Below are 72,089 nucleotides of genomic sequence, written 5' to 3'. Positions count from 1 at the left end.
TTCCCAAGAGTACAGACTGTGGTCTAGTGGAAGGTGCCTCTTCCTGAGGCAGCAGGGCCGGAAACAGGTGATTGTTAAGGCCCTTTCCAAACCAAACCATTCTATGATTCTCTGAACACAAAGTAAAATCTGCAAAGGCCTGTTAAGTACATATTTATAGTCTATACATCTACTTTCAAATACTGACCTTTTGAATTGTATCTTTCATCTTCAAGTCTGCACAGAGCTCATGACAAGTGTATATGTGTCTAGATTGCTGTTAAAATATCTTCAGAAGTGTCTGGAAAGAAATATTTGCTCCAGCCATGCCTCTGGAAATCTCATTATGGTCCTTGCCTTATTCAGGGCAAGTTGGCAGGACCTCCATCATCATGGAGGGGATGAAGAAAGCTGGATGGTACACTGATGATGACATTCCACACATTGTGAAACCTGTGCCTTGTGACAGTAAATGGTTTCCCCTTCCAGGACAAATCTCTTTTTCATTTTAAACCAGAATTGCTGTCTTTGGACACATTGCAAATAAAAAGCTAAACCCTAGGTACAGGGCTTCCTTAGTCCTTGACAGTGTTTGCATTTTGTGGAAAAGTAATCAAACAGGTCATAAAATACTTGTGCTGTAGCAGGCCATTTGTAACTGTGAAACAGGGAAGGCTGTGACAGCACATGGGCATCCCCAGACACCTTGAAAAGACTAATCCTTGCTTCTTGTACTTCTCTACATTTTTGACTGGGAAAGAACCTGATACATGAAAAGACAGCAAAGATGCAATATCATTCACTCTTCAAGTCTTTACCTCCACAGCTACTTCATGCTCCATGCTTCACATGACACTGGCTATGGTTGGTGGTACAGTTACTTTCTCTTTGTTGTCTTTGCTATGTTTGACAAGTAAAGGCCACTAAAAGGAAAGAATTACAGGGCTGCCCAGTATTGCTTAGCTTTTCTGTTAACTTAGCTAACTGTTCACGTTTAACGATACCTTTACTGTATAACTCTGACATATAATGTTCAGCTGTCTGGCCTGATAGCTGGCTTCTTGGACAGAAAATATACCTTTTCAAAGTTGCTTCCTTCCATCGATTATCATAGTCTTGAATGTTTTGAGTGAATTTGAAGTGAGGTTTGCTTTCCCTTTAGTTATCCCAAAGGAATCTCTCGTAAGTCCCCTGCACCTTCGAGCCTGCCTCATAGAGCAGTTGAGAAGGTGGCACCATTTCCAGTACTTTATTTTAGCACTGTTGGCTTCCAGGAGCATTTGAAAGTATTAAATTCATCTGCTCCAGCTTCCTGGCAGTTCTCTTCCAAACTCAGACTGCTTCAGTTATTCCATTTTTCTCACTTCAGTACTTTATTTCTAACACTGTGTAAAAAAGACATGACATAGGAGTTTTGGCAAGGACCCTCAGGGCTTTTCCTCTTTGGGTCATTTCCATGACATAGTTACATGAGACTAGCAATGATTTTAAGAGTTGCCCCTGGTTCAGGAATGAATTGAACCACAGCAAAAGCTGTGCTTCACAGAGGCTTTAGCCCCCTGCCTTAACAGGATTTCAGGTGATGGAGAAAAGCAGATAGTCCTTAGCTGTTGTAACTGCTCCTACATGACTTCCTCTTTTTCTACTGCCTAGAAATGAGCAGGAAAAGCAAATGGCAAAATACTGGGGGTTTTTTGCAACAGTTGTTCTAGTCTGCAGCTGTGTTTAATTAATTACTTGGGTAAGTGAGATGGATAGAATAGCTTTTGAAAGCTGTTGAGAAGAGAGCTGCCTGCAAGCTAATTATACTGTTACAATAATCCCACAGCATTCCTCAGACTTTTCATCCTCTGACTGAACAAGAGTTTAGCAAAATAGCCAAGGATCACTTATAGTTGTGAATAAACAGCAGGGAAGAGTGGTAAAGCAAAATAGGATCTGGTTAGGAACAACTAAATGTTTTACAGCTTGCTCACAGACAAATCATGAAAAGATCAGGTCCCAGGAAAATACATGGAGGATTTTCAAAATGTTTCCCCTCATTTATCCAAAATATTTATTTAAGTTTGCTTTTTTTGTGCCTTAGGTAGCTGACATAATTAATTTTAATGAAAATACTTAATACTTATCAGAACCACTTGTGAAAGCTCCTTGTACTGCCAAGAGGGAAAAACAACTAGAATATCATGTAGCATTTTTGCTCATTTTGGGTAGAAAAATATGTATGTGAAAACTGAAATAATAATACCACAGAGCCAAATGAAAGATTTTTCAAGGACTTAATAGCACAGGTCTTTTTTTTTTTTTCCCCCAGAACATACTTTTATTGTCAAACATCCTAGGTTACACCTGAGAAATTAGATTGGGGGGTGGAATGGAAACATTAAGCACTTCGTGAGTTGGGAGACCTGTAATAACAAGAGGACAAATTGAGTGGTTCTTCCATAAAATGCTGTAAGACGTGTTTCTTTTTCTTTGTGTGCATAACTCCACATTTCAAATTTCTCACGTGAGAGACACAACATATTAATGCCACTGGGAAAAATAAAGAATAAAAGTGGAAAATATCTTCCAATCTGTGGCCACAGAAGTGGTTTTATTTCAGTATATTTATCTCTGCATAAGCCTCGGTGAGTTTTTGGTGCATACATGAGTTCTCAATACAGCTACCAATTATAAACACACGATATCCTGAGGTGTATTTCTCGTGCAAACACATCTGAAAATAAAAAGCATCATGTGCAAGGCAAGTAAAATCAGTGCCAACCAATGTCTAATGATACCCATTAGAGAGACTTCTACTGAGGGTCTCCTGTTTGCTGAGACTTCATTCAGCTAATAAAATGTGATGGGACATGATTCTTACTTAACATGAAACTATATCTCAGTTTAAACACTATGATTTTTAATCTTGCTACATTGCTCAACATGTTCTCTAGAGCATGACATGTCTAAATACAACTGGAAATGTTAATTCACATGTTAAGATATAACAATAGAATTATTAGAAACAACATCTCAGCAACTATGTCCTCTAGCATGGAAGTTTTTCCAGAGCAAAAAAAGCAAAAGTGACAGTCACACAATGCCAATTCCAATGGACATGTCTGAAGCTCTTTTATTTTGGCTTCCGCTTCCATGTGGACAGTCCTGCTGATATTGCACTTGCAGCAGACTTTCAGTAGAGACTGAAATATTTGTGGAGTTGAGTATGCAGTGCTACTACTTTGACAATGTGCCAGTTGCAGACACAGTAGGTAGACAGTGGAAAAATATCTTACTTTTGTGGAATACGCCTCTGTATGTGAGGCAGAAATGAGACATTAGTGTCATGCACAGACAGCCACTGCAGACATAGTCTGGAGATTTCATTTGACTGCCAATTGCAGACACTTTTCTGCAATAGTTCAGAGTTCTGCACACCTAGAAAAGACAACATTTTTCCAAGCTAAAGTTATGCCTGACACTTTCATTTAGGGCATGTCCTTAATAATTCAGCCAAAAGGATGTATCCCAACACTCACTATCCTCAGAAATGTCCTTAGAGCAATAGTTGCAATGCAAGAACTTCAAAATCCAGTTAGTGATTTTCTCATGTCTTGATAAAGCCCATTGAGTGGGAGGCTGATCTTGACAATATTGTTTTCCCTCTCTGCCCCTCAGCTTTCTTGCAAAGGAAGAGGGTAGGGATTTGGGGATTTCTCACTGAGGACCATCAATACCTGAAGCTCTAGGGACGTAGCTCCATTTCACCAGAATTGAGTGTACTCAGTCTGTTCCTGTGGTGTCCTCTGAAGGTAACTTACAACTGTCTTCTGAAGGGCACTGTTGGAGGTAGCCTCTGCCTGGGCAGCCATGGACTTTCAGATCTCCTTTCCATCTCTTGATCCCTTATGGACGGTGCAAAGAGGATGGAGTATGGGGTAAATGCTAAATGTTCATCAGGTGATTTTTAGCTTGTGTGTCAGGAAGGAAACTTGTCTCCAACTAAAGCTAAACAGTGTCAATAACTGTAAAAAATAAACCTTTAGGCTTTGTGTTGCCTTCTTTAACCCAGTCCCTATAGAGTTTTCAGTGGTCCCTACCTTTGCAACTCTTAGGTAGAACAGGTATGTTTAGCAAACACAGGCATGCACGTAACAAAATTTTCCTCATGGTATCTTGTTAGCATTATTAGCATTGTGTGTGTGTGTGTTTAGGAGTTATGGGTTCAATTAGTTCTACTGAGCACTTGAAAGATCATCTTCCCATTTAAAGGGGAATAAATGCTGATCTTTTGATTTTTACAGTCTTCCACAGTCTTCTAAATATGAAATAGAAAATGTCACCACAATCAAGTGCAGAGGGTATGACAACAGCATGAATGTGAGAAGCATGGCGCCCAGCCCCATTTGAGCTGAAAAAACATGGAATTTTTTAAAAATCTTTTCACTGCTTAGTTACAGCAGAAGTCAACTAACCACTCTTTCAGAAATTTTCTACTGCATGTTGCATGATACGTGGACTATCCAGGGTCAGTGGGAATAAAGTGAATGTATTCAGAGGATTCCAAGATGATATCAGATAGGCTATGTCACAAGGGATCTGCACAGAGCTCTGGACAGAAACAGGCTCATGTAATAGTGCTGTAATAGATCTGTTACAAAGAATAGCCCTTCCCTTCTGCACCTAAAAATCCCAAAGATGACGGAACAGTAAGAGATGATAGAAATAAAAAAAAAATGGAGAATGGAAAGAGGAAGAAGAGGACAGCAGACTGGCATATTTCTATAGTCACAGAGGTACAGTGTTTGGTGATCCCATAAAGATGTAGAATACCTGCAGTGTATTGTATTTTCTCTTGCTTCTCTAGGGAATTTCCGATTTCAGTGAAATATCTCAATGCTGGAGACACTTCTCCCTGGAAAATTCCATGTCAGTCCTTTTGTGCCTCTGGCTCGCAGTGGTGAATGAACAAGATAAGGGGGTATCAGGAGGTAATACACGGTCTCTCTCCCACCTGGCCTTGAGATAACTCTTTCAAAAGATAAAACTGTGAAATGACTGCTGAAATGGACAGCACAGCAAATATGAGGGCAGAAAATATATTTCCCTAACAGCTCCACCACTGCTAATCGCACGTGACATTTATTAATGTACTGTATAGAATACAGTAAGGTTTTGTTGATTTAATATGTAACAGGGGGATTTTGGTTTTTCTATCTCACCGACATAGTTCATGGACCACTTGGCTTTCCATTAATGATTGCACAGCCCTCCTGGTGCAGCGACAAATGCTTATATAGTAAATTGATATTCATGCAATGTTTGTAGTATAATTTAGGGTTTTTTTAGCAAAAATAATCAGAGGCAAACCAAGACTGGATTCAGCAGCATGTGCAGTTAGACCACCACAGCTCAGGGGCTGCCAGTGGATGCTCCCTGTCCTGTGTTACACCTGGAGGATCTGCTGTGTAGTGGTGGTAATTGCTTCTACAATAAGACTATGTTATTTTGATACGTGTGGTGTTATTTAAATCAATCTGTGTTTGTTTCAGAGAAGATCAATTGTAGAAAAATTGGAACTTGTGGGAACTGCAGTGTAGCATTTATAACAACCTCAGGTAACCGAAATGACTTTAAAAGGTAGTCACCCTGTATTACATATCTTATGAAGAGCAATGATTTAACATCAAGAAAATGAAATTTATCCTAAAAATATTTTCTTTGGAAATGAAACTTAGATTCTAATGGGACTTCATAGATTACACACACTTCAAAACTTGAATCATAGATTTTTGAGCTAGAACTGAACAATGAAAAATGCTACAGAGTGATTAGATAATTTTCACTTTAATTTGGTCCAAAAGAACACTGCTTTTTTGAAATGCATCCCCAAAGTCTTTGTCTAATATTTAAAAATGACTCATCTGGTGGGACTTCTGGTATTCTTCTTTGGACAATATTCCCAAATCTAATCAACCAATTCATATACTTTTCTTGCTATTTGGATGAAATTTGCTGGCATTAAATATTTTCTTTGAAATTCCACTTCAGTTGAAGTTTTATATAGACTATAGTACCAAAATAAAAAACCAATTAATGATAGATTGTTATATGCATAGTTTATTGTAGTAGAGGTGTCCTCTTTTCAAAATCTGATCCAAATGTCAGACACGACTTGATGGACAGTGGCACCCTTTAGGCATGGAGACTGACAAGGATATTATCCTCCTATCAAAACCGGACCACTCAAGTATGAAATGAGGGACAATGAGGATGTCCACTAACCCAGTGAAATGCACTTGCTCAACTGTGTAAGATCTCTTTATGTTCCAACTCCTTCTAGATTCCCTTCCCCTGCAAGGTCAGGCACTCGGAGGAGCAATTTATAAACTCACAGCTCATATTCTGGTTGCAGTTCCAGGACTGACACAAAATTAAATCAGTCTTGAGTGAAGTAGGATACAGAAATTGCCTTCCCAGTCTATTGAGCCCTTGAAGACTTCCAATAAATCTCCTAGCAGCAGCATTCAAACACCGGCTGCCTATCTTCCCTGCCTTACAAAAAGACCTTGAAATGGAAACAGAAGGGTTTTCTTTGAAGTCATATTTCATAGCACAAAAAGATATGCACAGAAGCAGCTGACTTAAGTGGTTTCCCCCTCTCCTTCAAAGTATTTTCTGAAAGTTTTAAATGGGACTTTTTAGTTAATGCCTAAAACTCCTAAATACAGAGGCTACAGCACATGTGAAAGCAGGAGCTGATATTGACAAAGACTTCTAAAAAAAGATGAAGGCAAAACTCTTTAAAAATACTCTGGGTACCAGAAACATTGCTAGGCTTCATCTAATTGCCTTCCTCCCATGAATATTACAGCAGTTCTTTCCCAAAAAATATTAAACTTGAGCAAGTACATTCACTTCATCTTGGAATTGGCACTGAGTGCAAATGAAATATAACCCTGTGTAATTATTAAGTTAAGCAAGCCATAATTATCTTTATTTAGATTCCCCAGGCTTCAGTAGAGATATGCTGATTTTTAAAGCAGCACTTTCACTTACACTTGTGGGGCAGCAGGAATGAATCTGGAGGCTGGCTCTAGTCCTTCCAGAGACTGTTCTGCTGGTGTGTGACCTGGCAGAGGCACTCTGTGCTATTACTGAGCTGTGCATGCCTGGGGAAGAAAAGGTTCATTGTATTGGCTTATTCCCCTTTCCCAAGAACTCATGAAGCTGGGGGACTGGAAGGGCCACAGCCTTCATGGGCCCTGAGGAAAGGGGCCCAGGAGATGCCCCCACACTGACCATTACCTGGGCATGACCCTTAGTCAGGGGAGAAACAGATCTCAGCAGAGAGCAGGTGACTGCCCTTACCTGGGTGATGGTTGGGATACAGAATATTTTCAGGGCCTTCATGAAGGTCACCCTATCATTTAACAAAGGGCAGCTGTGGTTTCTTTGATGTCAGGATTTCTGTTGCTTGAACCAGATTAAATATTGTACAGTGGACACAGACACCACTCCTGGCACCTCCCAAACTTTGGTCCTTATGCTGATGTGTGATTTGGCCTGGGACCCACTTCTATTTTAGAACCTGCCTCTGTGCAAGTGGGGTCTGGAAGGAACTCCCATGTGAGTGACCCATGAAGACTTCATTTTGTTTTAGGCTGCTTAAAGTGTTATTGGAAAATTCTGTAAGGCAGCTCAAGTGAGTGAAAATGATTTGCTTAAGATGAATGTAACCACCAGTGCATTGCTTCACATAATCTAAACAGAGTTTCAGGCACACTTCATCTATCATTCCCTGAAAGAGAGAGCCTGAGTTAATGCTCTCTGACAAATATTATGTTTCTCAGGCAGCCCTTGTGCTGTCTTACACATTTCCTGACCCACTTTGATTAGGTATACAAAAAGCAGAAGTAAAACATAGGTTGAGTTTAGCTGTTGGAAATGCAAGATAAGGATACTATAAAGGCTCATCAACACCCCAACACTCTGTGAGCAAGACACCCAGCACTCATGAGATTGGAGATTCCTTCTGAGCACTGTAAGATGAGTCACTTGGCTAATAACTATGATTTATAACAGTGTTTTAATAGCTCCCTGGGTTCTCCGCTGAAGGCAGGAGAGGGCAGGGTGTCACACCTCGGGATAGTTGCCTGCAGGGCGGGGTGGGGGAGGGGAGAGCTGGGCTGATGTCCAGTGGTGAGTGAGCATCACTCAGAGGGCAGTCAGAGAAGCCCAGGAGGGAAGCAAGGAAGGGATGAAAGGCAGAGCCATGATGAGCTCCTGGCAGCTGATTTGCTAATGCTGCAACTCTCTTTTGAATCTACCTAATGTCAGGGGCAAGTTTTGGAGCTGGTAATGAAGCGGGAAAATTCCATGTAACCTTTGTTACAAAAAGGAGTATGCTATGCCTCTGTAGTAGATGCTTAAGTAAGTTAAATTTGCCTTAAAAACACCCAAAGCCTCAAATGTATTTATTAATTAGCTGTAAGTGGGCCCATAGTCACATCTCTGGGCATGTATACAAGAAAGTAATCAGAAGAAAATTGGAACATTTCTTTCCAAACATGAAAACCTCATACATTCATCAAACTGCAATTCCCCTAAAGTCACTCCTCACTGCTCAGTTTCCCAGAAAAGAACATTACAGAGCAACTTGGAAGTCAGCAAACAATGTACAAGGCACACATCCTCACTATATTGCTAATCCAAAGGGCTCAGAGGTTAAGTGAGAGCTGGCAGGAAGAACAAAAGACAGTTTCCTCTATCTGGTTTCCCTGATAGAATCATGCTAAAACATTGGCTGGAGCAGTAAAGGATTAAGACAGCACTCCAGAGAGCTGGGCTTGTGCCCTATCTTTGGATCTTCACTCTTTTTTTTAAGGAGGAGAGTACAAACTGAGCAACTCCATCTTCCCCAGGCTGTCCAGACAGGCAAGCATAGCTCAGTCCCATGGAGCTGAACAGTGACATTTGGGTTTTCAGCTTCAGGGGTCTGAGATGCCGATGCTGATCCCATGCTGAGGGACAACTTGAGAGCACTCACTCTGCAGCTAGAGCCTGATATACCTCCCTGTGTCATGCTGCAGGTTTTAAAAATATATTTCACAGGGCAGATACAAGCAACAAAATAAAAATCTCAATTCAAAATAAACCCCACCAAATTAATGGTTAATAACTGTGTTGTGTTTAACTCTAATACCTAATTTCAACAAATATGATTGATTTTCAGTATTTATATTACATTTTTTGTACAGACCACTCAAATTTCAAACAGAAAATAAATTAAACCTAATGGTTATCCCCTTCTGACTTCAAACAATAAAAAGTAGGATGCCCTCACAATTTATTACTCTTTTTTTAAATGCTGGGGGGTTTATTAGTGATTTATATTTTGATGATTCTGTGTTTTCTGCTGAAAAAGTTTTTCTGTAAAAAAAACTTTTAGGATAATCTGATGAGCATGTGCTGATGTCTCCTTGCTTTTATCAAGCAGTTAAAAGCATGCAGGTGCCATGAAGTATTGTCTGCAAAGCTCTCTCAGCTTCCTGGGTGCTAGAGAAGTGGAAAACTGTATTTTTTTCAAGAAAAAGCCCATAAAAATGGTGATTGCTGTCCAAAATCATCTTTCAGGCTGCTTGTCACTTGTTATAACCAAGCACACAATATATGTACTGTGATTAACTGAAACTTGGATTTTTTGGTGTTTCTTTTCGCTATGAAGAGTCTATTCCTACTGTCTTGTCTATCAGATAACAAATTTACATTTCTACCAAATACTGAGATGGGGAGATGAGCATCCCAGGGTCAGTGGTATTGTCTTACATGGGTTGTAGGAGGGTTTTTTTTAACTGTACTTGGTGAAATCTGTGCATAAAGACCACAAATATTTTATTTAAGGAGAAAAAGGAGAAAACCAGTAAACACAAATTCTATCTCTGCTAGGAAATAAAATTATGGCTGTGGTTCTGAGCCACAACAACAGATAAATAATTAATTTGGTTTCAACTGCTCCTGGAGATTGCCACACCAGACTGATGTGGGTGGGGAAGCTGAGTACAGACAGCTCTGCTTTGGCCAGGTCAGGCACAACCCCAGCAGTCAAACCTGTGATCAGGATAAATTTCCAAAAGAAAGGGCAATTTATTAAGGGTCAGTTTCTACAGTTAGCTAAGACCCTCCAGCATGTGATTGGGCTGATGCAGCAGTGGTGAGAAGAGACCTGACAGTCCAGTAGTTACCTCAGTGTCCGCAAGCAACTGGTTGCTTCCCCTGCCCTGCTGCACCTGCAGGAAGGCTAAATTTGCTTTCATGGAGACTGCTTTCACCTTCTGTCAGTGACTAGTGTCTGAAGCTTCTTGTGAGCACAGCAAGCCTCTGTGCTGGGACGGGTTAACCTTCTGACAACATGTAGCCTTGGCCAGGGTCAGAATAGCAGAGAAAGAAATCAGGACAAATCTTAGTCTGCAATGACAATTGAATTAATTTAGGTGTTATGAAAGACAGGCTACTATTTTCTTTCTTTCTCTCCTTCTCAGTTTGGATTTGCTTTCCTTTAATCTACCCATTTTATTGACTAAGCCTGAATCATCTTTTTGCTGTCTACACTGAGCCCCATCTTGAAGCTTACTTCAAGCCCTATGAAGTAAAAATGGATCTTTTCTCTGCTTTCAGTGATTGTGGGACTTCCTGCTATGGTCATTATAATGCTGTCACTTCTATGTAGTTATCAATTAGCCTAACAGCAAAATATGAGTGGGGAATGAAGAATCACTGAGGGGTTTGAGGCAGCTACACCAACCCTCCACTCCTGTGGCTGTAAGCTCTTCTACAAACATGTGGGATTACCAAAAGGGCTTCCACAAGGCTCTGCGACTCTGAAAGCCTCTAGGAAACATCATATGGCTTCAATTTGGAAAAGACCACACACAGTATGGTACTCGTGACACCTGCTACATGTGTCTTGCCAGTCTCTGCTTTTTTTAGCTGGTTCTGGTGTAGGAGGTGATCTTGAAAAGCATCTTCTTATTTTTGAAACAATAACGCATATTGTTATAAGCATCTTGAGCATGCATTGCTGGAAGAGCACAGGCCACTGCACCAGAGAAAGCCAAATGGTAAAAGTTCTGTTTCTACAGTAGATTAGAACAGTCTAATTTATTAGGGCAGTCACCTGGGCCAACACGGCTTTAGGAGGTTATTTTTGTCTTGGGAAATATAACTCATCCTGCAGCACCTGTTATTATATTTGGTTTCCCTGGCTGTTGGTTGTTAAGTGCACCTCTCAAACAGAGATGAGAGGTCAGGGGGATCTCCTGCTCAGCACTGCCTTTGTTGGGAAGTCAGTGCTGAGATCCTACTCAGCACTGCCTTTGTTTAACATCCCTGTGTCTTCTGCTTGTGCTGGATGACCTGATCACTGATGCTGCATGCCAGGGAAGTGCTCCAGGAGAACAGCAATACCCATGTGCCACCACAGGTACCCTGGGAATAGCTTGTGCCATGCCACTCCTGACAAAAATGGAGAAAATCTCACAGCTACCCCCAGAAGGACTCCAATTAACTTAAATTATGGGCGAAAAAATGGATATCAATAATGATTAAGGTAATGCTGCCACAACTTCCATCTTCCTCCCCTGGGAAAATGATCTTGGCTGATAGAAACAGAGAAACAAGTGCTGTGTTAGCAAGGAGGTACTGGCAGTAAACAGAAATCTGATCTATTTTGAGTAGCAAGGGAGCATATTGGTGCTTTGACAGGAGTACAGCTTTGCTGCTTCTTCATATTAGAATTGGCTTGATGGGGGACTATGTAGCACAGGACAAAATGTTACTGGCACTTCACCTCTGAGTGTGTTCAGACAGCCCACATATGCTCTTAAACTTGGCATAATTTGCCAACCTCTCAGACATTTCTAAAGTTTTGTCAGGCTGGGAACACCATACCTTAACTAAGGTGCAACCACCTGTGTGTTCCCTGGCAGATAACCAGGACTGTCACCTAAAATCAGTAGGACCTTGAAGCATTTTCTAAACTCCTAGGCAAGGTGAAGGGTAAATGTGGCAGCAAATTAGGAAAGACTCATTTCAAACCCCCTTCTAACTAAAAAAATGGAGTATCTGAAATAAACTACACTAAGGTTATCTGTTCTATTTGAGTAAAACAGTAGAGCAGCAATGAATCACTCTCTGTGGGGGTGCCGGTGAACAGCTGGACATGGAGGGCATGGGACAGGGCTTGGAGCAGGTTGTCTGGGCTGGGTTGGGGCTCAAGTGCTGTCCTAGTGGTGTGGGATTCAGGCTGCATCTGGGGCAGTGTGTCCAGTTCTGGGCCTTCCAGCACAGGAAAGACAAGGAAATACTGGAGAAGGTGTAGGAGAGGGTTACAAAGATGATTCTCTTACAAGGAAAGACTGAGGGAACTGGGCCTGTTTAGCCTGGAGAAGAGAAGACTGAGAAGGGATCTTATCAATGCACAGAAATATTTATCTTAAGGGCATCATCAAAAGCACGGGGCCAGGCTCTCTTCAGTGGTGCCCAGGGCCAGGTCAAGGGACAACAGGCCTAAACTAAAACACAGGAAGTTCTGCCTGAGTATGAGGAAAAACTTTGTTCCTTTGAGCATGACAGAGCACTGGAACAGTCTGCCTAGAGCTTGTGGAGTCTCCTCTGGACATGTTCAAAAGCTGTCTGGACCTGATTGTGTGCAACCTGCTCCAGGTGAACCTATTTTAGCAGGTGGATTGGACTAGATAATCTCCAGAGGTATTTTACAACCCTAACCACTCTGATTCTGCAGTGTTTATTTTTATTTTCTTCAGCCTTATTACTCTCTAGGTACAGGTTTTAACTATTCTTAAAGCCTAAGAGGAAAGAAATCCATAGGGCTAGAAATGTATTATTACTTTGTTTCAAAATTCAACAGTTAGCTCTTTACCAACCATTCAGACTTTTTTTAAAGGCTGTTCCGTAAATTAGGATGTTAGACACTCAAAAGCAGGCTTTTACTTCAGAAAAAATGCATGCTGGACCTATGATTCCATTGTTTCACTCCAGAGTCATTAGTACATGTTTTCTGAGTTCCTCAGGAATAATTGGTGCATTGTTGTGTTTATTCAGATAAGTGGACAATGCTTTTATCTCTTCTGGAAAACAAACAAAAGTCCCTAGTGACTCACAGCCTTTGTTGCAGACTCTTGTCTCTGTCCTTAATTCTGCCAGTACTTCTTGCCTTTTCTTGCACCAGTCCAATTCAAGAAGTTTGTAACATTGATAACTTTGCCATCCCAAACCCAGAGACCACAGGTGTCCTCTAAGCTAGCTTCTTTATAGAACCTTACTCTTTTTGTCCCATCCTTTTAAGTTTGTCAGTAATTGCCTACAGCCCCTGGTTGGGTCAGATGTGCTTTGTATTTGTACCTCCTTCTCCTTATTGGCATTCGTTACTCCACACTGACCTTTCTTAGACTCTTTGTCATGTCTATAGGTTACACAGGTAAGAAAATAGCTATTTTATCAGTGCATGTTCATTTGCTCATGCTTTCTGGAGAACTGAGATTGCACACCTCAGAGTGTGCCTCAGCTGTATCCTGATTAAGAAGGGGTACTCAGGAGTGGCATCCTCTGTACCCCCTGTGCCTGAACCTTCCCTGTGACAACATCCATCATACAACCGATCTCAGGCAGGGAAGACATCATAGGTCCACCTCAGCTGCTGTGAAGTAACAATTAGGATAGACACCAAAAAGCAAAAGGTCATGGAAGACTTCCCAGCTTCAGGCCACAGCTGATTTTGTGTCTTGGTGCATTTTGGCAGTCACCTTCACTTTCAAAGCTCCTTTTACAGTGTTTAGAGATGCATATTTATGTCTTACTTTCCTGTAAGAAGTTTATGTAGGAAGCACTTTCTTTCACTTCTCCAAGTGTTAAACTTGATATCAAAATTTAACAAGTGTAGCTGTAGAGCAATGGATGATCATGATGGTAACCAAAATGTCTTTGGGCCAACAAAGAGATGAAGGAGCAGCATTCTCATAATTTATTTTCTTTTCTACATGATGCACATGCCATGTGTCTTAGTAAATGTAAGAAATGAGCTTGTGTTAAAGACAATGCTGGGTTTTGACTAGAGCAAATACCCATCTGGTTCCTCTTCATCACACTCCCAGCAAATTCTATCTTGACCATGTAAACACAGAGTTTATGTTTTAGTTATTTGTTTTTACAAGAAGGAATTGTGTATGTAGATTCTACCTGCAACACTCTGGATGCTATACTTCAGCAGTGGCATAAACTGGAGAAGATGCTGACATTTCCCAGAAGCAAAGCTATTTCACTCCTGCTCTTGTTACTACAACTGAATGGTCATATTAAGGCTCTGAAATGCTATACTCCTGTCATCACCACAGATATGTGAAAGCAAGATCCCATTGGAGAAATCTGGTGTTCTAGATTATAACAACTCTCTACTTCTCATATTTTATCTAAAATACAATTCATACATAAAATAAAACTGTTACCTACAGATATCTTGCTCTCAGGACAACAAAATAGAGATGTGGTGCCTTCACTGAGCCCTCTACCCAAGATCAACACATGAATCCAACTCTGTCTTTTCCCTCTAACTCTGAATTTCTTAATTTTTAATGGCTTGTTGGACTGTTGTTGGAAAATCTTGCCTGCTTCATTTTCTTTTTTAGTTTGATTGCTTGAAGGACTCACCCAGCTTTGTGTAGCATTTTTATTCTTGTTGCTTTGCAGAGGATTGGTGAGCACTGGAAACAGCTGGGAGTATGAGCAGATACACTTTTTATATAAACTTTTTCAGCCTAGGAAAGTGCATCTGCCCCTGCCTTGGGAATCCCTTCTTCTTGTTAGGGTGAAGCCACCATACTGCAATTCTTCATGCATGCAAGACATGGACACAACTTTCAAAATTAAATGAAGCAAACCAAATCCTTTGAAATACATGTTCGCCTTTCCTCACAACCCAGTAACATTGCCAGTTGTAGCCTTCAGCCATGATTACTTTCAGCCTTTTAATGCAACTGTAATTATACCACAGAACAGGAAGATATGCCAATAAATGTTAAAATCAGAATCTGCAGGAAATGAGTCAGCTCAAGTGATGAGAATCGACTCTGAGGTACATTATGGCTATCTCTCACGGCATCACTTCCATGCTGCCTTGCTGAATCATTCTCATGGACGTTGCCAGCTCCAGGGATTACCATCAGGACTGAGTTGAGAAGCACGCTTTCTGCTTAATCCTACATGAATGCAGATGAATTTGACATTCCTGTGAGCAGCACCATTTTACTCAGATTGGGCCAGTGGTGCCTTGGGACTTTCAGTCCTTCTTAGTGCAATCACGCTAACATCAATGTTATTTCCAATTTCTCTCCTTTGATTTTTTTCTGGAAGTTACACTGGCCTGTTTGAATTTTCTGTTTTACTCAATCTCCCATTTCCTGCTAATAATCAATTTTTAGACTGCAGTCACCATTCTGGATAAATAAACTAACAACACTACTACAAACTTCTGAAACTAATAGCTTTAAACTTTGCTCTGCTTTCTAAGCTGAGATTCTCAATTATGAAATAACATGACCTAGCAGTGTTAGGTTAACAGTTGGACTCAATAATCTTAAAGGTCTTTTCCAGTTGTAATGATTTCAATCAGACTGTTTCTAGTGATTGCTGAAATGGCCCAGTGTCTTCAGCTCAGTCTACACAATTTTATTCAACCATAACTGTCATTTGTATTCCTATTGACACTAGTTGTACTTTTTCTTAAGCTCTAACCATCTTGTACTTAGGCTCTATTAGATATTTCTATCTCATGGCAATAATAAGTCTGATGATTTTCATAGAAAGCTAAGAAACTAATTTAATGTTGCAATATTAACTAATTATAAAATACCTTCTTTCTGTCTTCGCATACAAAATTGGAAAAGAAAAATTTTCTCAAATTGTAAGTTAAACTGTCAGAAAACTGGAGAGGCAGCTCTTTTTAACTATCTGAGTTCTGTTTAAAGAGGCTTGAAAGGATCAAACTTTAAAACTGTGAGTGCTGACTGCTTTGCCTATTTCATCTGGATCACGGCTAGGCTTAACAAAGGATTGGGAAGGGCTCTACCCACATGGATGTGGTCCTTCGAGTGAGGCACAGCGTGCGTGAAACTGGCCCCATCCTTTAACTTCTAAGGTTCATCTGCCATGGCAGAGTGAGCTTGGATGGTGACAGTGAAGTCCTCAGGACTAGAACCTACAGCACTCACCTGGTATTCCCAGGAGGTCTCCCCATCCAAGTACCAACCAGGCCTGACCCTGCTTAGCTTCCGAGATTTGACTGGATCGGTGTCAGGGTGCACTTAAGTGCCTTACTTTGCCTATTTACTTACTCGAAAGTGCTATCACTCACTGCCATCTAGTGCTAATGGCACGGACTGTCAGGAATTTAAAATTACTTTTGTCAAAAAACATTTACGTTTTTCAAGTTTGGCCCTATCCTGAGAACTTGGGCACTACTCCACTGACAGAGGGAGCTGCAGATGCACAGCAGCCCAGAAAACCCGAAGAGAGTTAATTTACAAGAACAGATCCCAGGTCATAACTCAAATTTCAGTGACTACAGTTTTATTTCTACTTTCTTGACTGTCTCTGCTTGTTCTCCCTCTTTCACTGTTTCTCACCAGAGAAGCCTGCAGAAGTCTGCAGGGCAGACATGGCGCATGTTGCAGCACACATTCCTCACACCCTTCTTGCCAAGCTAAAAGCGGAGACACTGGTGTGCTGCACTACCTGAGCAATGCATTTCTTTCCACCTGGGTGCATGAGAGCGATGGTACACACCAGATTTCTACAGGTCAGTTAGAATGTAATCCAGAAGCAGACTTAAGGACGGGGCCTCTGGGGCACACAGAAGTACATCAGTGGATGTAGTGCCACAGCAGTGTGAATGTTTATGCCCCCAGTTTGCTGTTTGAAAACTTAACTGAACTGTTACAGTCACATTTAAATGCAAACTGCCTGTGCAGATTCTGGGAGGTAAACCCAGAAGAGAACTTTAATTTTAACAGCAAACATCTTCAGCTACATCTGGCAAAGATTTATGCCACAGGATTCAAAGGTATCAGTGAACCATGATGGAAAGAAATAAAAGTTCAAATGCTTCCTGAATCTCTGACTGTCATTCACCATGTGGTATTAAGCAACTGTTCACTCCAGTAAGCATAGTAGAAGGTGCAGTGATAGCCTCCTCATTTCTATGTTTTACCAGGCAAGGATTTAAATTCTCAAAGCTGGGATGGACCTGTTGGGTGAGAAAAAAATCTTCCCTGCTGAACAGCATGTCCTCTGTGGCAATTTTTAGGCAGAAGTCACACTAATTTGGAGTGCATCTTCCTGTGTTTCTGAGGACTGGACAAGTTCTGTGCAGTGTGAGTTACCTCCTGGTGGCTACCTTTTAAATATTAAAACAGGAATAATAATTGTTCTTTATGTGAAGAATTAATGTGTATTACGTTCTCAAAGGATACATCTGAATTCAAAAGCAGACCACAGAGCATTAATACCACATATAGTCATAATTAATTTATTAGCACTGGTTTTGAAGCAAACATACTCATGTACTTAAACACAGTTTAATTTATGTTTAGTTCTACTTTTGATATATTATTGCATATTACATAATGCATTGAATATCCAGTAAATAAATAATAAAACCAAAGTGCAGATCAAAGTAGCAAGGTCAGTTTTATGTTATCAGGAAGGTCAAAATCACATTAGCAGTATAAGGGCAGCAAGTTGTAATGAATAATATTAAACATGTCATTCTATCATTGCTATATGCATGCCAGTAAAAATGATCTTTCTGAGTCTAGAAAAGAAAACAGTTCTTCCCTTACATTACAACTTCATGATCTTCTATTTCTTACTTTTTCAGGCCTGATCCTGCAGCCCCTACTCAGCAAAACTTCCAACCTCTGTCAGATTATTTTTGTACTTTTTCTTTAAGTTACATAAAGTCCATTGGTTCTCTCAAAACAACTTAAAACTAAATGACTAGAGTCTAATTTCTAAATATTTAGAAATACTAAAAATACTCGTAACAGAAAGTAATGTAATTACATATAGACCTAAGTGTACTAGGGCCAAGTCCAGGATTGGATCTAAACAGAAGCCTTGGGAACTGTCAGGACAGCAAGGTTGGCATCTGGTGAGTTAGGCACTTTCCTGATAAGACAGTCACCTTCAGGACCACAGTTTTGGTGTAGGCATCTTCAGTCTCCTTAAACACTGTTTTGAGCACCTGCATCCTCTTTTCGGATCTGGCCTCTTTTGTACTTGAATACATGACGTATCACATTAACATTATGCAAAGACAGTAAGAGAAGTGACCCTAAATGAGTAAACCAAAATGATAATGCAACATGATATCATAGCCATGTCTAGAAGAAGCTATTGTTCTTTTCTGTGCTTGGGTTAGGCACACTTGTTTTAACAGCTTTTAACACTGTATCCCATTTGCTATTCTTGTGCTCTAACTGCCTTTTCCTAAATTTGTGCTGAAATAAATCATTGCTATCTTCATCCTCAGCCTCTGACACTATCTCCATTTTTTGGATAATCAATTTAATGAGGTCATGTTGCTTTTCCAACAATGTTGATATGTCTTTGAGCCTAAAAAAAAAACAAAAAGCACACATCAGATTTTGTCATTTGATTTCAAGGGACATTTAAGTTATTAAAATTACAGATAGAAAGACACGACAGCGTTAACGGCACACTTCTGTCAGTACTTAACTGTTCTGCTAGCAAAAACTATTGTTTGGAATAGATTTATTCATCAAGTTGTGGTACTTCTCCAGGTTTCAGGAAATTTGATTAAAGAACAAATTCCTGGTTCTTGAGAAAAGTAACTTTTTCTTGTCTGACAAGGAAAAAGGGTCAGCATTGCAATGGCAATTAAGCATCTACAGATATATAGTGAAATTCAAAACAATTTTTACAGCATATGAGAAATACTGATGAGGCACTTACTGATGTCTCTAAAAATGCTATCCAAAATGCAATTGATGCAAATAAGGAGTTAACATAAGTAGCACCACACAGACAGCACAGCATCTGTTATCTTTCAAGAAACAATGAAAGAAATGGGAAATGTGTCTAGAAAGTATCTCCATAAAACTACCAAACTAGCGTTTTGAAAATCTACCCATCAGCATGTTTAGCCTGACAAAATTACAACATGAAATCTACATTGTGACTGAAAAGGTTCTCTGTGAAGAACAGTTTGGGTCTTTAGAGGTAAGTTTTTACAGGTTTTTGTTTGTCTGTCAGTTTTTAACAAAAATGTTGACACATCTTAAAATATTTGAAAATCACAAGAATATATACAAAGCAAAAAAAAAAAACCTTTCCCAAATGAAACCTCAAAAATATATACACTCAGCACTGACTCCAGTAGCAACCAAACTCTCTTTTGAAATCTGACAATAAAACCATACTGGCAACACAGTAAAAGTTTTCAGTTAATATTTGCAGAGCAGTAAATATAACTTTCCATAGTGATATAGTCATAAGTTATTCTATTCCAAATGATTTTATAAAATTATAGTTTTCTTCCTTTTTCTGTAGGAAAAACCCCCTGCTAAACAAGAATATGTTCTATCCTGGTTTATAATGTGTTGATGTAGTTTGGATTTGAAGAAAGATTTGCTAAAGTCCATGGTTTGCCTGCATCTGGAGGGTGTACTCTCAGCCCCTTCAACTCTCACTAAGTCTTGCATGCAAAAAAACCTCAGGCAAAATATGTGCAGGGAGACAAAAGTTTGGCAGATTTAAAAAACAAAATAGAGAAAGAAAAGAAAGGGAGAGAAGAAAAGTGCAAGGAAAAGTGAGACTGAGTGAGAAAGAACATGTTTTTCTATCTGTACTTTCACAAAAAGCTTTTTTGAAACTATTCTTATGGTCATATCAATAAGATGAGTAAGTGGAAGAAAGTATAAAGACTTTCTTCCAAGGCTTTGGGAAACAGATGATTTGCTCAAGGGAGAATCAGGACATCAATCCATTGCTGGGGAAACAATCTGAAGCTGATTTACCATTGGACCAATGGAAAGTCAGTAACAGATTGTGTATACTGGCAAACCAATTGAAATTGCATCACTTAGGAGTTCAAAATAACCCTTGAATACCTCCATATACAAATCTCTAATTCTGAAATGAGAATGCATCTCCATTACTTCAGTTTACATAAATGAGCAACAAATTGTGCTGGTTTTGGCTGGGGTAGAGATAAATTTCTTCAGTGTCTGCCATGGGGCTACGTTTTGGATTTGTGGAAATGTACAGATGTTTTTTTTTATTGCTATGCAGTTCTTGAACAGGACATCAAGGGCTTTTCTGCTTCTTGCAGAGCCTCATCAGTGAAGAGGCTGGGGGTGCACAAGGGAGTTGGGGTGGGGACACAGCTATGACAACTGACCTCATCTGACCATAGAGATATTCCATACCATAGGGGATCATGCTCAGCATGTAAAGCTGGGGAAAGAAGAAGGAAAGTTTGTTGTTTGTCTTACCAAGGCACCATTAGGAGATGTCTGAACACCTGCCTGCCCATGGGAAGTGGTGAATGAATTCCTTGTTTTGCTTTGCTTCTGTGCACAGCTTGTGCTTTATCTACTGAACTTTATCTCAACTCCTGAGTTTTCTTTTACTCTTTCAATTCTCTGTGCCATCCCACCACGGGGAGTGAGCAAGCAGATGTGTGGGGCTTAGCTGTCAGCTGGGGTTAAACCACAACACAAGCCTGTCCTCTTTCTCTGCCACAGGATAAAACTTTCTCTACCACAGCAGAATTCTGAAGGCAAATGCATTATGAAACATAAAATACAAAGCTGCCATAATGAAGGAGCTTACTTAAGGACACTGGATACATGAAATTTTACTTTTTAGGTACAGCATGGAGATTTAGAAAGCTTTTAAAAATAGAACTAATACTACAAATGTAGTTCTACTTATTTTTACATCAGCAAAATAACACAACAAATACCTGTATTTCTGCTTCAGAACTTCCAGTTCTAATGTTGTATCAGGGCTCTGTGCATATGTCGTAGAGTCTTCATAACCAAAGCAATACTGGAACACACTCTAAACAAAACATGGAACCAAAATGAAATAAAAGTATTATAGCCTGAAAATAGCCTAAAATTCCTAAATAGGGGAATGGAAAATGTTGAAAAGCGGTTTTGTTATGATGGGTTTTTTTACATATTTAAACATTTATTTTGCAAAATTTGTTTTACTAGAAAATTCAGTCTACCAACAACAGCAGAAATGAAAAGTAAACAAATAAAAGAAGAAATGGCAAAAAGGAGTAATCCTATTTTTTTTATCTGCACATATTTTGTAGATTGTCTTACTTAATAAAGTTACAGACCACTGAGTATTCAAACACTAATTATATCTGAATACAGCTGCACTCAAACTGATTTATCATTTTCACTGACCTTAGTCAATGTTTAATCACAATTCCCTTGATGATAGTTAATGATTGAGTCATATTAATACAAGGTTCTTAGCAATGTACGTACAAAGTCAATCATACCCCATTTTGGTAAGAATTCTTCTGTTTAATATTCACCGTCTTACCATAAATCCACAGTATCTTGGCCTGTTGGGATATACAGTGATTGATTCTTGATCCACCCGACTTAAGAACCAAAATGGTAGCTTCTTCTCCAAGTTGGTGTGAAGATTAACCTAAATGTAGTTTTGCATTTAAAATGAGTTATATTTCCTTAAGAGAAATGCACAGTATATGAAATATCAATCATGCCATTATATTCAAAGCACTAGTACCAGTCCACACTGCAAACAATGGTACAATAGTTGAGCAGTCCAGCCCAGACACTGAAACTACATAGTTGAAGCAGTATAGCAATATCATCTTAGCACAATTAATTATTTCACACGGATGTGCACTCATAGCTAATGAGATTTCAGGATAGTAGAATGAATTTGGTGTTCTTTTGATTTTTGTGTATATTAACATTCTTTCCACTGCGTAAGTTCTCTACCAAAAGACAATTCTCCAATTTCAAGCATTGCATTTACCAATTTTGAGATTCTGTTCTTGGAACAACTCAGAATTCATTGTACTGACTGTTGAAAAATTCCTTAAAAATCCATCTGCTTGCACACTTTCTTTACAATGACTCATATGACTGAAAACAAGATGCCATGCTCACCAATTTATACAGATCCTAAGGTGTGAGTTAGGAATGCTGATGACAAATCAACTAATTATCTAAATGGTGTTCTAACAATGATATCTACTTCCAATACTTGATTTTTCTATGGTATTACTTACCTGCATTGCAATCCTCTTGAGTGCAGCGTATTTTTGCACTTCAGCGATATCCCCAACAGCCAAACCAATCTAGAAACATCAAGAAAGATTTCATTATCTACTTTTTCACAGTCTGTAATTTCAAATGTATTTCTCATTAACATTTAAATTAAAAAATACTCTAAATTTCAAATAACTTTTTTCACTTGAATTTAGGAACATTTTTTCATATTTTCAAAATACATATCAGGAAATGTAGAAAGCATTATTAATGATGATTCTCTGTCTCCCAGGAAGGCACTAAAGAGCTACTTCAAAGATTTGTCAAGAGTAACATCCCTTCCTTTTGACTCTTCATTATTTCTGCAATCTTAAGAAATCTGTTATTCTCTAGATTGAACAGGATCATAGCAGTAATAAGTATCTTTATGAAAAATATAATTGTTTGATTTTTATTGCCCAGCTCATATAAAAAATTTATTTCCTGAAAATAAATAATGTTCAAAGGAATATCACTAAAGATATATTACCTATTTTCCCCTTTTCTCACCATTCTCGTGTTTTCTGATTCTTTTTGTTCAGGTCAGGCTTGTTAGTTCTAACACTTCTGCTGATTGCTGTTTTCTGTGCAATGGAGATCTAAGTTTGGGCTCGTTTTTGGTTTGTTTGGTTTTTTTTTTTAAATTGGATTATTTTTAGTGCTAGGTCTTGATACAAGGGGTTGCACAGAAATCATTTTTCCTCAGTTTCCCTTATCAAGACCTTAGAATACATTGCAGCTGCAATTCAAATTCCATCACATTTTCTACCTAAAGATACACAAGATTACCTTGCCTGCAAAAGTGAATTATGGGAAAATACTCAGAACAGTAAAAAGGATGGAAAACAAGTCCAGGGTAAGGCAACCTTTTAATATGTTACTGAAAGTTTCAATTTATTAAAAAATGAATGAATGTCACTTACTAAAGTAATTCTATATGCTAGAACTGTATATAAACATGTCCTTAACCATCTTTTGAATTACTAAGTAATTTACTTACTAGCAAGTTCATAAGAAGGATTGGAATGAGCAGTGTAAATATAATGAGAACTGTGTAACTCAGGAATGGATATGGTAATTCACTGCTTAGTAAAGGATCCAGGAATGCATCATGGTAATTAATGTCTCCCAGCATCATTGCAAATGTCTTCATTACAGAAAGCAGAGGTGTGCTATATGTTTGCTGCAAAAAGAATAACAAAGTGAAGAAAAAAACTAAACTGATGAAATTTGTAAATAACGTCTTGAGACGCTTTAGTCAAAGATAATATTTATGATAAAAACTTAGTTATGTGATTCAACTAACCTGTGAACCCAAAAGGACAAAGAAACTCAGTCCAAAGGCCAGTATCAGGAAGAAGAAAACCACAGCTATCCGAATCAAAGTCCTCAAAATTTCCCAGAACATCACAACATAGATGCCATAGTTTTCAAATCTGTGCAATCAGTAAACAAAAAAGATATGGAATCAGTCACAGAATCATTTAGGTTGGAATAGCTCCAACCATTAATTTAGCACTGCCAAGTTCACCCCTAAATTGTTAACTTACTGGTTAGAGTCCCTTGCAGTTGTTTACATAAGGCAGTAAGTAATGCTGATTTTCATCCATGAAAGAGACATTTTGCCTCTCTGAGACATTCTGAGATGGTACAAACTGATTGTAGTTTCACATCCAAAAGAGTGGAAGTGATCCTACTTACATAAAGAGTTAACTGCATAATCTTGTATTTTAATGCACCAGAGCAGTTTTCAAGATATTATTTTTCATGGACAACATTTATTCTCTTCATAGTCATAGACAGTAAAATATTGTACCACTGTTACATTCAGACTAAAACATTAGGAAATTATCCAACTTCTTTTTCTGCTTCTAGAAGCAAATTAGCAACCAGAGCAAAGGACAACTGGCCATATAATCCATCAGTCAGATGTTTGATTGAAAAGATTTTGCTCTTTACAAAGTATGAAACAAACTACATATATGTAGTTTTTATACAGTACATACTATGAAAAACAAGCAAACAAAAAGAAACACATTGTTTGCGAAGAGAAGGAGAGTAGCATAATTTTAAGACACTTGTGTTTCCAACATCAGTCTGTCACCTGGCAAGCCTCTCCCATTCTTGACTAACACAAAGACTAAGTCTCAGAACATGAGTTGACGTAGAGCAGATTAAATTACTTTTACCCCAAGTCGGAACTTGGGAACTTGTGTCCTCCCTCAGATCCGCGGAGCAGGTGATTGTTTTATGCCACAACAATAGGAACTGTGAAAATGCCTCCACAATTTTCACCCTGAAACATGTGCAAGACTGCAAAGGTCAAGCTGGAAATAAACCAAACCTGATCTCTTATTTATTAGGCATTTATTGGGCAAAATTTCATTGAAGTCAATGGAATAGCAGGTTGCTTTGGGAAAAGACAGGCTGAATGAGTTAGAAAAATCATGTGTAGAGTTCTTCTGCTACACACATGGAAAAATATTTAGGCCAGGGAGTCATTTCATCTAGCAGTAGCAGGAAGGTTGAGCAATCATGTGTTTACTTTTTACTGTTTAGGTTCAACGCTCATTTTGCCCAGAGCAGACAGGACACACCCATTCGTTAGTCATCTAAATCATCAGACACAGGTAGGACAAGGTTTGCAGCAGAGGCAGTACCATAAAGGTATTCTATTTGATGTTAGCTCTGTTTACAAACCTTGTCCTTAAATATCCCTACTACAGTAAAATGATCCTGAAATTACTCAGCAAATGTCATGTTTGTCTGTCTGCAAGACGTCATGGGGGTTATTAGTTCATACATACAATAAGAATCAGAATATTTATGCAGTGTTACCACATGCAGTCTGACTCAGACACAAGTGTGTTTATTAGTCTTAAGCACTACACCTACACTACTTTTTCCCTCCACCCAGCTCTCCTGCAGTTCATAACTCTTGGAAACTATTGTAACAGTGACAATATTAAAATAATGAATGGCAATAGAAGGACCTATCTCAATTGAAGAAATAATATCATCCATTTTAATCCTTTTACAGGACACTATGGTGTAGAGTAGTGGGGTGAGTCATTTAACATGTAAAATTATACAAGATTTATCTTCTCCAAAGTATTGCTTATAAAATCTGACTTTTTATGCCTCTTGTAGTTCATATCCTTCTGGGTTTTAGGGTATTTTTAAAGGCAAAGTGTCTATAGTATAATGAAAGATGATTTTAAAAAGATACATTCATGGCTTTGCTTAGTTAATATTAAAAGAAATAATATTATTTCTTTAGTTGCCATTACATATGCTGTGATGCTCTACATGAAAAACACTGCAACAGACTTTTCAGTTCATTAGGTTAAAAAATTCCTGTGGTTATAACATGGAAACCTGTAAAGCATGAAAAAAAAAATACAAACTGGGACTATCAAATTTGAACTGTCGCTGTTTAGGATATGTAAAATATCTGAAAATATTTAAAGTATTTTATTATAAAGCACACAAATAATTTTTACCTTTGAAGGTAAAGCAAGAAGTTCATCCAAGACAAGTACACAGCAATTGCTCCACATTCCCACTGCAAATGAGCTGGTGTATTAATAAATAAAGAAGACACAAAAATTATGCTTGTAGTATAAATTGTCCAGTCCAGTAGATTGGAGTAATCCAACAAATATTTCAGTTTCTAGGATTTAAGAGAGACAGATACACATTTATAAATCTTCCATCATTAAGGGATTCAACACAGTATTTAAATCTTCTCAATTTTAATCTTGTATAAATTGTCATTTCCCTTCTAAATAGGGAAAAATCAGATTTACTTCAATATCATACAAACAGTTATGTAAGCACATTGTCTGATTAATGTTATTTCTCTACATATTTACCTGCTGAATCAGTTGAAATATTTCTTTGCAGATTCCAAGTAAACTCATAATTAAAACTAAACACATACACACCCTTGTAAAGTATGAGTCCTGAAACAAAAAACAGAACACAAAACAAACTACATGAATGTTCATTTCAGCTCTACCTATTACATATAAATTATAATAACAAGTTCAGAAACTCTTAATTTTCTTCATATAAACCTATTACTATCTAAATTCTGGTTCACTAATGTTATGTGTATTGTATGTAAGCAATTCAAACCAAGTATGAAAGTTTGAGATTTGCCATGGTAAAGAATTACTGCACAGCTTCCATATTACTACTATATTTGCATTTGGGAACTGAAATCACAACCTCTCTTCCACATGTTCAGTATGTTTTACTACTGGATGAACATAAAGAGAAATCTGTTCTCTGTAACATCACTATTATATTGTAGTATCTGGAAAGGCAGTAGGAGTCTTTGGAGAAATTGGAGGTCCTGGCATCCGTATGTGGCTGTTCCCTTTGATGTCTCCCCTCACAAGCAGTGTAGGCAAAGACAACTTTGTTGTGCAAAGTCTTCTATAGGTATGAATTGCAATAGTGGACTTCATATTAACAAGTAACTTGTAAAGTAAATTCCCCATCTGAGGGGTTTGTTATTTCATAGGCAGACCACAAATTCATGACACTCACTTTTCAGTGGTGCTAGAATACTTATCAGCACCTGCCCCATTGTGATGTTCCTCTCTCACCTGATTTAGGAGTACACCACCACATTGGTAACACTGTGTGCTCTGCAGAGCTGGCATTCCCCACTCCATTCCTATTGCTGGGTCATTAGGACACTGTCTTCCAGTGCATGGCATTTCATATACACTGCTGCTGCTCTAGTTTCTCAGGCAGCTTCACAGCTTCTGTGTAGTGCACTGCTTCTCCACCAGCTGGCATCACTCCTCACTGAAGGACACAGCTCCCCTCTTCCAGCTACACTTCTTCCCCTCAGTCTCTGATGATTCCAAGACCTGAGTCAGTCTGAGTTATTCCTCTGTCTATTGCATGCAGCTCCTTTCATTCTCCTATCTTACACCAGGAAGATGAGTGAGCTAATGAAGCGTGACTGCTTGGAATTTTGCTAGTTCTTCTGGTTACTGATTCTTCAAGAATCCCACACTTACTGGATTGAGCTGGGCTGCATACATGATTCTCCAAATTTTTTCGCATATCAGGATATCCTCCTGAACCTTTTATATCCCTTGAGTTTATTTTATTTCATATTTCTACTAGCATATCCTTTTTGAGTTCCTGTTTTTCTCTCATATTAGTACTTTTTCCTCAATATTAAATAAATATTTACTTCAGAGAACAAACTGGAGTAACCGTGTACCACATGTAAATTTTTCAGAAAAGATTAAAAATAAGAAATGAGAAAGGAAAATTATTTATAGAAGTTGCTGCTGAATGTTTGAAAATACACACTCTAATTCTATTCCTTAGAGTTGCTAGATCATGAATTATTCTAGAAATTATTTATATAATCATAACTTTTTGCTATAAAAATCCTAAACACATCATGACTAATAAGAAGAGTACCTCATATTCTAATGGCCTTGCTTCATAGAGCTCCGTTCCATTCAAAGGTCTTGCTGGCTGTATGTGAGTGACCAGAAGAGTCAGTGGGATGAGACCAAGAGAATATATGCCTAAATTCATTAGATGTGCTCGAAATCCATAGGCCATCCTTGGAAGTGAGAATGTTAAAGTTACAACACTTAAAAAATTTGGAAGAGCATGCATTCAAATGTTAACAGCCAACAATGTCTTCAAGATGAGGAAATAAACATTTCTTGAAACATCCCTTTGTGATGAATATGTTCATCAAGATTTATGTGGGCAAAAGTATATCTACCATTTTGACACACTGTTCCATTCTTTTTTGACTTGGCAATCCTATGAAATATTTTTGCAATAAAGAAGAAACAAACAGAATAGTTGTCTTTGCTGTAAGTATCAAAGAATCTTTACTAAATGCTACGCTACATTCTATATGATAATCATCACTGTACTCTAAACATGCTTATGAGAGGTTTATGGAAAAGACATTTACTCAGACAACATTATAAATACATACATTTTAATAAATAACTCTCAGGCACAATAGTCTTTATCCTGATTTGCAAAGTTATATTTTATTTACATTAAAGTAGACCCACCATTTCATAAGCAAATATTCTTTACACACAGGATGACTGAGTAGCTCCATTCGATTGTGGCGTACCATGGCCTACAAAACAAGAAAGTATAAGGATCAAACTTAACTCATCTAGGTAGGTAGAATGCTTACAAACGTGGAAAAGCCACCTTCTTTACCTTAATATTAGCCTAATGAAAAGTAAAATGTCTGAAAGACATTGCAAAGTTCTTTTGTTTATGCACTCTGCCTTCTCTGACTGCTAAAGCATTCTGCTTCTCTCTTGTTGCTCTGTTAGTCTCTCTCAAGCTTTAAAATTTCCAACTATACCTGCAAGACCAAGCTTATTACTTAGACCATAAGAACTTTGGCCCATATTTCATTCCAACATACTTAAAATATAAAGAAGAAATATGAAAAATTCAAACCCCTACATTTTATCTAAAGCAAGGCAGCAGGGAATGATGTCAGAAGAAAATGAGAACTTACATTTAAAGTGATAAGTGGTTCATAGAAAATATCTTCACCATCCTTTACTTTCTTGTTAAGTGTCAAGGGACACTGAAGATACCTGAAGTTGTATTCAATCTGTGTAATATACATACACCAGCATTTAAATGTGATGCAAATGATAATCTAAGACTCGGATCATTTTTCATAAAAAAGGCTATCCTTTATTAAAAAAAGGCCTATTGTGTCAAAGTAATCAGAACAGTGATGTTTAGCCATTGTTAACTACTCTGCCAGGGAACACATGCTATCAAGACACATTAAATAAACAGCCATTTTAAATTGTAAAATGAAAAGTCTGTATTTCTTCTTAAAATGTTACCATTTTAAAACTTCATTCTCATAATTCTAATTTGTTTTAATGCTGCCGTTGAAGAAAAGCTTGTATTTAAAAGTTATATGGATTTGATAACACAATATAAAGAAAATGTACAGTAGCAGAAAATTTGGAAGTCTTTTGTTCATGATGTGGACACAATCCAATATAATAACGGAGAAGGTGGTTTTCAAAGGTAACGTAACTGTAGAACATTCATGCCTCCTTACCATTTTAAAGGCAATCTACTGCTTAAGATTTTGGATAAAAATTTACAAAAAAAGAAACACAGACTTTGAATTATTGATGGTAACTGTAGTAGTTGTGACAGGTGTGCTTTTGATATGCATAAACAGATATTATGTCTTCTTTCACACTATTCTGAAATACCGATAACCTCTGATACTCATCTGGATTGCAAGATTTAACACAGTAATGATACAGCTTATGGATTTCTGAAGTTTCAGGTTACACTTGTTAACATGCATAAGCATGAATATTACAGAACTGAACTTCAAAGACATTTACAGCCCAAAGGATAAAATAAGATCAGCCATTTGGACTGATGGAGTGTTTTCTGTGTGGATCTGATAGTCATCCAAAGTGTACCTTTACCCACATGGACTTGACATAAACATTAAAGTATACACATTGTGTACTTTGCCAGATTTTTTCATCTACTTACATAGAAGTCTCGACTTGTCTTTTCCTCTGATGACTCAATTATGCAGTTGTCCAACACCAGCTTGACAGATGAACAGAAAATGGAATTATTGTGATACAGGTAACATTCAACAGAAAGAATGTGTTTGGACCAAAATAAAATGACCTTCAAATACAACAGTCACCTAACACAAGTGATGATTCAGTCATATTTTATAATGTATGTTTTGAGGACATAAAACTCCATAGTTTACATGCAAGAGTTAAATATAAACTATGCAGTTTACAAGGCTATATGCTAGTTTACAAATATAAAGTGTGAACTCTTTAATGAATATATACATACCAAGTCACTTGCAACATTATTAAAAAGCATTTCGTAGTGTCATTTAAGTTAGCTGAGAGGGTGAAAATATGTGAAGAGGTTTTGAAGCCATTTCTCTTACAATTTCCATCACACTCATATGCCTTTTTATATTACTTTTATTTTTCTATAACTCCACTGATTTCAGGAAAATAAGAACTTTTCTAATAATTTTTAATGAAGAAATTAAACTGGACAAACTGACATTTTCACTAAGATACAATGAACTAATTTTGTGAATTAATATAGCTTATATTTTATAATAATACAAGTTCCTGAAGACAGGAAGAGAAAAACAATTGCAAATGATGCAATGTAACTAAGGTTATTTCATGCAATTATTCCTTTAATATGTGCAGAAAACTCACTTTAAATGAATCAGGAAGATACTCAACCATTTCCAGCAACGGACACTTATTGGCACTGGAATAGTGAGAGAATGTCACAACAGCTTCTTCCCATCTGCAAAAATAATGGATAATGAATTAGTTTCTTCTATTTTAGATTAACTACTTGTAGACTATTTGAGTTTTATTCAAGATATTATCTTGGAAATCATAATATATAACTTTTTTATATACTATTAAATGGAAAATCAACTGTTTGGAGTGTAACACTGTAATACTCTGGATGCTTCTCTAAGAATGACTCATGTTAATTTCTGTTGTCAAATAATCAGAAATGTTTCAAGCATGCTAAGACCTTCTAAAAAATATGAAACTGGAACTAAGGCTGGAATCTTGGCTTACAAGATTAGGCAAGTAATAATAAATACAATAAAGTACTTTCCTGCAACTCTTACCAAAAAGATATGATCATTAGTCAAGATGTAAAGGGGGGCTTCCACTATATTGTAACATATAATATTCTAAACTGCAGTTGAATTGCCACATTTTCAAATATTTGCAAAACTTTAAAGGATTTTAAATTAAATCTTTTGAATGGTATCAGTTCTACTCACATTCTGTTTAAAATTATGTAAGTATTGAAGCAGTATGTGAAAGGCAAAAATTCTTTTCCTAATGGCTTCTACATGTTTTTTTAACACAGAATCCGAATACTCTAATAAGCAAAACAACATGCCATGTATCCAATGCCCATTACAATTATGTCACTTTTCATTTGCACTCATTAGAACAAAACATAACCTCTGGAATTTAAAAATATGTACTCAGTTTTACTTATGAAACTACAGGTTTTCAGAACTTAACCTCAGTTAAACCAAACAAAACACAACACACTGGAAAACATGTTCAGCATTTTCTGTATACCTTACCTTTTGTGCAAAATGACAGCAGACACTACATCTTTTCTCCTATTGTGTATTGCTTCATGGAAAAAAGAAGCTAATGCTCTGTTGAACAGAATTTTTGCACCATAGTCAAGAAGTAACCTTACTGCTTTGGCATGTCCTTCTCGTGCAGCCAGGTGCAAAGCTGTGTTCTGTGCAGACAAACAGTACAGCAGAGCATGAATAATTAAAAAAAAAAGGTGTTTCAGTGCTTTCCCTCATTGAAAAGCCACATGCTTTACTCAGTTGCAAGTCCTGAATACTTTTACTGGCAACATGAAATATTAGAACGTTGTCAGAGATTCTTATAGAGATCATAGACACATTGTTTTTATTTTATGTGTACAGCTACAGTAGTGCAAAATCGGAAAAGGAAATTTGCTGTTAGGTAAGAAGAGCCAATTCATTAATATGACTTAATTTTATAACTAACAAACTGCAAGTCACAAATAGGTAAAAATGATGGTATCTACATATACAGAACACCTGCAATTGATAACCAGGAAAAGAAGCATGCAATTATATCCGGATATGCTCATAAAAACATATCTGCAAAAAAAATCTATAGACACAGTTTTATCAATGAAACTTTTTTTCCCCCTTCGGTATGTCATAAAAGTAAGGCAATGAGTGGTTTAGGAACTGAGTCACACTGAAACTGTCTTTTGAAAGCCTTCTGAATGCACCCAGATTTTTCTGAGGGAAACTAAGGACTAAACATGGGCTTCTCATTAATTTATAGGCAAAATTTGTTCCTAATCTAGTAATTCTAAATGTTTTCAAGAACAGTTCTTACAGGAATTAACAACAGCTTCTGTGTTGGAAATTGAACACTTCTTTAAAACCACAACTGTGGGGAACTGTTAGGCAGGTTCATACAAGAGGCTTCCAGTCCAGGAAATAGATTTTGCCTTAACCCAACATACTCTGCATTTGTCCAAACTTCAGAGCACGATTTTCTGGAAATTACTGTGCAGAACAGATGGATTTTGGAAAATGTATTAATGAGCTACAGTTGCTATCAGATTTTTTCAAATTTGTGTAAGTTCTTTAAATTTAAATTATCAATGCTTGTACTACATTGCTAAAATATTCTTGCAATGTAAAGGGGGCAAGAGGCGCATGTCTAATATACTCAGTATCTGATATTTTCTGTTAGGATATTTGCAACTTTTTTGTCTCCCACTTAATAATACCAGATACTGGTATCAGCAATCATATACTTCCCCAAGAAATTAAAGAGTGGTGAAATATAAAGGCACAAAGTTTGCCACAGGAAATGGGATTTACACATGTAATGCACAGTGGAAAACCACAAATACCATATCATTGACATTTGGTCTAAAAGTAATAGCAAACATGAAACAAATTATATTATATAACCACATACCCCTTCTTCATCCACTCTGTCAGTACACTTCACATTAGTATCCAAAATTATCTGCATTGTGCGAGTGTATCCTCCGAAGGCAGCATGGTGCAAGGCTGTCCAGCCTTTATAATCACTTACATATAATGGTAAAAAATTAGAAATTGTGAATTAAAACCTCATTATAAATTTAAAGTAAATGTAAACGGCTGGTGTTTTGACTCAAATCTCTTTTCTTTGGCATGCTGACTGCAGAGATGCTCATAAATTCTGTCAACTGCTATGTGATGATCAATGCATTCAGAAGTAAAAAGTTCAACCCAGTAACAGTAACAGTACTTGGGTCTCTCTCTTTTCATCTCTGTATTACATCTCTGTATTAATTTCTGTATACATCCGGATTGTCCCCATTTTCTTGTATTTTCCTTGAAAATAACCCCAATGCTTGCAATATTCTGTTACTAATACTTGCAACAGATGTGGCATAGATCATGGCTATATTGTGGAATTTTGCATTTAAAAATAGTGCATATACAAAACATTATAAGCACACAAATCTCTTTCTATTAATGTTATTTCATCTTAGTATAATAGAACTCATTAAGTCTTTTATTACACAGAACCTAAGAAGACAGTTATTTAAAAAATGCCATAAGCCTAAATACGTACATACATACATGTACCTTGGAACAGAACTGTTAGCTTTTGGTTCCTGGATTTACAGGTGTGAGCCTGGGAGTTTTTTGGAGCTGCCAATGACCTGAGGATCTTTGACCTGAAAGCAGGACTTATAGTGCAAGGCCGAATGCCAGTCCTAAGAAACCCTACTCAAGACTGGAAGTGACGGTGAAACAATTGTAGTATTTCCAAAACATTTTTTCCATTAAAAGGTTCAATATTCTTCTCTCAGTTGGATTTAGAAAAACCTCAGTTTCTTCAGGATTAGAAGCCTTGGCTTTACAGCTAGCTACAACTCTTATGTGTCAGGCTGAAGCAAAGCACAAGCAGCTTAGTTTTACAAATACTTTACAGCTATGCTTTATACTGTATATTTGTATTTATATGTATTATTCTTTTTCAGCTTAATGAATGGAAATATGTATACTTACCAGAGGAAAAGAGCCCCCCTCTTCAGAAGAAACTGAACTACCTTCTCGTGACCATTCTGGGCTGCCAAATGAAGGGGAGTCATTCCCTTTTTATCACCTTCATTCAAAAGTCTTGTGTCTTTCATGTCTCTTATAAGTCGTTGACATGTATTGATGCGCCCATAACTTAGCAAGATAATCACAGAAATTAATGTCAAAAATATAGGAAGGAAACACTTGGCACAGCTTCAACTGCCTAGACTGTGCTACTAACCTGGCAGCAAAGTGTAAGGGTGACTTCTTGTCCCTGCTCTTGGAGTAGATGGAAACGTTGAGGCTGAGTAAATTATTTACAGAGAGGGCCACACCTTGTCTGCATGCATAATGCAATGGAGTGCATCCTTCATTATCTTCATCCACTACAAGATTTTTAATATGTTCCATCTGTTCCCCCCAAAAAAGAGCACAGAATTACATCTATATCTCTAATGCTCCACAGCTTCTAATACGTTGCAACAATAGCATTAATACTTTAGAGCCATATCTAAAAATAGGAAACAAACTTCAGGAAAAGTAAATTTAGGAAAAATAAACATTCATGTCTGCTGATTTGTGGGTCACCATTTTTTCAAATAACTGTTCTTCGAAGAACACAGGAGTTTGCCACACTGCACCCTCACTGCGGCCCATCCACAGTACAATACAGGAAATTCTTCTTTGCTGCCATCATAATGCTCATTCCATCATAATGCTCATTGCCAGCAGCAGGCGGCTTGTATTGAACCTAAAGGTGGTCTATAGTCTAAACTCAGCAGTAAGACTTCTGGCTGTCAAAACCCACCAGTTCACTGGTTTACAGTGCAAATTTGTTTCCTCTGTTTCTTCATTTTCCTACTTTTTCTCTGTATCTCATCTAAATATCACAAGTATAACCTTTCCTAAGGCAACTACAAATCTCCTCTCACAGTCCAATCCACTTGTCTGAATTATTAATATGATCAATAATCAGAAAGTCAATGCAGATAACTGAGAGTTATCACTGTTTTAAAACTGATTCACTACATCTGCTGAAAAGGGAGGTTAAATGTATTGTGCATTACTAGTCAAAGCTGTTTACAAATTTCAGAAGACATTGTAAGATCAGCAATATTTGAGTCACGTTTAAAACGTTATTTCTTGAACTCTGGGGGCTAGCAAATTTAACTTTTCCAAGGAAGCTTGGGCTCTAGCAATATGAATGCTTAATTTCAACACAGATAAATACAAATCTATGTTTGAAATCCTTTTAAAAACCAAATCCAAGACTTCATTATGGTCCAGTACACAGAAAGCCTCTGCAGAATATACTGCAAGGTAAACATCTAGAGGTTGACTGATTATGAGCACTTCTTCTAGCTTTAATGCATACAAGCTGCAAGAATAGAAGTGAAAAGTTCTGTATTTTATTGCCAACCTCTTGACCTATTCAATCCCCCAAAAGCAAAACAATTTATGGGATTATGTTATTCCTTTTCCTGGCAATAAGAAAACTGTATTATTGGCTTTGAAATGTTTTCATGAGAGGTACGTACCTCTTCAAACTATTTTTTTGTGACACTGGGCTACTTAACAAGTATCACAAACTTTTACAAAATGAAATAGTTAGGTAATTGCCTGGTTTTTTTCCTAGTAAGAATAACAGAAAGACATAAATTGAAGCTTACTCTACCTGCAGATATTTCTCATTCAGATGCTGTAATCCTCCAGGCTGCAATACCGTCAAATGCAGGAAATTGCGACCAAGATGATCTTTTAATGACACATTTGCTCCTAAATAAATATGGAAATAAATACCAGCAAATTCAAATCTGCTGGCTCCTGGCACTACATGATGGTGTTTAAGACAAAGGAACAAATATTGAACAAGTGTGTTTATAGATCTATAACATTTTATAAAATAATTTTTAAGTCTATAAAATATTCTTTCAAGTCAACATATAACAGGTAGTTTTGTTTTCAAAAGATGAGCCCTGAATCTCAGATTTCATCGTTATCTTGTGTGTATGCATTTTGTATTTCACTGCAGCACTAAGATTTATATGGGACCCTTATATTCAAAGCTGCTAAGCACCCACTAATCAAGAAATTATTTAATAGTAATTTGAAGATGCAAATGATCACCTCTTCTAATCTTGAAAGTTGTAATCTCTCTACCGTTTCAAAATCTCTTATAGGGCTTATTAACAAAATCATTTTTAATACTATTAACAATAGGAAATAGAGTACCAATCACTAGCTTGAACCAAAAGTGTAACACTTGAAAGATATAGCTCAAACATTTTCAAGGTGACTGTGATTTTATAAAATCACAAGTGATGCTTGAACTATGGGCTTTAACATTTAAAGATTGATTGCCAGTATAAAATATATCTCTGGCTTAGGAATGTAGGGATGCAGTGTCATTGGCACCTCCACCATGAGAAGCATGACACATGGCATACACATTTTTCTAAAGCATGTTCCCTCTGCATTAAAAGGGTGAAATCATCACACCAATTCTTCCTTTATCTCAGGAGATGCCAGCACCGTGCCGCTGTTTAGCTCAGCTGCTTCTGGACCAGATGCTGAAGTACTGAATTGAAATTGAGAGGGAAGTTAGACACAGAGTTTTAACACGTATGAACCCTACTCAAGGGAAGTATATAGTATGTGTATATTTTCCTTTTTACCTTTTGATAGCAGTAAGTTCACAATTTTCCATGATGCACAGGAGGTGGCCAACAGAAGTGGGGATCGACCTTCTATGTCAACACTATCAATATTAGCCCCCTGCAATAACAATTCGAAACTTATTATGAATAATGAATCAATAAAACTTTAAAATGGTGCTGCTCTTTACAAGCATAGTGGAAATATAGACATTCTTACTAACTCCAGATGTTCCAGATAAGTAATTTCAATATACACATTACATCTCCATATAAAACTACTATGTTTTCAAACTATCAGCCACAGCCCAGTCATCTATATATAAAAATTCAGTTGCCTAAATAATAGTGGCCTACTTCTAGGTATACCGAACTCACAAGTCATAACTTTTTGTTAGGGTACATTTCCATTTAAATACTCACAATATAAAATTCTAACTTGAAAATACTGGGAAAATACAAAAATTGTAGCCCTTTTGAATGATGCAGTCTTACCTATCACACAATTACCAGAACATGACCCTTTTGAAACTCTGCTGTACAAACACTGTTCAAGAAGTAATGCATCCAGAGACTAGTATAGTTTGATCTGCATAGGGAAATCTATGTTTTGTCTGCTTTTGCACTAGATGCATGTTGTCAGGACAATATGGTCACTAAGGACACAGTACCACTGGGATCATATCAGCAATGGCCACTGTGATCATATCAGCAAACTATGAGCATAAACATAACTATCTAAAAAAATCCCACTAACAGGGAAGTATGAAGATACAAGCAAATGAACCAATGAAATGTATCTAAATTTTATGATTGCTTTGGTATCATTTGTCTAGATACTAAGTTGTAAGTCAAACTTGATGAGTTGATCAAAGTACACAAAAAAATCTATTTTATTTCAGATAGTAGCCAAAGATTATTGGAAAAAAATCAATGGGAGTTTTTCCATTAACTTGAATCATCTTTGGGTCCAGTCTCAGTTGGAAAGAGAATCAATCACAATGAAGAACAATATTTACTTTCTATTATGGTAACACATGTAACATAGTAATAAGAAATGTTTAATACATGTACAATGATTACTACAGAGAATAGGAAGCTTCCAATGTATGTTGATTAAGTATTTGGGAGTGATGCATGCAGGACCTTTTCCCTGGTTACCTTTCTACAAGGTCAGACAACCTTGTAAAAATATTCTTATTCATCAAAGAAACAGACCTTTTTTATCCAAAATTTTTTTCAAAGAATACAGGGCAGCAATTTCCACAATATTTAATCACCTTTCCTCCAGCTAATATAATTGTTCACGTTTCAGTAAAATGAATTTGTCAGCTTTCATAATTGCTTATCAGAGTAAGGAGTCACTTATGTATTGCCACATATATTTTCCACATTTATGATACAACTGAATTAAGAGTTTTTAATTTAGTTTCTGAACTCCATTTACTTTTGCATTTATAGATATATATATATCAATTAAACTGATGTTAATATAGAATAAAAATGTCAATTTTATAAATATTAATTATTTATACCAATTTAATATTTCATTTTTCTTTTGGTGAAGACAAAGCAAAAGTGAAAAAGGAAGTAAAAAAAAAAAAAGAAGAAAATGTGTAAAATTACTGCTTATTTCCTTTGAATAAGCACATTTCAATAAAAATAATCCAGTAAACTCAGGAAATACCAGACATCTCAATGTTAAAATGTCCACTACATGAGCAAAAACCCCCTCTAAAAGACCCTAAGATATTAGCTAAATCATGACAACTTTCTGATTTTCATTTCTTTAGTCTTCCTTATAGTTGTGTACGTAACTTGCAGAAACAATCATGCCATTTGCATGCCCAAACCAGATACTGTGCTCCTGTCTAATGTGACAATGGTCACTTTGATGCTTAAGTGACTGTGTTTAAAATGTTTAATTTGAAAACCAAGTAGTATTTCCAAAAGCTATAAATTTTGTAATGTTTAGAAGTTGGGAATTCTGATCTAGATTCCCAAGTCTTCCCCTCTTTCAAGGCTTCAACAAAATAAGAGCATATACTCAATGCCATGTTGTGAGTCCAAACACGAAATAATTAAAAGCTTTCCATGAAATGTATTAGAGTTGATTCTCTCGTTTTTGAGTAGTACATTGAGCTACAGCTTACAAAAAAAAAAAGAAAGAAAGAAAAGAAAAGGAAAAAAAGGTGTAATTGAAATGTAAATAGCATACATACAGTGTGCCTAGGCAGTTCTCCTCAGCATAGGTAATCTTACCTTTTCTATCTAGAAGTCCTAGATGTAACACTGTATCTGTTTACAATGCCTCATTTTAAAGCACAAAAGGCATAAAAAACAAGAAGTAATGATTTTACGTTGTTGCACATGATATGTGAATATTTAACAATATTCACATAAAATAAGTAAATGTTCTTTATTAAAACTAGAAAGCCATTCTGAACTGAAATTTCTAGTCTTTTTGAGCAGTAACACTGCTGCCCCTTTTCTTTTTCACCTTTGTATACACCACAACATAGGAAAACGTACTGATCTTGCCAGGAGTTCAGGGAAGTAGGAAGCACAGATTGCACATGCCCCATTCCACAAACTCCAGCTGGCATATTTTGATCCATTTCCAGACAGGGAAAATTAAAACAGTCCTAAAGCTTCAAAACTGGTATACTTTATATGGAAAACCAAACAAACCCTCAGCATACTTTCTAAAGAAGAGGCCAAAACAGTCAAATGTTACTCAAGGAATGAAAGCTTGTTTTTAGCAAATGCTATGTTAAAGATATTTATGATGCAAAACTTTGTGCACACAAGCCTTCAAATCCAGAAACTTGTGCTTTTGTTTCTCAGGTAATAACTTCTGTAGACAGGTCATTTTGTCAGACAAGTGTAAGCAGTCAAACCTCACCATTTCACATTTGAACAAAAAATAAACACAACATCTAGTTCTGCCTAAATCAAATTCCTATAACAGTGCCTGAGAAAAGGAAACTGTATGCAAAAGAGAATTTTCCTTAATATAATTATCATTAGTAATAATCTCTATAAACATGCTGCTTGGTTAAATATTTACCATTGAAATCAAATACTCTGCCAGTTCATAATGATCAAACAATGCTGTCCTGTGGGCAAAAATGCAAAAATACAGTAACATTAGAAAGGACAAAGAAGTTTCAAGCCAAAGGGTAGCATTCTTCTCCATTTGCTATATTTTCTAATAAATGAATTTTAAAATAAACAGATAGAAAGATACCCTTAATGCATAATTAATTTTAATAAGTTGTTTTGAATTTTGTCATGGAGTTTTCTTTTCAAACTAAGTTCAGTTAAATTAATACACTGAAACTTACTGCAGGAAATAAAGACCTCATTGGTAGGTCAACCGGCATTTTGTCACTGAGCTTTTAGAGAATCAGACATTTCATATGTCATATCTTTTGTTGTACCTCAGAAGTTCAATACAGAAGTTCATAAACTTCAGATGCAGTGTGCTTCAGGCATGCTTAGAGCTTCAAGTTCATTTCACTGACCCAAATTTCAAAAGTAACTTGCTATACATTTTGTGCAATAATGCTAGCATGGGGTGAAAATGGCAATGGCTAAACATGTATTCTGATTGTGACAGGCAAGTTTACTTTAAAAATTATGAAGAATAGTTTTTGGGAAAAAAGGAAGATATTCCTTTAAACAGTTTATATTATTTTTCCTTCATTTTCTGGAGAACATCACCCCATTATATGAGGGAATTTCCTCCACATCATCAGAAGCTGTTAACATTTCCCTGAACTTGTTCACCAACTACCTTACTGGAGTAAATTTTCAGTGCAAATTGTCCTTGACATGGTTCCAAGATAACTGAAACTCCTGTGATTTTGGTAGCAGCATCAAAATTTTTAAAATTCTGACCGAACAGTTTACTCTTTAATACTGTACTAAAACCATCTTCCATGTCATAGAGAAGTCCCAAATCATGTGGAATTGTGTCCCACATGTGAGGAATAACTAAGAATATCATGGCTTACAATTTATAGCGAAGTCTGGCACAGCAGTCTCCTACCTGTGAAGCAACGTTTCCTTATTCCCATCTACAGCATCAATAATGGATTCCTCACCAGCATAGGATGACATCATTAGCTTTACAATCTCAGTTGCTCCTTGAGTGGCAGCAAAATGAAGTGCAGTGCATTTTTCATTCTATAAATGGCAGAATAAGAAAAAATTTAAATATTTAAACCCCAGTAACCTAAATTCAGATCTACCAAACAATCTAGGGATCTAGCCCAGAATTTGTAATTCCTAAACGCCTAAATTTCTATACAAGTAATGAAGCTTTAGTCTTTAACAGAGTTAGTAGAATTCCAAAGGGATTGTAAAGACCAGAAAAGACTAAAGAAATAGTTTTAAAGAATAACTACATGGCTTTTTATCATTACTACATAGCTTTTTATGCTAAGTCCCTAAGATAAGAGATAATTATACTCTTAACAATATTTTGTAGTTTAATTAAAAGCCAGACAATTGCAGCACCCTTTATACAAGAAATAAAGGAAAGCTACAGAAAAATTTAGGTAGGCCAGGACAAACCAATAAGCAAACAAATGGGTCTATATAATACATTAAATGCATTATTTTAAGATGTCATTTATTTCCTTAAATGAAATATTTCTTAGAAGTAATTCTGAAATCAATTTTTTATTCAGATTAAAAATGACTTGGTCTAATATGTTATTAAACTATTATAAACTAGACAGTCATAAAATAATTAGGCAATATAAAAATTATTAGAACAGAATTTGCCAAAACAAGATTTCATTTCACTAGATAGGACAAACCAGCTTTGATATATGAATGAGGGTTTTGACTTTCTCCTTTTTGAAACAGTAACATTTCAGTGATGCAATGGAATGGGTTTTTCAACAATGCCACAAGCATTCTCAAAACAATCTTATCCATCACAAAATCAACAGAACAAATCACCTCATTTAAAAGCAGTGTTTCAAAGAACCAAAACTGTGAAAGAAGGCTACACTACGTTTATTTTTCCTTTCCTAAGTTCATTTCAGTCTTGCAAATATTTTGATTAATGACATATATTTTTAGAAGTGTTTATTTCTGGATGAAGCTGGGCACAGCTGGCTTACACTAGCAGTGCTACACTGTGGTAGCAGAAATAGTATCATGAATTTGTGTTTGCTTGCAAAGATACTGTGAAGGTCAAGGCAAGGCTGAGGAGAAACGAGTTCAGAGAAAGCATTAGACTGAAGATCTCACTTCTGGGAAGAGATGACCCTATGTATCCTGTGTAAAGAAACTTCACATTTTGCCTGATTTGAATGAGAGACTTGTTTTAATTTGCTGCTCCTTTGGTTTTGCATTGGAAGAGACAGTGAGCAATGATTAACTGCTTGCCTTTTTTCATACCACTCAGAGATTTAGAGAAACCCAGATTTTATTAAAATTACATTTCATTCCATTCTGTTTTACCTGTTTTAGATCGATTTGGGCTCCAAATTCAATGCACATTTTTATCATTTCAAGGTCCCCACTTTGAACTGCCAAATGAAGTGGACTGCACTTTCCATTATTGGTAAAATTGATGTGGGTTTTAGCAGAGTGACCCAATTCTTCACCTGAAAGATGAAAATAAATGGATTTTTAAAAGCAAAAATTAAATAACAGAAGATATAAAGGTTTTCAAAACAAGTAGATAAAGTATAGAGCAATATTCTCCCCCTTAAAATATGAACATGTCACATTAAACAACGGATGAACACACATTTAGGAAAGCAGTTAGTTTGCTGCTGCAATCATACAAATGTTGTGATCATGAATTACCCATAGGAATAACTGCATTCACTTCTTCTAAGTTCAAACAGTTATAAGTGTTTGTTTTCATAGTTCTTTGAGAACTAAAGCAGTAAGCTGATAATGCTAAATTCTATTTACTGCTTGAGAATAATGTGCTTACCTTTCTTTAAAAGTATTTCCATACATGTTTTTGCACCAGAAAATGCAGCTGCATGGATAGGCATACATCCTGTTTTGTTTGGTTTACATATTTTCCCTCCATTTTCAATCTGAAAAATAATGCCTCAATACAGCTTAATGACATAAGAGAAAAATTTGACAAATGAACTTACTATTCCAGATATAGTCTCCTGGGTAGCTGTGTCCTTTTTGTTTTTCTATGTTGAATATGCATTTATGAAGTTTATATACAAGCATCTTTTGCATGTTATAGCCATACATCTATATAGGCATGTGCTTCATTTTGTGAATGACTTTCAAAAGCAGTTTAAGTTTTTTCCTGAAGTCTGTCACTCATATAGATACAAATACATATATATAATTTATATGTCCTTAAAAGATTAAAATTTCTTACTAACCCATGCAAAGCAACTTGAGTACTAGGTCCATGATTAACCTTTCTGCATTTAACAAAGACAGAACACAGTCACGGAATAATACTGCATCAGGGTAGAGAGAAGCACATCAAAAGATGATGGATACTTATACGTACCAGGAGTGTCAGTGCTTCAGGATTATCCTTGTAACACGCTACAATTATAGGTGTGTTCCCTGCTTCACCTTCCAAATTAACATCTGTACTGCTATGCTGGACTAAAATCTAAATGTTTAAGAAAATATTGAGTGAATCATTAGCAAACACAACAACAAAAGCCTAGTCCATTATTTTTGTTGTTTACCACCCATAGTTCTCTTGCAACTTATTTATTTTGCGTCCCAAAGGCCCACAATGCACAGGCAGAGGAGGAACAAAATGCAGGAGAATGTAAAAATATGGTGAAAAATGCAGGTAAAAACATACAAAGCAAAGTACAATTCTTTTCACCAGACAGCTGGATAACTTGGTTAAACTCTGCACATAGCTGCAGAGTATTTTAAAGTCTAATTCAACAATTTCCTCAATAATGTGAGAAAATATTTTCTGTAGCAAATTACAGAGGGAGATTTTCAACTAAAGTTTCTTATTATGTCTTGTAATATTCTGTATTCCCTGGCAAACGGCAGCACTGTGAAATTTGCTCAATTTGGTAACTGTTGGACAGTTATACAAGATGAAAGGAGATGGGGCTTGATGAAAACTGAGACACTGCCCATCCTGAAATCTTGCTTCAGTCTCTAAGCCAACAGCTGACACTGAACTGTCAGTATCATCAAGTACCTCTATGACTGCTTTCAGCATTTTTGAGAAGCAAAGGACCTGGAAATGATAATGACCATGTTATACTGCATATTTATTCCCCTAGCTGCATATTTATTTAATTATCTTTCAGTAATTCCAGTGATTTTCTTTTTTTCTTTTTTTTTCTGCACATTTTAATCACTCTCAGGCAATCTGGCAATAAAAACCAAAGGAGAATTGGCCTGAATAAACAACAGAGTGGGGAAAAATGAGACACAGAGAGCTCAAGAACAGATCTGCAAAAATCCGAAGCCCAGAACCTGATACAGTCACATTTTTGAAAATTGGCTTTATAGTTCAGATTTTATTGTTCTTAATTCCCAGTAAATACAGACTTTGTCAAAGATGTGAGGACACAGAAATATTTCTAAAGGACACTGAGTCTTGAATACAGGTATAGGTGTTACTTTCTTTTGTTTAGATGAATTAGAAAAAAATTTAAAGGGAAAAGCAAATGGTGCAATTTTAAGGTTGTATTCATCTAATAATTTGAAGAACTTTACAAATTCTAAAATTCTACACAAATGCTGCATGTGCAGTGAAAACATTCTCACTGCACTTAGACAAATGGTAAAAAACTTATGCTGCTTAAAATCTCAATGCTGTTGCTATTTTACAAGGTCCAATATGGGCACCCTAGCAATTTCTTCCCAATATATATTTGTGATTTTTATTTGCAGTTAGTTCTGCTAATTTTAAGAACTGTGCTTTCTGACTAATTTTAATTTGTTTTTTACTAGAAAAATACACTAGTTTCAAGAAAGTGTGGATACGTCTAAGACTTTCTAAACAATTGTAAAAAATCAAAACCATAACATTATAATTTGAAAAAACACATGCCTACATAAAGTTTTAGTGTTAAAAGGAACTTTTTTAAAGAAAATTTTTTTATGTTTGGAAAACTGAAAAGCATTTTCCATGAAACATAAGGACTACTATCATAGCACAAATATCAATATTTCTATACATCAGTACATTACTTTTTACCTGCTGTGCTAAGATACAAACTATTCTATAAGCATCATACATTGCACATCCTGCTCACTAAACAAAACATACGAGGAAATACGGCACATATCAGCAAGGTCTTGGTGTTCTCCACACAGCTGCTGTTGAGCTACTTATCAAATGTATATATTTACGTGGACTTTAGACTTACCTTCACAATTTCATTATGCAGGGACTGAACAGCCATATGCAAAGGTGCCATCATATTGGAGTTGAGAATGTTTGGATTGGCTCCTCTGCTGAGAAGCAAACGAACACTTTCAATCTGGTTTTTCTTTGTGGCCCAGTGCAGTGGGGTATTTCCAGAAGAATCCATCACATTTAAGACTAGGTCAAAAGAGAGAAAATAAAACAAAAGCAAAAGCAAAACCATCAAATGTTCTGATTGCACAAAAAATAATTAAAAGAATATTTCTTCAATGAAGGTTTAGATCTGTGTTACTACATTTCTTAGAAGAAGGAGAGGAAAATACCCATGGCATGGCAGCGTCTATTTCTTGCCCACTATTATATACCTGTTTTCTCATCCTAAGAGATACCTGATTTCCCTCTTTCCTTAACTCTTCTTTTGCTTATTTTATTTGATTTTGCAGCCATTGCTTTAAAGGCTGCACAGAAAAGTGAGTGTGAATAACTGAAATAAGAGATAACAAATAAGTACTTGCAAATTGGAAGAAAATTATACCACATTTATTCTGTTTCACTTAGGAACACAGAAGTAAATGAATTCACACCAGTTATAAAAATGGTCTGTTCCACACACAGCTTTTTAGCTTCAAAATTGAAGATAAACCTCAACAAATAATCTAAAAAATTAGGTAAAAATGTTATACTGAAAATAGAAAGAATGTATTTCAGCCAGAATAAACTAAAATTATAATGGCCATCATTAGGTGAAAAAATGAGCTTTTCAGGGTCCATGTAGGTTTGCTCAGTAGTCTACAGTCTATCAGTGGAATTTGAAGTTGTTCACAAAGCTCATTATATAACAGACATATAACAAAAATAGCTAGAATAAAGTCAGACCTACTGCACATCACTGCAGTTTTCTTTTTCATATCTAAAGACTGTAAATCTGAGTCTCAAAGTAACATACTATTGATTCACTGCATTTAGAAACATAACAGTCCTAACATAAGAGGGGTGAATCAAACCACACCGGAGACAATACAAACTGTGGCAGACAGTTTGAATTATATTTGAATCTATAAATGGAGATAAACACATACCATTTCTGTTTCAGTTGGGTAACAGACATTTTGATTATTGAATTTTTTTATTCTATTAAATAAAACAGTTAATAAAATGCATGTTACCTTGACAGGAAGAATCATCTATGATCAACTGCATTAGTTCTATTTGTCCTCCTTCTGCAGCATGATGCAGTGGGGTGGCATTTAATTCATCCACTTTTGTAAGCCCAGAACGATTCTTCTTAATGAAGCTCCGTAGCCTACAGGCACTTCCATCTGAAATAACCTATTTTGGATACAAATATTCTCATTTTCTGATTCTCCTAAAAGTCAAGAAGGTAGCAATTCTATAACATATTTCTATGGGCATGCTACCACTCAGTAATTCTCTCCCAGCTATTTGGTTTCATACAGTTCACAAATCCTGATCAGACTGAGCCAACAGTGAAACTCAGATTGACGTAATCAATTGCAGATGAGAAACAGTGCAGAAGTAAAAAAAAAAAACAAACCAAACCCTACAAACAAAAAAAAAACCAACCCCAACCAACCAACCAAAAACCAACAGAAAACCCAATAACAACAACAAAAAAACCCCAAACAAGTCAAATCATCTTGACTACATTACTTTCTCTTTTATAGTGAGCTCAAGATCCTCCCTCTACCATGGAAAATCTCAAAAAAGCAAATTCATCACGTACATTTTTATACTCATTCCTGCAGTGACCACATCAAGTGAACTCAACAGAGAGGAAAACTTAACAATCTTCATAAATTCCTTTTTTAGATCTTTCTAGAGAGATCCTATGTCATAAGGTTTCAAGTTCTGCCATCAGGCTTCTGTGATGCTCTTTATGTCAGAGCAACCAATATATTTTCTTATTTCAGCATCATGCATAGAGCATAAGACAGTATCTTCACAGTGATACTCAGATAGCTTGATACATTCTGGGTCCAGTGATTTACAGCCAAAACCCACTATGAAAACCCTGCTGATTCTTATTTTATGATATTGTCCAAATATTTTTTTGTAGAGTGATTCAAAGCCCAGAAAAGTGATAGAAAAAAAAATGATTGCAGTAGAATGGGCAGAAGTTTTACAAACAGCTATTAAAAATTAAGAGAGAATAAAAAAACAATAAAACAAAACTCAGAGAAAAATAAAGGGGAAAAATACATATCAAAAGTAATGCAAACCTTCCCAAAGATGTGTAAGCAAGCAAAGGATAAGAAAAGGAGATCCCCTAAAATCACTGTTCCTTTCTCAGCGACAGAAAGAAAAAAAAAAAGGAAAACTTTGGTCTCCAGGATCCCAAGTCACAAAGTCTTAACAATTTTTGCTGTTGTTAAGCAAATATACATTATGGGGCAGCCCATTCATTTGCTTGATTGAGCATGTGTTTAACTTCATTCAGGTTAATAATCCCACTGACCTCGGTGAGGTTACGCATGTCAATAATGTTATAAATGTGTTCAAAGATTTAGAAGACTGAGGCCTAATAAAGGGTTAGCATTTGCTTCAAAAGAGCAATTAGAAAAACCTAATAGAAAACATATGATATAATTGTTGAAAGGATATTTAAGATGACTCAACTGTCACAAAAATAACAGGGCAATTACATACTCAAATATCAATACATTTTACACACATCAAAGAGCTATTTAGGAAAACCTTATTACAGAGTCCAGTATTTTCTAATTCTTCTAACAGTCTACTTTTATTATTTCTATAGATTTAGACCACATTTTCCATTCTTAACATTGGATTTATTTTTCAATGTAAAACAAAATGTGGTATGATACTAATTTCTGTGAAAAAAGTAAGATTTATCAGCCAAAATGGCAGTGTTTCATTATCAAAATAGGAAGAGTTCAGCTGGGTGCTCTCAGTACTTTCTTTGGCCATCGTAAACTGCAGCTCTGTTGCCTTTGCCTGAACAGCTCTGGAGTGCCAAATCACACACAAGAGTGATAAGTCACGTTATGCTGAAGAGGTGTTGCTCAGGACTACAGCTAGCACACAGAAACCATACATGGCTGAAAATGACCTCAAGATGTATCTAAACACAAACTTTGTTAAATTTGTTTAGCCTGCTGTTAAAAATCTCCAAAGTTATCCAAATCTTCCAATCCTGGGAGCAACCTCTTCCTTTGCTTAATTATTCTTACCCTTTAAAAAGGCCTCTCTAAAGTTTGGTCTAAGTCTCCTATCAGCAATATAAATACATTACTTCTCATCCTATTCTCTACTAAAAATGAGATTTTATGTCCTCCTGTCTGCAATTCCATATTTGTATGTTGCACTGCCGGTTCTTTGTCCCTTCACAACAGTTTCAGTGCTCTAAACTTTTCCTTTTGGGACATTTTTGCTAGATACTCTACTCATTCCTGTCATGACCTCTGGACTTCCCTCTAAGAGAGGTTCCCTTTCTATTAAGCTGTGCCCGAGGGAGATGTGAGCCCCTTCCACCAGCATCCTCCGTCGCCTGCTCCCCTCCTGCCTTCCCGCTCACCCCAGTCCAGACTTGGCCAAATAACACCCGGGCACCCAACTGCCTACACACGCCACGGCCAGGGCAGGTCCCAGCCTGACTCTCATCCCTCACAGACCTTCCCTCCCGCGTCCACTGAGTGAGCGGAAAGGGCCTCTTGGAAGGAAGGGTACTTGAGACAGAACCTCTGCCGAGCCCGCACAGCTGACTCCGCAGTCCCACCTCACCTTCCACTTTCCCCCACGCACCCTCCACCAGCCCGGTCCCGCCGCGCCCCTCCGCACGCACCTTGAAGACATCCTGCGAGGCGACGGAGGCGGCGTCCGCCTCGCAGACGACGCCCTGGTAGGAGCTGGAAGCAGCCGCCTTCTCCCGCGACTGGCAGAGCCGCAGCAGAGAGCGCTTCATGCCGCCCGCCCGGCCGGCTCCGAGCAGCGTCCGCCCCGTCCGCTCCGCAGACCTGCGAGGCGACAGATGGAGTGACGGCGGGACCGGGGCCGTGCCCGGACACCCCGCCGCGGCGGGGGAGGCGGGGAAAGCGGGTGGAGGCGATCCCGCCGCTCCCCTCCGGGGCCGGCATCCCGGGCGGCGGCTCCCACCGCCCACAGGCAGGACTCGGGCGGTCCCCGGGGTCGCGAAACGCCTTTGTCCTGAATTGCTGCTACCTACTCCTAAACTGCCCCGCCGGCTTTGAATCAGGGGCTTGAGTTTTCTAATGTTCGCTTCTCAGCATTTGCTTTGTAGCCATAAATGTTTCTTGCAGAATTTATTTTATCGGAAAGTTTGGAGAGGCACAGGGGAGCAGTAGGAAGAGTATAGAAAGAAGCAGCACGAGGTGTTTAGCCGTAAAGCGCCCCTGTGTCAGTCTTTACGGAAACGTAAAACTCGGGAAACTAACAGTTTACTTAACGTAAAATAAAGTTATCAATCATCACGGCTCGGCTTCGAGAACGAAGATTTTGGGAACGGCTCTACCCACGTGGGTGTGTCCTTCGAGACTGCGCAGTGGATTTTTTAGGTGAGGGCACAGCGTGCGCGGAACTGGCCCCACCGTTTAACTCCTAAAGTTCATCTGCCAAGGCCGAGCGAGCTTGGACGGTGACAGTGAAGTTCCCGGGATTAGAACCTACAGCCCCCGGTATTCCCAGGAGGTGTCTCATCCAAGTACTAACCAGGGCTGACCCTGCTTAGCTTCCGAGATCTGATGGGATAGGGTGTCAGGGTGGGATTTAACTGCCTCTAACATAAGATGAACAACACTACCAAAAGTCAAGTAGTGGACGGGCAGAGGCTAAGGAAAAGCAGTAGGGTCGTAGGGAGTGACCTTTTGCCTATATGTTCATGCTTGAAGGCAAGCGGCTGCTTAAGGACTGCCAAAACCACGTGTCACACCCCTTGCAGCCTATTTAATAGTCCTCAGCATGCAATTCTCCATTATTTTGCTCATTCCCTTTTTAATCCACTTTATACTGTCTGTGCCACAATATCCTGGGGCACTAAGTGCCATAATTTCATTATATATTTGTGGAAAATGCTGTCTTTATCACCGGCTTCACTTAGGGCTCACTAGCGGATTTTTTCTCTTTTTGGGAAGTGGAGAGTTCTGTATTTTTCCCTCCCTGTTAGTACTTATAATTTCACAAAATTATTCCAGCCATTTTCTCACTGATGGGGCTTTGTTCCCTTGGTTTTCCTTCTTACAGATGCCACTCTTTATCTCTGAATAGCCACATCCTGCTACTCTGAATCTTTTCCATGTTCTTTTTGGAATAGAGTTGCAGGTCCTACATAGTCAAGGTATATTCAACCAATAGCACTGTTTGTTCAATTTTTTTCTTCGTTTCTCTCATAAATGTTCACAAATCTATTTGGAGTTTTTTGAGTGCCACTGAGCTGTTTTCCTTGGACTTTTTGCTTCACCACAATCCCTTTTCTGATGATAGATAGATAGATAGATAGATAGATAGATAGATAGACAGACAGACAGACAGATAGCAGTCCTGTGCTGTACACTGTCATGAGGCTAGTTAGGGCTATGTTTCCTCTGTGTACTCACCCAGAATTTATCAACATTGAGTTTTATTTGACTTTTCATTTCTGTATCACCAATCTTTTCGAATCTCCTACAATCATCATCTTTTTTGGTCATTCTGAAAGTTCAATAGTGCCTCACAGATCATCAGAAGGTCTTTGCACCATTATACCAACACTGACTTTTAAGGGTCCTAAGGAACCTCCTTCCTTTGCAAAGCTGTATTTCTAGTTCCTATTTTTTAATGCTTAACCAAACTCAGGATATCCTTCCTGCCCATCCTAGGACAGTTCAGTTTCATTAAGAGACTGTGAGGGAAAACCTTTTTGAAGAACCTTCCCAAATCCACTTTTCACTGGCATCATTTGTACTGTTTATGCTTGCTGATTACTTCAGAGTTTCACTGGTATGTGTAACAACAGACTTCTCTCTGCAAACACTGTTCTTGATGTTTTGATCCCAGAGCCTGTAACTCCAGTTTCATTTATAGTAAGTTGCTTAAGGTACACATCCTTAACTAGGTAGTCTTGAAAACAACTAACTGAGTGGCTTTAAGTGCTTGTGGTGTAGAGCCTTGATCCTATTAATTATCAGGCTACATTAAAAAAAGGGTAAAACTTTTTCCTCCATTCTTCACTGCCCCCATCCTGCTGTAGCCATGGGTATGGCATATGTTCAACAGCCGGATATTAAGGTACATTTTTGTTGTTATGTCATCATTAATTGTGACCAAAAGAGGGTCATTTACACTATAGCAAAAAAGCTATAGTCAAGAAAGTGCCTGAAGAGATTCTGGTTATATGACTTGGGATTAGAGGGGAGCTCTCTCTATTGCTAAATACTTTTCATGGTACCTTGATCCGAAGCAACTCCAGCTGGTGACATTGTTTGCATTTGCAGAGTGAGGTCCCTTTGAATTCTTGGTCTAGCCATGACTTTTCTGCTGCCCATAGTCCTCTTTATGAGAAATAAAACTCAACAGGCTTGATATTGCATAAGGCAAACAAATGCTATTTTCTTTAGGAATCACTATCTGGAAATAGAGGTGGCACTAAAATATTGGTAAGCATTATTAAGTCTATCATCTGTTTTTCCGTAAAATTCCCTAAATTGCACTCAGAGGATTTCTGTGAAACAATGGAAGTCATGAACCTCAAACAACCATAGTTTTACTAATTTTCTTGAATCTGACAATACTGCCATCTTCTTTTAAAATTATTGCTAGTTTTCGGTCTCATAGTAAATGTTCAGACTATGAAAAATAGTACAAAGGTTTTCCATTCCCAGTAGGATTCAAATGGAATTTTAAGTGGGCTGACCACAGCTTTTATTTCTGCATAATGATTTGACATAAGGAACTAACGCACAGAAGTAGTCGAAGAGTAACCTTTCATACAGCTGTTTTTCCCAAGAGTGGATTAAAATACATTTATACCATTTTATTTCCAACATGATCTTGCTAATGGCAGAAGTGGATCCATTAGTACAAGCAAATTCACTAAGGCAATCATAGCACAGCATTTCATTAAAAATATGATTGTTTAAAAATTAAATTGTATATACAGTAAATATGCACCATTACAATACTGTAGCCTTAGTAATACAGTATTGCAATGTTGTTAATTTTTCAGACCCAAGAACCATAAATTCAAGGAAGTGTCAGTAATGAAAAGGATGTACTGTATGGGGTTTTTTTTGCTTTGGAAGTGATTTATTTGGCACCAGTATTATATAAACTATGATGTGTAAAATTATATTTAGGAATTTGTGAGACAGCTTAATTCAGTAAGCCAAATGAAGTCAGTCATGATACTACTTCAGGTATTGATTACAGCCATGTAGAAATTTATCTAAGCTGCTGCCAAAAGGAGCAAGAATACATTGTCTACTAGAAATTTTCAGAAACATGCTTTTACCTATCGTAGAGAAAAAATGCTACTGTCATTTTTATACAAGCAAGGTCACTTGATTAACACTTAAAATTTATGTGTAGTGGATTTTTCATTGCATTCTTTGTTCTTGAGATTTTGGTGTAGTAAAGAACGTGCTAGTGTGCTCAGCAGAAAGATTTAAGTTATTGACAGGTTTATTATATGCCTAATTTAAAAAAAAAGTACAGGATGTAGAAAACAATAATTCATTCTATTACACTGCAGAGTCTTTTTTTCTCTGATGATAAAATACAATATGAAATAATATCTTCTAGATTTTGAGTCCTACTTTTAATACTATGGACAAGAAGAAATTTAAGTAGAGGCCCATGGAGTAAATCTATGCTTTGAAAGTAAGTATAAATTGATTTTATGGTTAATATCTATTGTAATAAGTAGTGCCTGCCACTCCATGAGAACATTCTTGGCAAGGATACTTTCTAAGGTGTCCAGTACAGTCCAGCAATTGAAGCAACCATTGGCTTCAAGTTGCCTACTAGACACAAATCTAATGCTGTGTCTAGAAAATCTTTAGGAGCATGGTAGAAAAAGTGAATGTAACCCTTTGTCTCTCTGAGAGTTGGATGCTTCCGAGTGGAGTGTATACAGGTGAGGGGTGACTTAGATACCCAGTTAAGACAGTAATCTCCCTATGAAGCTGGGGGATTGAAGGGCTGCTTACATGCCAGGCATCATATGCCTCCCTCAAACTAAAGGGATTAACACATTTTCTTCACCTCTTAATAAAAACAGTCGTAGTCACCAAATGGCAGCTTATTTTCTGGTGGTGAAGCTCTCTACGCCTCCTGTTGGAGCTGGGCTAATGTACAGCCAGAGACTCTTAGGTTCAAAGTGCTAACATCTGATTTCCCATCACACTGGAAAACTCAAGTTCTTGTTCCTGCCTCCAGGACTGATTTTGTAATTTCACGTTCAGTTACCACTGACCAAACCCAGAAACTGTCTGAAGTGGGGTACTCCATCCTGGGCTTTCCATGAAATTTAGGAAAAGCTGAATGATCAGTCATCAGAAACTTTGTGGTCTTTATGTCAAATCAGACTGAGACATGGCATTTATGCATTACACTGTTTGTTATTGACAAGCTTATTTCAGTTTTGTCTTTTGTAAAGATATACCTTCAGTTGTACCAAGTCTAAAAGTATTGGAGAATTTTGGTAATACAATGTCTAAAATTAGAAAATAGTTTGGGTTGGAAGGGACCTTTAAAGGTCATCTAGTCCGATCGTTCTGCAATGAGCAGAGACATCTTCAACTAGATCAGACTGAAGAAACAGGTGTCTCAGGATATTTATACACATAAGCATTAGGCAAGCATTTGTTTTGAGCAAGACACTTAAAGATTTCAGAAGCCTAAATCCTACGTGCACTCTCATTCAGGCATTTTCTTGCTGACGAGTAATACATTCAGAAACATTATTTCTTAGTGCCACTTGGTCTTTCCTAATCAGCTGTGTATTTTGCATCACCACTGCTGTCTTAACATATCCACAGATTTTTCCTACTTAGTCTTTGTGCTGCCGTGCCTGTCAGGGAACAGTACCCTCATTGCCATGACACTTTTCATTCATTAGTCTGCCTTTTTAGAAATCTTTTTCTCCCGTGGACATCCTATCCAACCAAATCTGTCCTCTGTAAAGACTCCTTAATCACACAACTTCTACTCTTCTACAGAAGAGTACTGTTCTATTCTACTCTTCTATTTTTCTACAGAATGTGTCCTAGCAATTCATAGCACTCTTTAGAGATATATTTGCCCCTACCTATGCAGTAACAGAAAGGCAAAAGAAGCAGGAATAATTCCTCATCACAGCTATATTAACTGCATTATTTATCATCCTGTTGAATATTTCCATGCGTACATTTTTTCCCAATGAAAATATGCGCTAAATTTTAAGTTCACTGAATTGGAGATTTCCCACTTTCTCAGATGTTTGGTATACTTCTTTAGATATAAATTAAGATGTTTTCCAAAAGACATCTTATCATTAAAGATTAAAATAGTAATGGAAATATGCTACAAATTACTAGAGGAGTGTGAATCAACCCATACTTACTCAAGTTTGTAGAAAATAGCTATTATATCAAAGATGATTTGTGCCAGAAAGTGCTTCAAATCAGAATGAAGTAGTGAAGTCTCAACTTGGAAGGAAAGTAGGGCAGGGAACCCAAATAAACAGAGAAATAAACTAGATTTTAAGATCATAAAAATAAGTAGTATCATGAAAAATGCATATCAGCATTTTCAGGGGGACCATACTGATACTATTTTCCTCAGAGTGTGGAGTGCATCTCACCGCTGAACCAGAGTGCTCAAACCTTTTCATGCCCATGGTTGTTGGGAACCACTGTTGGATAACATCATGGATGTTTTCCCTGTCACCAGTTTGCAAGCACAGAAAATGAAAGGTGCCAACCTTAAACATGGAAAAGTAGCATGAGTAAAACAATAGCGCGTGTGATCTCCATCTGTCTTCATCTTGGCATTTCAAACTAATTTTTATGATGATGTCCCCTTCCTACTATTTCCTCTCTTGTCTTCTTTCCCTGTATTTCAAGGCTGCTTAATCCTCTTTTTTCTCTTCTGACTTTTTTTTGTGTACCTATTATACAGCCAAAATCTGTCTTCTTCATAGCTTCTGCTGACTCTACTTTCTTTTTTTGAACTGAGAGGTTTCAGTTAACTCTCTGAAAGCACTTCCATGATTTCAGATATCTAAAGAAATATCTGAATCCTACATTTCCAGTGATTACCTTAACCTCTTGTGTAAGTAACTAGGAATAACAAACTAAATCTACATCACCACAGAAACAGCCAACACTGGAAGTCTTCAGTAATGTTGTCTATTGATCATCACAGCCTGCTATAACTGCAACAAAATATCTTTTTTCCACAATAGGATGCACTTTCTATTTTCTGTGTCAGATTACTCCTCAGGTTTTCACTTCTGTCAAATATTAATAATTTACTATGCAAGTTGTCTGTATCAGTTTTATTTCTTATCAATGAGTTGCCCATGCAATTGCACTGAAACAATGAAACAAAGCTTTCAGTATATTAAATTGTATTTCCATCAAGTTAGGAAATAAAAGACTTATTAAAAACTAGCATTGTTAAAATGTATGTTATATAGTGAAAATAAATTTTTAAAATTAAAGAAAACATTATCTTGAAAATGGTAATGTATATAATTGAGCAAAAATGACACTTACATACCTGAATTTATAAAATATGAAAAGATACGGGGTTTTTTAAATTAATCAGTTTGAACAAATATAATTCATGAAAGAAGGAAAAGGCAAAAATATCTTAATGAAATTTCTAGAAGTACAGTACTGTATATTTTAACTAGTCTTTAAGACTTGTGGACTATTGACTTGATTTCTTCCAATCCTGGACACTAATTTCCTACCTGAGGGATGGTGGCCATATCAAAGTCAGTCAGACAATGTGTCCTGCTGACTTAGATTAAGTTATGTATGCTTATTAGACAGAATAGATGAGTATTTGTTTGAAATATATTTTCTATTTCATATTTAGTGCACATGAAGCTGTGATCAGACCCTCAGTAATGTTGTCTATTTTAGTCTTAGCAAATTTAATTAAATATTTCATTTTTAATGAACGTTACTTAGAAATAAAGTTAATGTTTACCAATAAGGTAGGTACAATACTTAGCATTGGTATTTACCCAGTTTTGTTTCATTTGGATATACTGGGGAAAATAAACAATATCTGGTGGCCAAAAAGGAAGAACAGATTTTGAAAAAGTTTGGCCAATAAAAAGAAATCTAAATTCATACTGAACATGAAAGGATGTCATATGATTTCTATATGCATTTTCCTGCTTAGAAAAAGTAGATTTTATGAAAATCAACTAAAATATGTATCACATAGTTTTTCAATTAGCCAAAATTATGCAAAATTTACATTTCAATATGATTATTTAAAAAAATCTATCTGGTATTTTTAACAAAAAAGTCTGCCTACAAGCAAAAGAAAAATAGGCCCAACAAAAATTTAAGTCACAGAGTCTGAGCTGCAGGAAAACTATATTACGCTTACCATTCAAGGAGTTTGCAGGTGATTTCTCTCTGAAGCAACACATATATAAAGAATACAAAGATATGACTGTTTGACTCCTTATCTGGCGCTTATATCAGTAAGTTCTTGTGATGTGAGAAGCCACCACCTTGTGTCATCTGGTGGCTCATTTTGTGTAGACAGATGCTTATTTAAAAGAGGTAGGTATGCATTGCTCACTGTGGGAGGAGCATCAATGCTCATCTAGGGATCTTTGAAGCTTTCTTTTTTTTAATAGATCTAATCCAACCCCATCCATTTTCAATTCTGGCTGCAAATGTACCTTCCGTACAAGAAGTCTTTTTCTAATGCAATATCTTAGAGTAGTTTCAGTTTGTCAGGTAGTCACTGGAGGGTACTTGTTTACCTATTTGCAGTGAACTAATTGCTTTTAATGGAAAATCTAAACATCATTGAAGAGGAATATTGCCTACTTATGAAATTCACTTTACTAATAAATGTTTCAAAAATTAGAATTACCATATAAAAAGTAGTGAACTGTGATCGATACCTACCTAATGCAATATGGGACAGCATAAGAATGGCATATGCTTTCTTTTTGAAATATAAATCTTACTTTGTTTTCTGCACTTTATTTTCAAAGTTCCACAAAATTACTCAGTTCATTTGAACTAATTCTCAAATGACTCCTTGGCCCCATCTACATTAGACTGAAAGTCAGAGTATGCAGTTCTCTGAAGCTGGAATAGTTACTGTGATCAGCATTTTGATGGAGAGCAATGATCCCTTGTGCTACCATCTATCAGTTTCACTGTCTTACCACATATACTAGAATAAACAATTGTCAGTCTGGGGGAAGTAGCTCATACACTTCAAACAGTGTCACAAATCTGTGTGCAATTGCATCTTTCTTCAGAATCCATGAACCTTACTGATTTTCAAACAAGGGTTTAGAGTTGTGGTCCAGAGTCACATTTTCAAGCTTTTCTATCATTTCGATCACATAGAAGCTGGACAACAACAAAATATTTAGGAAAATACTTATTCTAAATTTAAATACATTTTTATCTACATTTATTTTTAGATAAAGAAATTTACAAAAAATGTCTCCTAAACTGAAATTTAACAAGGATGTTTGGACCTTTGAATTATGCAGTTCATCTTTGTCCAGATGAATCACTGTAACCAATCAGTGTAACCAATCACTGTAACTCAGTCAGTGTGACCAGATTGTTTAGTGACTTGTGGAGACAAAGAATAGTTTCCTAAGCCCTCACCAATCAAGCAATTTGGACATTTCTCCTACAAAATTTGTCTAGCATCGCTACACAATTGTATTTATCTGTCATTTTGGAGATGGAGTCTGTCTCTCAGTAAACAAAAAATAGATATATACATAAAAATAATCTCAGTGCTAGCTGAAGTTTTACAGCACCATATCTTTTGCTTTAAAAACATGGAACCTGAGAAGGAGTGGTCTTGGTAGACTTTGTGACTTACCAGTGCAGTTTGAGTTGTTTTCCAGTGCTGCTTTATAGTGCTGGTAGCATGAAATGTGTTATCCTCACAGATTGTTGTTGTAGCAGGTAACTAGACATTATAGTGAGCTAGTTTGTTAAATCGAATGTGGTCAGGATTTTGTGGATATTGGATAATGATTCCTATCTAGAAAACCTAATTTTCTCAAAATCAAAACTCCAAGTCACAATGATATTTTCTGGGAGAACACTTCAAAATGAATGGCTTTTTAAAAGAGATTTTCACTAAATTCAGTCATCTGATAGCCCAAGTGGTCACACCATGTTATTCATCAGTCTCCATAAGTCCATGTGTCACCTGGTGATAAAATACGTGTGTGGCTCGGCTTCGCGAACGAAGATTTGGGAAAGGCTGTCCCCACGTGGGTGTGCCCTTCCAGCCTGCGCAGTGGATTTTAGGTGAGGCTCAGCGTGCGCAGAACTGGCCCCACCGTTTCAGTCCTGAGGTTCATCTGCCACGGCCAAGCGAGCTTGGACAGTGCCAGTGAAGTCCTCAGGACTAGAACCTACAGCACCCGGCATTTCCCAGGAGGTCTCCCATCCAAGTACTAATCTGGGGCTGACCCTGCTTAGCTTCCGAGATCTGACAGGATTGGATGTCAGGGAGGCATTTAACTGCCTGATAAAATATACAGAGAAAACAAAACCACATCAAAGTACAGTGTATCAGAAAAAATGACGAGATAGTATTAGAGAATCAAAAGCAGTAGAGAAAACAAAGAGAATGAAAGCTGAAAAGAAAAAAAAAAGTAAAGACATTTGAGTGAAAATATCTTCCATAGAGTGGAGAAAGTGTGAAAGACAGATATGACATCTAGTGACTCCAGAATTGAGATTCATAGATTCATTAAAAAAAAAAAAGTAAAAAAAGGGTAAACTGAGAGATAGAACGGGCTTCATATGGCAAAATTGTGAAGGTGGGAGGCAGAAAATAGTTAAGAAAGTATTAAAATACTATTCAGGTGTTTTCTTTCATGGAGGCAAGTTGTGTTTAAATGAGATTCATTATGAAGTAAAGATGAGAAAACATAGTTGATGCTTAATATCAATAGACACCAGGTGCTCAGCAGAGTAAAATGTGAAACCATTTGAAAGTATCACAAGTTTCTTTATTAAAAATATTGTCTAAATACATGCAGTTTAACATACTGTGGTTAACTTGTTAATTTTTCTTTAATTTTTTCCCGACCTAATGACTGCATTTGTGTTTTCTGAAACAGACATAGTTTAGATTTCAAGGCAAGAAGCATGATGATTGTTGCTAAAATAATGTAGAACATATATAAAGATAAAACTTGTATTCAGTTCAAGCTTAGGGTTTGCATTGTGCTATCTTCTCAATCCATGTTTGAGTTTCATGAAGACTTTTTTTCATATATAATTTCATCAGCACATCATTTATTTAAAATATAATAGTTTTTGTCACATCTCAAACAGTGCATTACTCCCTTGCTTCTTGGATACATGCGTATTTCTATTTAGGGAAAATTCTGATAACTGTGAATACAACTGACTTGAATAGGATGACATTGTGGAATATGTTATCCAGTGTATTTTGGACATTATTATGCATTTTAAGGAATGCTAACATTTTGACAGAATTCTTTCAATGCAATCTTTGTGAATCACCTCATCTATTATTGCCAAACCAGAAGATACCATTCAAAAAAATACAAAATGCTTCATTTGTTCTTGAGTGTGATTTCTGGCATATATTAGAAAATCAAAATTATTCCAGTAATACACTAGCCATACCAGTCTTGAGTTACTGATTCAGCACTAAGAACATTAGCGTGCTTTGCAACTGCTCTGGGAAAGAGGGATGGCATTGAGCCACTCCTTTCCTAGCACAGGATTTGCAAATACTGGGTACATAAAAGCTATGTCCGCTGTATTTTTGCAGTTTCACCAACCCAGTAAAGCATAATGGGGTGCCCTCAACGGAAATGGAAACTATATCTTTCTATTCCAAAACTAAAGAGATTAAAGCAACTAGGACTCATTCCTCAATTCTGTATCTATCTTAGTACTTGACAAATAGTTGCCTTTTTCTAATAGCCTATATTCAGTGGTAAAAATAGTCTATATTCAATGGTAAGAACTATTATGAATTTCTTTTCCTCTTTAGTCTAGCCAGCTGTAAGATTTCCCTGAGAATATTGACCCTCAGACAAATTCTGTATTTTTAGTCAGGAATTAAAAGTAGAAGGTTAATATAGTTTAACTGTCTTCAAATTTGCTCAGCTTCATGTGAAATACTTCTATGTCAAAATATGTGTTTTCATTAATCTGTATGAAATATGTTGTGAAAACAGAGCTTCAGAAAAGCCTGTTATACCTAGTCTAAAGACTGAGACGAAGGTGATGTTTCCAGTGTTCTTAGCCTTTATATTTGCTATTAACAAACCCAGTAGATTTCATGGGAATGCTTATTGGAAAAGTATGTATCCACATCATGTAAGTATTTAATAAAAAATTATTAAGAATCTGCAGATTTTGCTAACAATCACTGTTTAGTCACTGGAAAATTAATAGGTCCTATTGTAGTATATCCTATGGTCATTGTCACTGAAATGACACTAGATTTTTAGATAAATTTTCATTTTATCAGAAACTTCATGGAATGAAATGTGAATTACACAAAATTAGTAGGGTGTTAAGTTTCTGTTTCTTACAAATACACAGAGAACCTGAGGCTGTAAATAGAATTGCATTTATTTCTACAATGAGAAGCAAAAATAGCCCAAATCTTGTATCAGGGAAGAAGGGGAGGGAAGAAAGGTTGTGAGGCCAAGGGATAGGGAGGCAGGTAGAAGACAGGAAGGAGAGGAGAATTCTTAGCCATTACTTCTTCTACACTGTCTTCCTCTTTGTAAATATATCAATTAGTTTGTATGTACTATTTTGCATAAGTAGTCTAGCAATACAGAACTTATGTGATATTTCTGCATCCACAACAGAGGCCAATTTACTTTATTTCCTATTAGTACTTTTTAAAGATTGCCAAAGCAGTAAATGACAGAACGGGTTGTGTTGGAAAGGACCTTAAAGATAACCTAGTTCCAACACCCCTGCCATGGGCAGGGACACCTTCCACTAGACCGAGTTGCCCAAAGCCTCAGAAGTACTCCATTAAAATATGGTTTGGAATTGTCTTACACCCTCTGAAATGATTTACCTTTTTGCAACATTTTTCAGCTCTGCCCATTGCATTAAACTTCCAAACGTGTTTAGAGTGGCCATAGTGATTTCATTATTTAAATAGAGCAACAAATAGAACAATCAGATGATGGAAAAATGGGCTTTATGACGTCTCCATCAGAGTTAGCTCCTGCTTTGCCTCTGTCAGAACCTGGTCAGCAGACTTGAAATACTCTCTGCACATGCCACCTCCATATACCCTAGTTGAAACGGGCTGAGGATCTCTGTGGTCTGAATATTTACACTGGGTCCCTTTTTAGTGTTTATAATGTTAGTAGAAACTTTATTACATGGATTGTGTCAGAACTGTAAATATTAGCTTGGATATTAATAGTGTTCTTACAAACACAGTAAACTGTGACTTTATTTACTTCCCTATTCAATCTAAATTAAAAATATATTGTTGGAAACAACACAACAAGAGGCAGATCACAGCTGATGAAGTGTTCACAATATACGCATAGTTTCTTTCCGCCCTTCTTTAATGACAGAAAACGTGACATGCAATTGCACAAAGCCATCAGTCTCCTTATGCCACTTACACTGAACTGTCCTGAAAAAAATTATCAACTTTGGGGCAATAAAGATGATGAACCTCAGTTTCGTGGGATGTTTTGTCAGTTACTGAAAGCAGCATAATCATTATAGATTATGGTTAAGGTTTCAACAAACCAAAGGAAAAAGGGAAAATGGAGAAAGTTATTTAGAAAGTAATAGTAATTTAAAAAAAATAATCTCAATTATGCAGTGCAGTTTCAAGAGTAAAGCCTTGCTTGTTGTGTAATAACCACTTAGAAAGAACAATATACCATTACAGTCTCCTCATAGAATTCCTTAAAAGTAGGTCCACTACCAAATAAACAATAAATTCTCTTGCAGTACTATTTGTCCTAGTGGGCTCAGTGTTTCCATTTCAAATCCATTTTAAACACCTTGCTTTTGTACAATATGAAGTCAATACATGAATTCTGTGGCTGTTACTTGTTCAGAAGAGAAGAAGGCTGGATCTGTCACAATTGCTGGCTGAAATTTTCACCAGATAATGAGAACTATATTCACCATTGTTGGTTACAAAAAATGTATTTACATAGGTGTTGACCAATGTCTAGGTTTGAGGGAAAAAAAACCAAAATGTTTACCCACAAGCGGGGGACGGGGCCTTCTCCACAATAATCACGCCACTCTTTATCAAATTTAAGAAAGAAAGGAATTTTAATAGAAGAAGGATAACTGATCTTAATTGCTATATATAAACAGACTAGTGCAAACCGCTTCCCCAACACCACAAGAGAAAGAAAAAAAAGAAACAACAACAAAACCCAGCAGGTTTTCCTCCAGGAGGAAAGTTATACTTAAGCAGTGTCAAATGTCACAGTCCGGCTGGCTGCGGAGTGAGTTCCCAGTAATTCCCAGTCCCTCTCCAGCGAGACAGACGAGTGGTGAGCTCTCAGATGAACTCTGTGTCTCTTGTCCCAGATGAAGGAAAAAGAAAGCTGAAAGTGGGGAACCACCACATGTCCTGCAAAAGCAGCTGCAAACCTCTCTCTCTCTCTCCTGGGTCACTGCCCCAGCCGGGGTGGGCAGGCTGTGATGGTGCAGGCGGTGGTCAGGCTGGAACAGAGGCCCGGGATCCCAGATGCAGGAACCGGGAGAAACAGCCACGGTGAGGAGAAAAGCAGTAGCTCAGCCAGAAGCCCCAGCAGTGCCAGCAGAGCCACTTCTTTCCTTGGCAGCCACCGCTCCTGCCTTCCACCGAGCAAGAAGAGAAAAATGTCCCCAAAAAAACAAAAGAGACAAACCTGCCCCCATCCAAGTGATCAGTAGTTAACTACTTCTTTTGTTAACTGCTGGCATGGGCAGTTAGTGGCAGGGGAGAGAATTTACATAATAATCCCAAACTACAACAACCAGAGATTAAAATGTCTCAAGATTTAGCATCAAACCCAAAATATTTATATGTATGCATTCACAAGCTTATATTTAGCTATATATTTTTGCTTCAAAAAATGGGGCCAAGTTGTATAGTACAGCTATATATATATGACAGTACTCAGCTCCAAACCACATGATGAAATTTTCCATGAAAATAAATAGACTATTCCTAAAGTTCTTCAGAAAGGCAGAAGAAGAATATCAGAATAAGACAAGGGAAATCCACGATCCAGGTGGACAAGGTTTTAATTTTGTGAGAAGCAAACAGCAGAAAACTGAAGCTCTAACACGGCTATGACTTGATCGTGCAGAGGCTGACCAAGGCCTGTGGCTACAAAAAGGACTGCATTAAGAAATTTCACCATCAGTTGTGTTTCTGCATGTTAGGGAAGACAGGAGCACACCACATCAGAAGAAAGATCAAGATAAAATGCAGTAATTCTCTGCTGACTTGTGAATCAATTGGGTTAGGCTACTGAAAAATAGATGCTTGAGCACGGGGGGACCCGGGATCAGAGAATACAATTACAATACAACAATATTCAGTTCTAGTATAACCAGATTCCACAAGCAATAGCTCTTTGTTCAGAGGTAGCATCCAGATGTTACAATCACAGCTTCCTGGCCTTATGCACAATACAGATCTACAGATTTCACTTCACTTGTCTTAAAATCCAGGTCAGACTAGGATATAAGAGGTAGTAGGAGTAGAAAGAATATAGGTAATCTGAGTCTTTGTGGGTAGAGCCAAATCCATTTTAAGGTTTGTGATTTTTACTGTCCTTTGCCATAGCAGTATTTTCAGATTACAGTTTAGAAATATATTTTTTAAATTATAATGCCTTTTTAATAGATTTTTTTTAAAAGTGACTCATTACAGATCTCAGCAGTAACACGCAGTGCCTTACCCAGTTCATTCAGTGTGTGCAGTGTAGCAGTGGAAAATAGGCAAGGTTTTACCAGCTTATTCTGTCTAAAACTGTTTCTTCAATCTAAAACTTTTTTCTATCTAAAACTCTTTTGTTTTCAAGCTAAAACCATAATGCATTTTTTCACAGTGCATTACATACCCATGGCTGAATTAGATTTATGAAATTCACAGTCTTTGCAAGTTTACAACTTTTCCATGGGTTCACAATATCCCTATATCCTGGTCAGCACATAAAACCCAACTCTTTTAAACATCAGAACTTTAAACAGGAGAAGTGACTCCCTAGGGTGATGAACACAAACCATTTGGTGCCTCCAAGCTATGAATGCTTTTAAGACTGCCAGTGTTTTTTTCTGGCTAATCCTACAGTATGACATTGGTGTATGACAAGACCCCCAAGATACCCAGACCTGAAAACTTTAGCCCTGGGGGGAGTTATAAATATCTCTCACTTGTGATTTATGTCCCCACCCTGCTGATCTTTCTGCATACTTTGGTGGATATGCTGTGACTCATGGTCAAAGATGATTTTGGTTGGTAGCTCTCAGGATCAGGAACATTGTCTCCCTCAGGTACACAAGTCTGTCAAATAGATGGAGAGCTAGTTTTACCAAAAATAACTGGTTTCAGAAGATTTTGCAAGTGTTTCTTTCAATCCCCACTCTTTTAACTGTGCCATCCTGGCTTGAGAGGTAACTACCATTGCCTCCATGACAAACTTGTAAGGACCTATTAAAATTCATGGCATCCCTGGAGAAACTTATTTAACTCATGTATGTTTGCATTTCCTAACTTGGGCACAAAACAACAATCTGTGTATGTTGCAGTCTTGGATATACTGTTGTCAGGTAATGTAATACAAATCATGGTCCTGTGTAGAATTATCAACACTCTGACCACTTGAAAATGACACATCATGGAGCCCAGAACAGTGGCTGCTGCCATCACTGGGGTTGCTTGTTGCTGCCAATGCAGGGAGCGATGGACAACAAAAAGAGTAGGAAACCTTGGTCTAATTGAGTCTGTGGTCCAAAAGGCTTCACACAAGCTTATTTGCACAAAAGTGGAATGATACCAACTCTATATTTAGACTATTCTGCCCATGAGAGGGGGGATCAGAATTACCTAGTCATACAAATGAAAGGTGTAATATAGAGATGATGAGATGTTCAGGTCATGGTCACTCCACTGTAAGAAGGTCACTAGATTGATTAGTCGGGCATGATTTGCCTCTGGTAAAGCCAAGTTGACATCTTTAATCACCTTCCTGTCTTCTATATGTCTTAACTTGTCTTCCAGGAGGATCTGTTGCATGATCTTACTAGGCACTGAGGTATGGCTGACTGGTGGGTAGTTCCCAGGATCTTCCTTTTCAACCTTTTAGAAAAGGGGCATGCTGTTTCCCTTCTACCAGTCACTGGGGATTTTGCCTGACTACCATGACTTTTCAAACATCATTGAGAGTAGCTTGTCAACTACATCAACTTATTTTCTCAGGACTCTGGGATGCATGTCATTAGGTTCAAAGACATATATGTTCAGGCTCATCAGGTAGTCTTGAACCTAATATTCTCCAACAATGGGAGGAAATTCATTGTCCCCATGCCTGCCGTGTGGTTTAGGGTCTTGAAAAACATAGGAAGTGAGAGTAACATTGAAAAGTGAAGAAAAATACATTTTGTGTTCCTCAGTCTTCTCTAGGTTGGTTGTCACAATTTCTGTCTTATTTATTGTTTTCTTTAATCTTCAGACTAATGTAGCTGTAGGCACTTTTATCATTCTTTGCATCCCTTGAAAAATTCAGCTCATAACTCACAAATGGCATAAAGTTTGAAGCCCAAATCCGTGAAGACACTTTGTACTTAACATCACATTGGCTTCAGAGTGAGGTCACCGGAGTTAGGAATAGAGTTAGGTTTCTAATATTTGGTGGAGCTAGGTCTTTGTATCATGCATTATTCAGTCAACATAATAAAGAATAAACCACAGAACATTAGCTATTAACTTTTAAAAATAATTTTTGTTTATTGTCTGGAAAAAAACATTTGAAGATTCAGCATTAGTATATTCAAAACACATTTCTATTGCCTTTTCTTCCAGATTTTTTCTTTTGCATTTCGAAGTAGTCGAGAACTTGGTTTTATATTATGATGCTTTTTCCCATTAGGTAGTCTAAGTAATTTTGGTAATTTAAATGTTGATTCTGAGGTACTGATGTGGGCAAATGTAACATTCATTATACTTTCTGCAGTAATTCTAAAGTAGCTCTGGCCATTAAATCTTCTTTTATTGAAAACTTGAATATAATATAGGACACCATGGTTTGTCATCTTTTGTGCATGTCCTGTGATTTAGAACAGAATGTCCTTTCCCAGCACTATAGCTGCAGATATTCAAGAACCATCTGGACTGTGATCCTGTGCCATGTGCTCTAGGATGACCCTGCTGGAGCAGGGAGATTACTCCAAATGACCCACTGTGGTCCCTTCCAGCCGTACCCCTCCTTACCTCTTCCAACCTTATCCCTCAGTGATTACTGAGACTCAGCTTATGCAAATTTTGGATGGAAAAATACCTCACATGATTTACACCTAGGATGAACAGGTATCTGTGCAAGCTGCTGGCATGTTCAGGTAATGATCATGAACAACTGATTATTAATGCTTAAAAATGCTTAAAACTGAAATGCTTGAAACTGAAAATGTTTTTAGTGGCAGTGACTATGAAACCTTGAAGCCCCTCACTGTCACCAACTGTCCATTTACCCACCATCGCAGAACTGTCTGGTCTCCTATGATTTGGGCTGGAAATCCTTACATGCATTTCCTTTGAGATCATATGAGAAATATCATATAGGGGCCATTTTTTTTCTCCATATATTCTGAAAAAGTATTTGGGGTTTTTTCTCCCTCAATTTGACCTTCTAGTGTAAAACAAAAAGTAACAAACCTCTCCAATAATGCTTTGGGGTTCAATGTTATGGTGTTCAACATTACGAACAGCGTTAAACAAAGTGCAAAATTAAATGCAGAATTAGTTTTAGAACTGAGGTAAAAAGGGCAATTAAAATTAATGAAAAATATGTATTGGGCTAACAATATGTAAGTACTCAATATGTGGCAAAAACCACATGTTGAGAAAACAAAACAATCTGCCACTGGTACAGGCTCTTTTCAGTGATGTTATGATTTCCTGGATGATTGGTCTGGTTACGATACTGCATGGATCCGTCTTTTTGTTCACACCAGATATAGCAGTAGAAGGCTTCTATCTTTTGCCCCTATGGGAAGTTGTATTCATGCTTGAATTCAAACAAATCTGAAAGTATTGAGTAGTTCAAATGTCATAGAATTAACTGGGTTGGAAGAGACCTCCAAGATCCTCAAGGAGTCTTACTGAAGTAGGGAACTGTTATTCTTACCACAGGCTTTATAGATTGTTTCTTAGACTGGGCAGAGAGGTCAAACAACTTGCATAATGTCACAGAATTAAACAGTGTATTTCACTCCAGTATTAGCTTTCAGTCCAGTGCTCAGACAACTGAACTATTTTCTTATCAACCTAATTTATTTGCTTTTTGTAACATATCTCAAACAAAAGCAAACAAGAGAAAACACCTGTTGTTTAAGTTAGCCTCTAAACAAGAAAAATGTCACTTTTCTATACGTCTGTTCACTTCTTTTGTCTCTTCTCATATTTATACTTTGAAATGTCTGTTTAAATACAAAGAGACTGTAATATTTACATTAGTGCCAGGTGTGATGCACTAATGGGAAATGGTGAAATAAGAAAGACACTAAGCGTTTCCGTGCTCCTTTTACTGTGTGTTGTTTTGACATAGCCCATTTGCAAGAGACTGATCTACTGCTTCATACATGTTTGAGTGAAAATAAGGCAGAGCTTACATTAGGAGAGGAAGGAAAGAATGCCATCCTTTAATCGAGCTTTCTGTTTAGCTGTTAAATTTCTTTCTATGTTTTCACATCCATATGCTTTCCCTTTGAACAGTCTTTTTTGCAAACCTATGTAAGTATTCCAGGGCAGCAAAAGCCATTTCCATGTTAAGTGAGCAGGCAGCGAAGTGCAAGTGTGGAAAAATGTTTCCATCCGAATGAACTATACAAGAACTGTCAAACCTTTAGACATGATTTCTACTGCTGCCAGTGGAAATAGAAAAGCAGAAATACATCTCCTGTGGTTCACTTATAAATGGGGAGTACGTACATGCAGAATGGAGTTGCTGTGACACAGTAAATCTGAGTTGATAGTATCCATACTTTCTTTTCACCCTCCTCCTTATTTGTAGAGATGAAGACTGAACACTTTCAAACCAAAGAGAGTGGCAGAAGAAAACAGGATAGAAAGGAAGACATAATAAAATATTAGAAAGGAGAAAAATTATGAGTTAAGAGGAGCTACATATATAAAATCTGTTTCACTGGTTCACAGGGTATATGCAGCCAATAATGTGCCTGCCCAACCCACACGGAGGTGGTCAGAGGTGGTCCATCAGCTGCCTGAGAACCTACATGAGTGGGATATGCTGGCCCAGACAAGAAAGTCCACCAGAAGACCAGTATGCACGTGTGGATCTGGATGCATGCCTCAGTAGCTAGCCTTTACTGTGCAAATCAGCCCTAAGCCAATACATTTGCTGCTTTCTTCTTTTGACCTTGGGAATCTTTCTCTGAAATGCAGATTAAACCTCAGACTTTGTGTATTTGTCCATTCATTCTTTTGCCTCCATAAGCTCCACAAAACTGCAGTACAGTTTTATTGGCTGACAGTCTGATTTGATGAAATGTGCTGAGAAAGAAGATCTATTTTGATCAACAAATTTAGTCTATAGTTGTATCTAGATAAAAACAGATATTACATCCAACCTAAAGCACTTAAACACCTCTAATGTTTTAGGTTTTATCACATCTGTGTTTTTAAACATGCCTGACTTTCAAAATGCTTACACAGAAAGATTTGCTGTAACTTGATGGTGATGGATTATATACAGTAGGATTTGATCACAGTAAGGTTTGCAGTGTACCAAAAAACCACTGCAGCTAAGAAAACTGAAGACCAGTAAATGAAGTAAAGTACTCCAGTGCAGACAGATTTTTCTAGTAAAAAGAATTCTCTGTATATCCCTAAGGACTGGGAAGAGCAGTTATTTAAAAACAACTTTCAATTTCCTTTGACCTCACTGATTACACTATGACCTCATTCTTTCATGCTTTTTTGTTGGTTTTATTTTGGCTTGTTTTGGTTGTTTTTCAAAGTGCCTTAAATTTTGAGTTCTTTCAGTCTCAAGAATGTCAGACTCTTCAGGATAAATTACCTCTTGTCACTTCGTTAGAATGCAGTAGGACTTTTATAAAAGTTCACTAGAAGTATCTGACGCTTTCTGAAGAGTTCAACATCTTTTTGATTCATACATCCCTATTAATACTTCTATACTGAACAACATGAGAGGAAAATTGTTGTACAGGGTAAACATAAAAAATGGCAATATCTATATCCCTGGTCCCTTCCCACTGCAGTTACAAAGCAGATGTTCTATTTAATATATGTAGGGATAAAGCTCTGTTACAAACATTTCTTCTGGTAGAGGGGGAAAGGCTGTTACAAAAGTTTGGTAATGGTATAAATACCATTTCAAACTGCATTATTTTTAGCATATCCTGTAGTGTACAAGTTGACTACTTCTTAGAGAATTAGAAGAGCTAGTTCAGATCCCCTCCAGAAGACTAATGGCTTTAAGTTTAAAGATGGGTTGAACTATGAAGACATCAATAACTGTGAGTGTGGTGAAACATTGGAACAGGTTGCCTAGAGAATTTCTGGATTCCCCATCCCAGGGAAAATTCAAGGCCAGGCTAGATGGGACTTTGAGCAACCTGTTCGAGTGGAAGAAGTCCCTCCTTGTGGCAGGGGGGTTGGAACTAGAGGATCTTTTAGGTCCTTTCAAACACAAACCATTCTATGATTCTATAATATGCTATAAGGACACATCATACTGACCCTATATAGCAAAATCCAGGTGGATAAAGCTTAGCTTAAAGAGTCTTTGTCAGCCTCTGGGCTCGTTTGCTAGTACTTCAGTTTTTACTCAGGCTCTAGGGTCTTCCAGCATTAGACAGCAGGGTTTAGGATCTAAATTTTGGGGTGAAACACTGAAACTAACATTATTATATTTAGACTTTTAGTGGATTGACCCAATTTGTACTTAAAATTTCAGAGTGAAATTGAATATGCACTAAACATAACTATATATATATAACTATGCATATAACTATACATTGCACTTCTGTCCCTTTTAAAATGTATTTAATGTACTTCAGTGTATGCCCATAAAAATTTGCATTTTTCCTCTGGAAGAGCTTCAACAAAGAGGCCTAACTGCCCTCTTGTTTAGCAGGTTGACACACTCAAGAAATGTGAAATATGGCTTTGGATGTCTTCTGCACCAAGAAAGAACTAAATACAAGCTTCTCACTTTCTGCATGGGTCAGCTAATAAAACAGCTACTAATTCATGTGTAGTATAGTACACAGAGTACAAGCTGCAGAGATACTGCTTCAAATGAAATGGGATGTGACAGTAACATGTTTAAGGAATCCAAGGTAGCAAACAGTGAGAATAGCCCAAGCTCACCTTTTGGACTGGGTCAGCCATAGCAAATAGGCATACAGATGATTGAAGCGAATCTTCTAAGAAAGATTGGGTAAGGACAAGGCTGAGCATTCCAGAGCATGACAATGGGACACCTGTGTATGAGAAGTCCTGCCAGGCCTTTATGTGAGACAGGCATTTTGAGGGTCTTTCTCCTGCACATGAGGTGCCTAAAACCTTTGGTTCATTGATGATCTTCTATTTGGCCAGTAGAAAATAATTTGTGAATTCTGCAGTACATTTATTTCTAAACATGTTCCTCACCACTCCAAAAGGAACCATTTTCTGAAGTAGTTTACAATTGTCATGAAAGTCAGGAAGACATTTTCAATTATGCCTGAAACCATCAAATATATTACATAAAACCTCAGTTCTCTAAGGCATTACTGGGATTAGGGATTTGTTTCCTTTAATATGCAAGTTTAAAATGTCTTTCTTAAAGCTTTTGTTGCCTTATAAAGCAGAACAGTTGCTGTACTACAGAACTTTACTTCAATTTAGAAGTGTTTTAAAATGAAATATATTGAAATGTCTAGCCTAATACTCAACAAAAAGAAAGAATATTATTGCCCACTTAGAAATGTAATACTTACCACAAGCAACAACAGCATCCTTATGGCTAAAGAACTTGATTTTAAGGGACAGTTAGGAGCTGAATGGATTTTTTGTCCTCTACTATATATGCAGTAAGTAGTGTCTGAACTTTTGCACAAAGAACAGAAAAATTAGAAACTCAGTAAGTATAATATTTGCTTTGCTCAGTGGCAAAACATATTTATTCTGCCAATAATGGCCAGGACTGATTTTCAGCATCATAAATATAATTATGTTTTATTTGGCCTCAGTGAAAGATGACAATACTATCTGCTTATAACTTTTAAAGTTTCTTTAACATAGAATGACATGATGGGGAGATCCTACATTTAATTTTCTGTTCCAGTTCATTATTGAATAGTGTTTTATGGCAACTACTATTATGAGGAAGATGTGACATAAAAAGATCTGGTTTTAATACAGAAGTTTGAAAAGATGTTGTCTTTTACTATATCGAGATTTTTATGTGGTTGATTTCCTCTCAGTTCTTGTGGTGTGATGCAGCAGTGTTAGTGTGGGGCATGCTGAGTAAGGGATCTGACTAATGATTCTTTCATTCATACTAGCTGTGTAGCTTAAAATATCCTACCAGTATACTC

The 72,089-nt window shown here is 37.1% G+C and overlaps 1 protein-coding gene across 1 annotated transcript; it reads right to left on the bottom strand.

Moving 5' to 3' along the window:
• Window positions 1-17,557: 17,557 nt before the first annotated feature.
• On the bottom strand, window positions 17,558-49,024 carry TRPA1 (transient receptor potential cation channel subfamily A member 1). The gene is made up of 27 exons (XM_071553083.1): window positions 48,890-49,024; window positions 46,233-46,395; window positions 45,068-45,243; window positions 43,222-43,329; window positions 42,670-42,778; window positions 42,186-42,331; window positions 40,759-40,895; window positions 39,775-39,823; window positions 36,726-36,825; window positions 35,726-35,826; window positions 34,292-34,461; window positions 34,039-34,203; window positions 32,951-33,065; window positions 31,546-31,712; window positions 30,638-30,731; window positions 29,928-29,987; window positions 28,906-29,004; window positions 28,439-28,509; window positions 27,819-27,966; window positions 26,240-26,329; window positions 25,868-26,037; window positions 23,671-23,800; window positions 23,365-23,547; window positions 22,346-22,414; window positions 21,625-21,735; window positions 21,026-21,123; window positions 17,558-18,651 (listed from the first exon to the last, which is right to left on the bottom strand). Exons 1-27 carry the CDS (start codon window positions 49,007-49,009, stop codon window positions 18,420-18,422), a joined length of 3,381 nt encoding a protein of 1,126 aa, XP_071409184.1. The 5' UTR covers window positions 49,010-49,024; the 3' UTR covers window positions 17,558-18,419.
• Window positions 49,025-72,089: the final 23,065 nt, after the last annotated feature.

This window comes from Pithys albifrons, chromosome 4 (genome assembly GCF_047495875.1).
Source record: "Pithys albifrons albifrons isolate INPA30051 chromosome 4, PitAlb_v1, whole genome shotgun sequence".
NCBI classification, from domain to species: Eukaryota; Metazoa; Chordata; class Aves; order Passeriformes; family Thamnophilidae; genus Pithys; species Pithys albifrons.
Note: the sequence above shows the minus strand (reverse complement) of the source record. Positions and strands in the feature narration are given on the sequence as shown.

Coding starts and splice junctions, on each gene's coding strand:
- TRPA1 (XM_071553083.1), bottom strand. CDS start 49,009: ATGAAGCGCTCTCTGCTGCGGCTCTGCCAGTCGCGGGAGAAGGCGGCT. Junction 33,066..34,038: donor AGGGGGGCTCTTTTCCTCTG/GTAAGTATACAT, acceptor ATTATATGTAAG/TGATTATAAAGGCTGGACAG. Junction 22,415..23,364: donor TCCTTCTTATGAACTTGCTA/GTAAGTAAATTA, acceptor TGATGTTTCTAG/ATTGGTTTGGCTGTTGGGGA.